At 36.0% G+C, this 72,089-nt stretch overlaps 5 protein-coding genes and 1 pseudogene across 11 annotated transcripts; 2 read left to right on the forward strand and 4 right to left on the reverse strand.

Moving 5' to 3' along the window:
- Positions 1-5,161: 5,161 nt before the first annotated feature.
- On the reverse strand, positions 5,162-13,196 carry LOC110927062 (serine/threonine-protein kinase GRIK2). 7 transcript variants are annotated; one of them, XM_022170652.2, is made up of 13 exons: positions 12,925-13,196; positions 11,570-11,739; positions 10,993-11,428; positions 10,179-10,253; positions 10,034-10,078; positions 9,871-9,945; positions 9,307-9,394; positions 9,080-9,204; positions 8,121-8,216; positions 7,407-7,473; positions 7,196-7,311; positions 6,003-6,081; positions 5,162-5,547 (listed from the first exon to the last, which is right to left on the reverse strand). In XM_022170652.2, the coding sequence occupies exons 3-13, from the start codon at positions 11,335-11,337 to the stop codon at positions 5,393-5,395; spliced, it is 1,266 nt and encodes a 421-aa protein (XP_022026344.1). In that variant the 5' UTR covers positions 11,338-11,428; positions 11,570-11,739; positions 12,925-13,196; the 3' UTR covers positions 5,162-5,392. The 7 variants fall into 7 exon arrangements, with proteins under 7 accessions (XP_022026344.1, XP_035841405.1, XP_022026347.1 ...); XM_035985512.1 differs by having other exon boundaries at positions 12,984-13,179; XM_022170655.2 differs by having other exon boundaries at positions 10,993-11,300; positions 12,925-13,179.
- Positions 13,197-16,495: 3,299 nt separating this feature from the next.
- On the reverse strand, positions 16,496-21,002 carry LOC110900048 (zinc finger CCCH domain-containing protein 4). The gene is made up of 8 exons (XM_035982942.1): positions 20,896-21,002; positions 19,848-19,923; positions 18,862-18,994; positions 17,892-17,969; positions 17,502-17,776; positions 17,187-17,410; positions 16,952-17,111; positions 16,496-16,764 (listed from the first exon to the last, which is right to left on the reverse strand). Exons 1-8 carry the CDS (start codon positions 21,000-21,002, stop codon positions 16,681-16,683), a joined length of 1,137 nt encoding a protein of 378 aa, XP_035838835.1. The 3' UTR covers positions 16,496-16,680.
- A 22,361-nt stretch (positions 21,003-43,363) lies between these two features.
- On the reverse strand, positions 43,364-43,940 carry LOC110900039. The gene is made up of 2 exons (XM_022146946.1): positions 43,775-43,940; positions 43,364-43,653 (listed from the first exon to the last, which is right to left on the reverse strand). The coding sequence occupies exons 1-2, from the start codon at positions 43,938-43,940 to the stop codon at positions 43,364-43,366; spliced, it is 456 nt and encodes a 151-aa protein (XP_022002638.1).
- A 2,939-nt stretch (positions 43,941-46,879) lies between these two features.
- On the forward strand, positions 46,880-48,322 carry LOC118486470 (annotated as a pseudogene).
- Positions 48,323-53,550: 5,228 nt separating this feature from the next.
- Positions 53,551-55,441, forward strand: LOC110927060. Its single transcript, XM_022170651.2, has 2 exons — positions 53,551-53,946; positions 54,585-55,441. The coding sequence occupies exons 1-2, from the start codon at positions 53,634-53,636 to the stop codon at positions 55,307-55,309; spliced, it is 1,038 nt and encodes a 345-aa protein (XP_022026343.1). The 5' UTR covers positions 53,551-53,633; the 3' UTR covers positions 55,310-55,441.
- A 5,943-nt stretch (positions 55,442-61,384) lies between these two features.
- On the reverse strand, positions 61,385-68,891 carry LOC110927059 (beta-galactosidase 8). The gene is made up of 17 exons (XM_022170649.2): positions 68,450-68,891; positions 68,232-68,327; positions 67,470-67,582; positions 67,298-67,364; positions 67,118-67,210; positions 66,239-66,382; positions 65,947-66,141; positions 64,929-65,016; positions 64,707-64,825; positions 64,451-64,612; positions 64,141-64,340; positions 63,396-63,505; positions 63,199-63,308; positions 62,905-63,114; positions 62,623-62,831; positions 61,821-62,166; positions 61,385-61,733 (listed from the first exon to the last, which is right to left on the reverse strand). The coding sequence occupies exons 1-17, from the start codon at positions 68,606-68,608 to the stop codon at positions 61,626-61,628; spliced, it is 2,529 nt and encodes an 842-aa protein (XP_022026341.1). The 5' UTR covers positions 68,609-68,891; the 3' UTR covers positions 61,385-61,625.
- Positions 68,892-72,089: the final 3,198 nt, after the last annotated feature.

Genomic DNA, 72,089 nt, shown 5'->3' on the forward strand with positions numbered 1-72,089 from the left:
CGTTTATTACAAAAGTTTCTTATAAACGCGCTATTTAGCATAACTCTCATTCTAGACCTTGGATTGACGTGAAACTTTAAGGACATGCTTATAATTTAATAAGCAAGGTTATGGTCTGTTCACGTATCCGAAATACTCGCTTTATTTAGGCGATTAACGGAAATGCGTAAAAGACTCGGACAAATCATGAACCGGTCACAGAGGGTTATACCATCATGTAACCTGGTCCTAAGAGAGTCCTAAGGCATATCTATACCTCACTAAAACGGGTCAGAACTGAAGTCAAAGCAAAAGTCAAACTTTTGCGACATTCGGCTCTGAACCGGGTCAATATAGCAAATGGTCGATTTAAACGAGCGCAATCAAGTTTATATACTTAATATCATGTTTTATGAGTGTCTTAACAGGTTCCATAGCATATATATTACAGATTATGTAAGAATCGCAAAAATAGCTTTCTGTTGACTTTTTACGCATTCGTTTGACTCGACATTTGAGCTAGTTAGAGTGGTGATCAGAGGGAACCCTTTTAGGGGTTTATTACCCACATAAATACCAACTCATAACTACTTTTGATTCGTCATAAGACTGAACCATCACGGATTTATTTTAAAGTCAAACCGTATTTACGACGGTTTGGTTTTTAGCTATTTACTAAGTATAAATCAAACCACAAAGGATTTAATGGACTTACAGAAGTTGAGACTTGATTAGAGAGCAATGAAGAACACTTGAGAGCCTTTAGAATGACCAGAGGAGTGTTGTTGTGTTGTGATGAAACTTATGAGCACAAGAGTTCTATTTATAGCCAAGGAAGGCATCTAAGATCATCACACAACACCCTACAACTGATCATGGATGGATGGCATGTGTCCTAGAGGGTTATGGGTCGAGTAGGGGGCACCCATGACTCTGAGAAACCCATAAATTCGTGTTTTGGCGCTTAAAACAGCCAACAGCCAATAATCTGTCGCTGGGCGTTGCTTACGGACCGTATGGCTTCGGCCTTGCGGTCCGTAAGCCATAGGCGGATCAAATTTAATCATTCACCTCCTTACGGTCCGTAAGGCATACCCTTTACGGTCCGTAAGGGGTTAAAAATAAATCTTTTTCAAATGATTACCAAATCTTTATAATTAATATCCAATCTTCGGTAATTAATTACCTGACCTTTCGGGTTTGAAGGGGTAACTTTGCGATATGGCCCTTGATTAATTACAGTTAAGGACCTCGCGTTATTTACCCGCATTGTTAAGCCCTCGGTTAAATTTATTTATTAACCGGAAAGCCTTAAATTTTATTATTGACGCTTTTAACCCTTCTCGTACGAATCTGATCATAACTTTCTCGTTTTAAAATGGAACTTCGCGGAATTTATACAGTATATTCTAGTGAGCGTATAATACTGTTACAAAGCCTTGGGAACGTTAAAGGGTCACTCAGAGGTATAATTAAACATGTTGACACAGTTAACCCCTGTGGTTTGTAATCTCTCATTTTCTTTCGCGTTTCACTCCCGTACGATCTATGATTTATTCGTTTGAAGGTACAAGCATTATTTAGGGTTACTATACAGTATATTTACCCTTGATTGACGTTTATAACCCTCGAATTTATATACTTTCAATGTTTGTCAATATTAGTCCTTTATTTAATATCAATGCCACGTGTAATCAAATGACACGTGTTAACACATTATTAGACACAAAAATTCGAGGTGTTACAAGAGTATACTTTAAAAAAAATAGTTACTAGTTTAATTAGTTAGGTAATTCAAGAAAATACAATAAATTAATTAAAATTGTAAATTTACCTATATATCCTTACAATAACATTAAATACACATATTAAATAGAGTATTCGTTCTAATCAAAATCTCTAAAACATCGGTTTGTAATTCGGAAAAAAAAAAAAAAAAAAAAAAAAAAAAAAAAAAACTTAACTCCATTAAGCTATTTTTAACGCAGATTTTATCAGCCAAAAGTGGACCAGTTCGGATTATTATCGGCAAATAACTAAGTTGAGATTATTATCAACCAGATTAAGAAGGTTGAGATTATTTAAATTCAATTTGCCTATAAATAAAACGGGAACGTGAATAGGAGCCTGTTATACATCTAAGTTAGATGTGAAACCCTCAAAACGACGTAGTTTTGATTAAAATCAATCAAATCCCTAAATTTTTATTATTCTATCTTGGTATCATAATCCAATTCACTATCAACATCTACCGCTCTTCGTTCTCCTGTTTGATTGCCACTGACTTCATCGATCTCCAATCAAATCCTTAAATCCATATGTATTATCATCGTCTCATAAAGTCTAAACAGATAAGTGTAGTAATGAAATCTTAGTAACTTTATAGTGTATACTAATAAGGATCATGTATGGCTTGGATGTGGGGACATGGGTTGGTCATTAATCGTCACGTAGGACTACTAATGGATTGCTACACCGTCCATTTGTCTCATCCACCATGGTTTGCATGGATTAAATTATGGCAATCATGGGCCTCCTTTACTTTTTCAATATTTCCTTTTCCTTTTCACCAAAATAAATTAAAATAAGAGAATAATGGTTTGAGTCATGACCACACCCTTAGGATAGTGGTTTTGGATTAGGGATGAGCATTTGGTACCGTACCGATACCGAACCATACCGGGTATATTCAGTACTGATATCCACTTTTCCTGTTTTTCGGTACCGTTACGGTACCGGTATTTACGGGTAAATATTGGTACCGTAACGGTATATAGGATACCGGTACCCACTTCTCCCTTCGGTGCCGAACGGGTACCGTACTCATCCCTGTTTTAGATGATGGATTAGAAGTGAGTGACATGACATTAATGTGGAATGTCATGATGACGATAAAGTTTATGACCACACCCTATAACCTAAATGGAAGTGGAAGTTTGGTATTGACATGAAAGCAAGATTTTTGATGGCTTTTGTCATGCCGTATTTAGAGGGGAAGGGCCACAACCATCTCATATTTTAACCCTTATCAATTGTCATGTCATTTACTTCATCTACTATCATAAAATAGTGTCATGTCATTTACTTCATCTACTATCATAAAATACGTAATTTGGTGACACCATTATTCTAAACCAACATCATTCTTTTTTTATTATATATATATACCATTATAAGTTAAAATATATGAAACACTAAATGAAATAAAAGTTACACAATTAAAATTATAAATCGACACACCATAAATTATAAATAAACCAAAAAACATAAATAAACTATTCCGAGTATGACTCCTCAAGGTAGGGTAGTTCTAGAGATGCAATGTGTTCCACAAAATCATACCGAAGCCAAAAACGTATGTTCTCATTTTGCCACTCCGCAAGGACGTTTTTGTCAAAAACTAGCTTGATGGGGGGATCTCTTATGTGGACCAGTGATATTGCATGCTTGTCGTCCTTCAAGATCATGTTGTGCAATTATGCACGCATTGACAACGCTCTTATTCTTATCTATGATCATAGCCCGCAACGATCGATCAAGTATACCCCATTTCCCTTTTAGTACACCACACGATCGCTTCACATCCTTTCTTGTCACCTCTTGCACCTGCTTGAATTTTTTCCTCCGGATTGGTCAAATAGCGAAACACTTTCACAAACGTTGACCAAGAAAGGTAGATCCCATCGGTAAGATATTATCCATATTTGTATAACTATTCGTTTAATTGAAACGACAATTCGGCGCAATTCGATTTCGCTGGGTGAGAAAAATTAGAGATTGTTGAAGAACATTGATGTTGTTGAGTGATCTGGGCAGACCGAAAAACTTGCCAAAACCACAAATCGTGTGGCGCAACCGCTTCTCGCATGATCATAGGGTATTGGTGATCACATCTCATATATTGTCCTCGCAACTGCTTAGGATACGTAATCCAATTAAAATGTGTTCGGTCAATGCTACCGATGATACCTTGAAGGTGATGTCTTTCTTCGTGTGCTTGGTAAAAGCATGCAATGTCGTGGCTTATCGTACTTCGTAAAAACTCTTCGCCGTATAATCTAATCACGACTACAAAAATATCGAAGACATTCACGCGACGACATCTCGACCATACATAAATACTCATCGTAGTCGTCAAAAGGATTACCGGTTGCAAGTTGTTTAACGAAGGATGTGCATTTTTGTATAGCCGTAAAACTCTTTTTCATTCTCTTGTCCATATCCTCTTGAAACCACTCGTATTTTGTTTCTATGTTGGCTACATTTAAAAAAAAAATAGGTTTCAACATACGAAACCTTTGCCTGAATATACCTTTGCTGTATTTGGGCTCGTCGAAAAATAATATTCAAACAAAATGTTTTGTATCCTTTTTTTATGATCACGCGGCACCATGTTGCTGCGTCTATTAATTCAGCTCGCCCGGCGACATCCAAAAAATATTATAGGCTACTGTCGTCTGAGAATAATAATACATCAGGGATATTGAGCGGTGGAATGAAAATCCTGTCAGACATTGCGTAAAAATTTTGACAGAAAAAAACGTGTAAAGATAGATGAGAGTATGAGTTGTGGACTTGTGGCAGTATTTTTGTTAAAAATGGTGTGGTGACTGGTGCGTGTATATATAAATATTAATAACATTGACCGTTGAACGCTCATATAGCAATGGTCACATCAACATGGAGCTCGGGGGTCCTCACCTCAAGCAATACCTGCCGGCCACTACTCGCTGGTCCAGCGGCGGTGTACCCGAGCAAGTAGTGGCTACCCGCGTCCAAAACAGGTGCCCTTTCTTGACCATAGGTGGGTGCACATAAACTGGATTGTACTACGGATGTTGTAATGATGGTTGGATGAAGGTGTGGACGTACCCACAACTATGGAGATTGGAGATAATGGTCCATGGTTGTGAGGTGTCGTGTGATAATGAGTAGGTGGCCTAGCCCATTTAATAAGCGAGTCATGTTTGGTTAATGTATCTAACTAAACAAGTCGATCCACCAACCTGTTTAATCATCACATTGACCACACGTTTACAACTTGACTTTTGACACGTTTAGACAAATATGCTAAGTAGGACATGTGTGTCGCACAATTTTAACTATCGGTATATTTGGGTTTGGGGATTTATTGCAACAAATATAAGAAAGCAAAACGACCAACAAAGAAACCCTAGGCCTATGACGAAATGATCAATAGTCGATGGAGCATGAAGCCATTAGATTTGAGCCGAAACATTTCGTCTAGTCAGGTTTCGACAAGATACCCAACAGAAAAGCTTTCAACTGCACATCATCTTTAGCCTATATGGTTCCAAAATCAACACGATACAAACTCTTCACCACATTCCCAAACAAACTCTTACTATACAAAATAAACCTTAACACAATACAAAAAGGTTTTTCGTCGATATTAATGAGAGGACTCTGATATACTCCCATCAGATATTTGATCCCTCGGTAACTTATTACGTTTGCACCAACATAAAAAATAAGGTATCGGGCCCTCATCACCCACAACCCACGGATGCACTGCAACCATCTCTAGAGTGAGTCTTTCTGTCGGGTCTGTAGAAGTTACAACATATAACATCAGCACGCATTATGAATAACGGTAAAAAAAACTTTCTACTTGCAACAATCATAGTTGTTAATGGCGAATAGCGACAAATAGAGATAAGGGACCTGTATGCTACATAGCGAATAGCGATAAATAGCGGACTCTATTTTATAAATAGTGACGCACTAGAAAGTTAAAAAAAAATCTATATGTATATTATATCAAAATACCCTGGTATATACGCTATTTTACATGTATATTTAACAAAAACTTAAAATCCAGCTATTTTATAGCTATATTAAGTCACTATTAGCATTTAAAAAATAAAAATAAAACTGAAATCCCGCTATCTATGGCTACATACCCTGTAGCGACATTGGACCTATACGCTACGCTATTCACTATAGCGACCATAGAGACCGCTGTTGACAACTATGGCAACAGTGTTGATGAATTTACTGACCTTTGCATAGAAGACCCTCGAGAAGGTTCTTGAGTTGGGGGTTCATGCCCTTAGGGAGCCATATACGATCATTAACGATCTGGGAAACAAGCCAAAATGTAAAAATAAATAAATAAAAAAATAGAAGACACGAAATGTATGTTAACTAGAATTGATCCCCCACATTGCGGGGTAGTTTTTTAACATGATTTGAGCGTGCTGAATTTTTTTGTAGCTGCTTATTGATCAAAAGGTAGACTAACTAAAAACATCCATAAAAATAAACACGAAAACATATTATACTTGACATTACTAATGAAACGTAAAGTAACTCGAATTTATACCCTCAAATGAAAACGTATTATATTGGAATCGATTCTTTTCCGAACAAAATTAACGTCGGACATACACCAACTGAAATCATTCATAAAAATAAGCACAAAAACGTATTATAATTTACATGACTCGTTTCGGAAAAAAATACATCGAAACGTAAACCAACTTGAATTTATACCGACACATAGATAAACGTCAAAATGTAGACAAACTAAAACTTCCAAAAAATAAACACGAAAACGTAGACGTTACTCATGAAACGTAAAGTAACTCAAATTTATACCGTCGTATTATATTTGACCTGCATTATATTTGACCCGACTCGTTTCCGAACAAAATTTACGTCAAAACGTGGACCAACTGAAAACGTCCTTATAAATAAGCACGAAAAGCATTATATTTGACATGACTCATTATTGAAAAAATAAATTACATCGAAACGTAAAGCAACTTGAATTTATCGACACGTACATAAAAATAAGCTCGTAAATTCTAGAGGGGGTCAAAATAACATTTTACAAGTTGACAGGTGTAAGAGTCAATGCTAAAAGTTGCAGTGGCGAAGCTTGAAATTTTTTACGAGGGGGTCGAAAACGTATATACCCAAAAATTTCTATAGAACCGGGGGGTCGAAACCATATATACCCAAAAATTTCTATACGAAAACTATATATATAACACTACTGGCCGAAAAGTTCGGAGGGGTTGGGCGCCCCTCCCGGCCCCTTCAAAGCATCGCCCCTGAAAAGTTGGATGGTGATGTTCACAAAAAGACTAACAAAATTCAAGTCGCAAACCCAAAAAAAATCCTAAAATTATCAAGTTGTTATCGTAGCTAGCGTGTTCTTTTATATATATAATAATTCTAGGTCGCAAACCTTATCATATGTATCTTGTAGCGTGTCCCCAAGAAAAGGATATCGTCCCAGTATCATGCAGTACAAGGTAACTCCAACAGCCCACGTGTCAGCGGCTTTGCCATGATAAGTTAGACCTATTGATTGTGTTTGTGTCAATTTGTGAGAATATAATTCTATAAATTAGAGTGTTGACCCGAAAAAAGTCAAAGGTAATCCAAAACCATTTTACCTAGACAACATTCGGGAGCAGTGAATACAGGAGTCCCAGGGGAGCGACGAAGTTCGTCATTTTCATCCTATAAATCGCATCATTTCCATTCAATCATTCGTTAATTAACAACTAGAGTAAAAAAAGAGTAAAGTACACGGATGGTACCTATGTTTTACCAAAATTTTGAATTTAGTTCCTAGCTTTCCAAAAGTACACGGATGGTCCCTGTGGTTTGCACTTTGTAACCCATTTAGTCCCTGGCCTATAAATCTAAAGGTTTCGGCATGTCCTAGCTGGGGACTAAATGCGTTACAAAGTGAAAACCACAGGGACCATCCATTTACTTTTGGAAAAAAGCTGATGACTAAATGCATTACAAAGTGCAAACCGCAAGGACCACCCATGTACTTTTGTAAAAAAAAAAAGCCGGTGACTAAATGCGTTACAAAGTGCAAACTACAGGGACCACCTGTGTAATTTTGAAAAACTAGGGACCAAATCCAAAATTGTGGAACCATAGGGACCATTCGCGTAATTTACTCGAATAAAAAATAAAGAATGTCCTTTCCTCAGTTTTCCAGAAAACATTTAAAGACAGCAAAGACAATAGTTGGTGACAGCATTATAAACATTATTTAATTAAATTATGGAATATCCGCTCAAAATATTATATAAAAGAACTGACAGCAAAATGAAAATGACGATTATAGTTTGAGAGGAAGAATTAATTACCTCAAAAACCTGGCTCACACTAAAATCACCGATCTTTACTGTGCCAGCGGCAGTAACGAGAAGATTATCAGGTTTTATATCACCATGCACAACATTCTGAGACTCAAAAAAAGAGAGGAATGAGAAGAAAATTTAAATAAACTATAAAATAAAAAAAGGGAAAACGACAATATTACATGCCAGCATTTAGTAATTTGTTCTTATTAAGATGCGAGTCAACTACCCTCTAACTCTGCTAAACTATCACATTTGTATGGAATCTTGATTAATAAAAAAACATTTGTTTGGTCTATCAAAAACGATTTTTAATACATGTACAGGACAAAAGGTAGCTTTTGCTATGATGAAAGAGGGAAATACTTTAAATAAAAAAACCGACATCGAGTAAAATGCCAATTTCATCCCTGGGGTTTGGCCAGTTTTACGACTTTCGTCCAAAGGTTTGTTTTTTCGCATCTGGATCCAAAAGGTTTGAAATCTTGCCATTTTCATCCGGTTGGTTAACTCCATCCATTTTTCTCTGTTAAGTCAAGAGTATTTTCGTCTTTTTTGTTAACTTAAAGGGCTATTCGGTCTTTTTCACTTGATGTACAAGCATTTAGTATAATGTAAATATATTCAAAAAACCAAATTGCCTTTCAAGTTAACAAAAAAGAGAAAAATAGCCCTGACTTAACGGAGAAAAATGAATGGAGTTTACGAGCCGGATGAAAAATGGCAAGATTTCGAACCTTTGGGATCTAGATGCGAAAAAAACAAACCTTTGGACGAAAGTCGCAAAACTGACCAAACCTTAGGGACGAAAATGGCATTTTACTCAAATACATTTTCTTGGAGACAGTAGTTCTGCTATGATGAATAAACACTTCATTGGTATAACTTGTTTGGGTTGACTATATGTATATAATATAGAAAGTAAAGTAACAATAAAATATTATAGCTGAAAGCGGAGTACGCACATGAGAATGGAGATACATCAACCCAGAAACTATATCCCGCAAATATCTCCGTGAAACGTTTTGACCCAAGCCACCTGGCGGTCCAGCACCTTCAAAGACCCATTTTCCTTCAACATATTCTAGAACTGAAAAACGATTAGAAAAACTAGTAATCAATGAAAAGTAAAAAATCAATAATGCAACAAGAAAAAAAAAAAAAAAAAGCAGTGGCATATCATATATCATACCCATGTAGAAATGATCTGTGTTTGGGTCATCGATAACCTCAATAAGATTAACAATATTCGGATGATTTAACATTTTCATAATTAAGACCTGCAAAACCAGTAGAGTATATCATTATCTAATTTCACCTCATAATATATAAAACACTGCACACGAGTATGCATGTAAACAAACCGAACGAACAACCGAACACGAACACATAATCGTATGGATTTTTTTGTTCATCAAGAAAATGGCCATGTTCGTGTTCTTTTATGTTTGTTCATTTGAAACCTAAACGAACGGTTCACGAACATAAACGGACACAAACGAATATAAACAAACTTAAACGAACAGAAATGAACTTAACTGAACAAACCATATACGAACACAAATGAACATACTAATGATAAGTAGTTTTCTAATTGCGTATAAAGTAGTGATCCATTAAGATAAGTTCCATTGGAGAGCCTTTTTTTTAACTAAAAGTCCAATTATCAATTAGTTATATTTGTATAAGTGGTTAGAAAGCCATTTTTATGTTCTAACAGGTTCATTTGCCTACACACGAGAAAGCAGAAAAATACCTCGCGAAGAACATCAGTCATTGCAGTTTCAGATGGAGCAACTCGTAGCTTTAACAAATGAGACTTGTGAAACGCCTGCATTCATATATAAAACATGTCCCATAAACATACGATAAACAATCTTTATAAAGAAAAATCAAAATCATAAAGTTTAGTACACTACCTTAATTGCATAATGCTTCCCATCCACTCGGCTTCTGTAAAGAACCTGTTAGACAAAAAGCCAGATGAGCTAATCTTATTAACACACATTTTTTAACTTCTAATATCGGAACATTTGTCTAATCAATAAAAGACAAGAAGCCTACCACTTTTCCATAACTACCAGAGCCAATTTTGCACTCGCGAACATACTCATTCACCGTCTTGTTCCCATTCTCATCCTAAAGCAAAAAAGGGAAATGAATATAAGTCAAATGTTAAGAATAAAAATAGTTTTGAACATACAAATATACAAAAGGGATCGGTGATTATGTTAGGGTTGCAAACGAACAAACCGGACGTTCAGTGAACAATTCATGAACCGTTCGGCAGGAAGTTCGTTTGTGTTCGTTCGTTTAATAAATGAACGAGCATGAACTAGAAACTTTGTTCACTTAGTTAAATAAACGAACACGAGCATGAAGAGGGGCCGCATTCATCCATTTATGTTCGTGAATGTTTGGTAACGTGTTCGTTTGTGTTCAATAGTTCATTAGTGCTTTTAATTTTTATATTTTACTTAAATCCTTCAAAATTCTGACAAATAAAATATTTAATAAGTATCATTGTATTATATAATCTATTCATGAACGTTTGTTTGTGTTCGTTTGTTTTCATTTGTGTTCATGAACATTAGTTTCTATCAGTTTGTGTTCATGAACGTTCGTTACCTATAGTTAACAAACGAACACAAACACGAACACATTCATTTCCTTAACGAACAAACACGGACAGAGAATCTCGTTTGGTAAGTGTTCATGAACACATATATTTCCTTAACAAACGATCACGAACACGAACAAGGCTCTGTTCGTGTTCGTTCGATTCGTTTGCAGCCCTACAGTTAGGTGGTTGCTATAAATGAAACCATATACATACTTGGAGGGCCCATACATACACTATATATTGGTATCAAATTACCTCTGAGCGGACAACTTTGTGTGTTTCCTTAACAGGAAACTCCCTACAAATCAACCCGTTTTGCGTTCGGTACAAAAGAATATCTTCGGAACGTTTTGACGGGTTCCGGAATTCTTCATGATCTCCCTTTTCAGATTCAGACATGTCATCTCCGTATGAGCAATTATCTTCTTCTTCGTCTTCTTCCTCTTCTACTTCATCGTTAAGCAACAACTCCTGTGAAATGTGATTCCCGATGCGGGAATTAGGTCTAGGATTCCTTTGCTTTTTCGCAGATGAAAACCCGAAACAACCGCAACATCCCATTTCTGCCACACTTGCAAGAGAGTATCCCCTAATAAACATGAGTATTGGATTGGATACTCGACCTTAACTAATAGTATAACGACTTTTTAATAATCTAGCGAACAATTGACCGGATTAGTTAGAACTGAACCTGCCCAATAAACGACATAAACCTTAAATATGCAATTCATATCATAATTTGATCTTTCCACAACAGATGAAAAGATGCAGCTATTGCATCTAGAATAACAAGATTATTTAAAAATCAGGAGTTTAACCTAATTGTACTCACCTCCTGCGGAGATTGAGAAGGCAATCAAGCCCTAACTAATTAGTTTTCTGGCTGAATTCCAAAGGATGCCATTCAGAAAAATGAAATATGCAGTTGATCAAATTAATTCCATCGCGATTCAACGCCAATATCATCTCTCAACAACAACTCTTCTAGTTTTCCACCAATACCTTCAGCAAAAATGCCCAAATTCAAACACAAATAACGAAAAACGCATATAATTATCAACGAATACAAGCCAATCGACATAATAATTATCATTAATCAAGTTGCATATACAAGTTTCATACAAAATCATCATCAATCAGAATAATAATAATACCCGATGACGAAGAATAACATTTAACAAATGAATTTGTTAACCTAGAATGACGTAAGCAAAATTAGAGATGAGAAAGTAGAACCAGCAGTGGACGTTTTCCGATCAATCTAGCGGTGTAGCGCGGCGCATGAGGAATAAACACACGTAATTACTACGAACGGTTGTGATTACGCGAGAACGAATACAAACTAATCGAGATTACAATTATCATTAATCAAGTTGCACATACACGTTTCATACACCTACAACATTTAACAAATGAATTTGTTAACCTAGAATTACGTAAGCAAAATTAGAGATGAGAAAGTAGAACCAGCAGTGGACGTTTTCCGATCAATCTAACGGTGTGCCGCGGCGCGTGAAGAATAAACACACGTAATTACGAACGGTTATGACTTACGAGAGAACGAATACAAACTAATCGAGATTATAATTATCATTAATCAAGTTGCACATACACATTTCATACACCTACAAACCATCATCAATCAGAACAATAATACAATGACGAAAAATAACATTTAACACACAATTTGTTACCCTAGGATGACGTCAGCAAAACTAGAAATGAAATTGATCGATTGATGAGGAAGTAGAACCAGCGGTTGGAGATTTTCCGATCAATATTATCACTATTATTAATCAAATTGCACATACGAGTTTCATACAACTACAAATCATCATCATTATCAATCAGAATAATAATAATACGATGACGAATGATAACGTAAGCAAAATTAGGGCTGAAATTGATCGATTGATGAGAAAGTAGAAGTGTAGAACCAGCGGAGCAAGTTTTCCGGTCAATCTGGCGGTGAAGAGCCGCGCGTTGAGGTGCGTGAGGGATAGTTTCAGCACATAATTATAGACGAATATAGAATATAAAGTAATTGAGATAATAATAATAATCATCATCATCAATCAAGTTGCAATTACAAGTTGCATACAAAATCTTTATCAATTAGAATAATAAAACGACGACGAAGAATTATTATTATTATCAATTAATACCAAATAGCGCATGAATTGTTACCCTAGGATGACGTAAGCAAAATTAGGGATGAAATTGATCGATTGAAGAGGAAGTAGAACCAGCGGTGGAGGTTTTCCGGTGAATCTGGCGGTGAAAGGCGGCGCGTTGGTGGCGCGTGAGGGATAAATTCTCCTGTGGACGGACAGCAACAGGTTTGGTGGTTGCGAGGCTGGAAACCTTGATGATGATGGGAAAAGAGGTGTGTGAGGGACCCAGGGGTGTTTTCGTAATTTCACATAGAATTGATTAGGGTTTGGAGTTTGGACTTTTTGCTCTCGTGTGTCTATTAATGGTTGAGATTTTGATTTTGGCCCAATTATTTGGTGGTTTTTACTATTTTATCCTTCGAGGATTACCACTTTTTTTTATTTGATATTTTTGACAAGCCAAATAGAACCAATATCATACAACCGATTTAGAATTTGTGTGTTGCGATGAACCTGTCAGACAGGAAAAAATAGACGAACATATCTAAATGATTGTATCATATGTTTTAAAAGTTGTAATATAAATGCTATTCTAAAAAAAATGGTTGAACCATATTGTTTTACGAATTATAATTACTTTTGTATAATTACCTTTTTTGTCATTATAATATAGATCGATATATGTTAGTGTTTAAAAAAATGACACATTTAGTTAAACATGTATTGGTCAACTTATTTACATCATGTAAATTAGCAACAAATGTAAGCATTAGGTGTTGTATCACATGTTTTGGGGGTTTTCCAAAAAATTTTGTTGATATTTCAATTTAAACCCAAATCTTCTTGATATTGTAGGTTTAATCCAAAAGTTTTTAGTTTTTCAATTTAACCTCACAACTATTTTACTTTCAACTTTGATCCCCTATGTTTTTCATATTTTGCAAAATTTTTCTTTTTACGTTTGATTCTAAATTTTGCGAGTTAACACGGCACAATGTGTGTGTGTGGTTCAACGATTTTACGTTTGTTATACGCTACGATCTAAATTTTGCGAGTTAACGTGGCGCAACGTACGTGTGTTGTTCAGTGTATTTACATCGTCTATTTTTTTTCCGTTTAATAAGTTCGTCATAACACACAAGTCCTAAATCGAGTTACTTATTATTTTCTATGTTTTATATATCGGTCTAATTTCTCCACGTTAAGACGCCACAACTTCAATGTTGGTGGTCGTTGGCTGTAGTGTGGCATTAGTGCTATTTGTCACGGTTTTACGCTCCCGCCGCAACGTAGGGGCTTAATACGATAGGTTATTTGTATGGATACAAGTTATGTAACGTAGTAATTATGATACCATTAATTGTATTGAGCTTATTTGGTGAATTACTTATTTGTATAAGATAGTTATAGAGACTTAACCGATAAAAACATCTTTAACACATTGTAAATGTGAATCTGATCAACAGCATGTCACTTTCGTTGGCCGCGACGCAACGCGCGCGGATCAATGTTCTAGTTTAATTCAATTTTAACATGTTTAGTCAGCTCTAAACTATAGAAGCTAAATTTGTTATTTAAGAATTATATGCATGATATTATAAAGTTTGAAATAAAATTGAAAATTGGTTGTAACAAACATAACTATAGTAATATAAAATTATAAATATCGCTTAACGTACGAGTGTGCGCTGTGAAATCACGCACGTTGTAAAATTCAAAACCCTAATCATGCATGTTGAAAAAAACATAATCACGCATGTTATACTTAGGTAATGAAGCATGTTATAACTATGTAATGAAGCATGTTATGGTTTTCAACATGCTTGATTACGTTTTTTTCAACATGCGTGATTATGGTTTTCAACATGCGTGATTAGGGTTTTGAGTTTTACAACGTGTGTAATTTCACAGCGTACGCTCGTACGTTAAGGAATATTGTACGTTAACCGGACTCTATATATTTACTATATAAGAACAAAAATAAATATTTTACTTATATAAATAATGTGTCTGTTTAGACTTGCAAGCCTAATCGAGCTTTGCATTTGAGCTCTTTTATAAGTTTATTAGTTAAGCTTCAATGTTCAAGTGTAGGATCGAGCTTTTAGCTCAGTTTAATTCGAGTTTGTAGCAAATGGTTTTGCTAGTTTACATGTCTATTGATAAGAGAGAACAAAACCGGGAACCTAATGATTTAAAACAAATATTTGATATCACTTCATTTCTATTCTCGGTTTATTCACCCTTAAAACAAACTCTGGGGCTGTTTGGTAGCCTTTTAATGACCATTCAGATGCTACCTCTTAATGGTTTAAAACATCTGAATGAATATGTAAGCTCAAGTCTGAATGGTTAAGAGGTAACCTCTGAATGGTAAATCATCACATGTCACATTCTTCTACCTTCTCATTGGTAAAATTCTTAATGATTCCATTAAGAAATAGCATCTTAATGACCATTCAGAGGCTATCAAACAGCCCCTCACCTTAGTTAGGTTTTTATTCTTCTTTTTTTCTTTTAGCATAGCGTCCTTGCAACAAACTAAGTAACTAACATAACAAAAAAAAATCTACCTAGATAATCAAGAAGTCTTTTTAAATATAACAAAAAAAAATCTACTCAGATAATCAAGAAGTCTTTTTAAATATTAAAGAACACTACTTTTCCTTTGTGTAAGTGCGCTAATAACTTGGTTTTTGTTTCAATACTCGTTAAAACATTTAAAACTATATATTTATGTATACGACTAGTCATTTACCCGCGCGATGCGGCGGAAAATATATCACTTAGGTTGGTGAGTTTAGGGCTATGTATGGGGATGTAGTTTCTGATGTGGCGTGCATGGACGATGGTGGCAATGTAGCGATGTGCGGCAATTGGTGGTTTCGTGATGGCGTTTGGTGATTATTGTGTGACGGCCGGTTACCGGCTTCAGGAGAAAATAAAGAAAATTGTGTGATTCTAGTTATGTTATGAGAGATTTTAAAGATGCAGGTAAATCAACGGTTTTGAATGATGAATCGTATGGTGGTAGTGACAATTATATGTAAGCTACACAAAGCTCTAAATAATAAATACCTTTTCACTTCTTATATTTCTACCATTGAAGTATGGACTAACATGAGGCCATCGCCTTGCAAAAGATTTTTAGAATATATTATTGGAAAACTAATGCAAACATTAACTATTGGCGATGTTTTAACATGTAGGCTAATTGAATAAAGAGAATGAACTTTAGGACCAACCATCAATTTTAGTTTAAAAGCAAGTTAGCTGCTTTCATCCCATATTTCAAAGTCTTGTAAGTTACAAAAATGCCTTGATGTCATCAGCATAGAGTTAATCAAGAATATTAAGCGGTAGCATATAATTACACATAGTATAAGACCAAAACAATCACAACTAATTCAAGCATTGTAGGCAGATTTATATAAGCTTTATTGACTATTTATCAGTTGCGATATAGCCATTTAGTCATTTTATCCAAGTTCATGTGATCAGCATCAAATGTCCGATAAACGTAATCCCTTTCGTAAACTATGTAGCAAAAAGAACGCTAAGGTAAGTAGGTAACATAAGATGGAACCTGAAACCCACGCGATGCAGCAGCAACAATTTAAAACACGGTACTCATTTTGTGTATGGTACTCAAACGGAAATGTAATTAGATGACAAATAAAATGCAGTTATGTCCATAGTTACAAACCCACAATTTGTGTTGTATAAATTTTAAACATATACGTGGATCCATCACATATTCAATAGGAACCGATTCAAGATGGTTAATCTTCTATGTGATAAGACATGTTGAATGGGTTAAACCCACAGCCTACATAGCTTGTTCTCGCATGTAAAGGCGCCGCAACTTAAACCCCATTTCAGCAAATGCAAACGTAAGTGCCACATGATCACCCTAAAACAACAAACTTTTATTGTTAATAGTGGGTTTGAGTGTGGTTCAAAAGTTTTACCATAATGGGTCTACCTTTTTGGGGATAAAGGTGAGGGTAAGGGTGTGGGTGTACCTTTTTGCAGTGATCAGAAAATGGCCTATTAAACTTTCAAATTGTTGGCCATAAGTAGGAATGAGTAAATGGTACCGGAAACTCTGGGGTAAAAGTTGTCTCTAAGGACTTGCTCGGAAACTCTGCATCCAGCCCTCCTACGTATAACGTTCTAATGCTCTCGTCCTCTGGGGGTTCTAACGACGGCATTTCGCCTGCCTTGTTTAGTAGTTTTAGCGCAACTGGATCATTAACTCTGCAAATCACATAATACAAAAAAGTTATACATTTGTTTTTTAAGAAATAGGGGGATGAGTGGATAGTGGCATACCCGTAATAACGGTCTTTGATATTCTGCTGGGATAACTCACCAGTGAAAGGCATCTCATGCCTGTAAGGGCATTCAGCGCCTCTAGTACATTCGCCTCTGATGAAGAAACTGCAAATATGTGCTCGATTTCTCTTGTAATACGGTGTTATCCTTTGCAGTTTCAAAATAGTATCATTTGGTCGTTCCTTTCCATACGAGGACTCATAATCTAGACCAGCTCTTGCCTGCATCAAAGAAACAACAATAATAAGATTATATCAGTTGTGACTTTATATTTGCATTAAAAAATTGTGTATAGATTGTAAAGGTACATACCCTGCGATCATGTTCCTCAGCAAAGAATTCCCTGTTGACATCACTCTTTGATATGGAGTCATTTGAGTTGATACTGAGTGCCGTATCATGAACTTGAACTGGTAAACCATATTCAAGATCTAAAAGGCAAACTTGACAAACGTTTTTCAACTTGCTGCATGTTTGGCAGATCTCACTTTTCTTGTATCTTGCATCCCTACCAGGTCTCCACCAGAACACTGTAAATGGCCTAGTACAGATCTTGCACTCCTTATCATAATTTGCTTTCGAGCCAACTCAATCCCAATTGAGTCGGTTCGTTGAATTTTTAAAAATCTTTTTGCTAAATTTTGATACAAATATTGATAACATAAAAAACAAAAATAAAAGAATTAACACACACATACATACGAGCCGAGCCGAGCATAACTGCGCGTTGGTCCCACTTTTTTGGACTTTTATAAAGTACTTCTGGGCATGGCTGCGTATCTGCCAAATAGAAATGAACCAAAAAATTAAAATTTAATTTTATGTAATTATTGTTAAAGAACCAAACCCACAATCCAATTTCCTTTTTATGCAATTAAAAATGGCTGCGTTTTTGCACTCGTTTGTTGCCGCGTTTGGAGCCGTTTAACGGCGTGTTTACGGATGCAAACGCAGCAGCAAACGGGTGTAAAAACGCAGCCGTTTGCAGCCATTTAACGAAGCGTTTACAGCTGCAAACGCAGCAGTAAACGGCTGTGTTTTTACACCCATTTGCTGTTGCGTTTGCAGCCGCTTAACGACGCGTTTACTGCTGCAAACGCAGCAGCAAACGGGTGTAAAAACGATGTCGTTTGCAGCCGTTTAACGGCGCGTTTACGGCTGCAAACGCAACAGCAAATGGGTGTAAAAACGCAGCCGTTTGCTGCCATAAACGCGCCGTTAAACGGCTGCAAACGCAGCAGCAAATGGGTGTAAAAACGCAGCTGTTTGCTGCTGCATTTGCAGCCGTTTAACGGCGCGTTTACGGCTGCAAGCGCGGAAGCAAACGGCTGCGTTTTTACACCCGTTTGCTGCTGCGTTTGCAGTCGTAAACGTGCCATTCAATGGCTGCAAACGGCTGCAACCAAAGGTTATAACCTAAATGCACTCAAGCGCTATACATGAAAGTAACATCTATATTATATTAATCAAATTTATACAATTTATATATAAAAAAAACTAATAAGCTTTAGACAAAAGGGTCTTGGATCAACCGAACCCGAACCCGTTTTGACCCATTAACCCAGCTCTATGCATAGCACATCAAACAAAAACCAGTTAGTTACCTCTGCATCATGCATCCCTGAATCTTCATTCAGGTTTAAAATCCACGAGCCAAAGTAGATTTAGTTACATATAGCTAATTTCCCGGTCCATTCACTGGCATCACCATAATCAAGACTAAGTTTCCTCATAGGAGGAATATTCTCCATAGCAAACAACATAAGATGAGGGAACCCATAATTATAATGATCATGCAACACCAGCTGAACCAAAACATTTGGACACAAACTGTGACTTAAGTAACAAGCAACAAATGTTAGAAAATAAAATAAACAGAACCCAGCCTCATAAAATTTAATCACAAACAACAAAAAACTAAATCTTTTCTACTTTGTCTATCCAGTAACTAATTCTAAACAAGGTTCGGCAGAAGGAAATTGCACTGAATGATTCAGACAATAAAAATACCAAATCCAGTCTCCTTGAAACCAAATAAAAAAAACAAAAAAAGGTTGATAATTTAATAAGAGAATTTACTACATATTATGCCCAAAATATGCATAATGACATTGTTATCACCATCTTCAAAATTAAAGTGCTTCAAAAATGGATAGTCAAATACTATATGCACACCCAATCAAGGGCCCGAGATAAGCAAGACACACAGTATAAATTATTGCTATTTTAAACATGCTATAGGTTGTTTTAGACTGTTATTCAGCTTTTACTGATTGCCTATATATTTATTTAACCTGATTGAATCATATATAGAACCAATATCAACAACTTCAACAAAACAAACACAATTATTACTCTTAACACCCTAGACTTCTAAAACTCAATATAACAATCTCCACCTTCGAGTTTCAGAAGCATCATCCAACACATAGCAACTCCAAACAGTAATCAAACTTGGAACCTGGCAACACCTTAGTTAAAACACATTTGCCGCATTATCGAAAGAATGATGTTTACACAATTTAATCTAAACCACTACGCATGTTGGTAAAATCAAACCTACCATCAAAGGTCAACTTCCATATAAGTGAACTGAAACCCGAATGATCATGATTCAGCACGTGACAATAAGAAACTGAAACCTGAATTATCACGAACAAGTGGTGGCGGCTCAATATCTGCTATATTGATCTGATGCATTGATTTGGAGAGGTCATCAACAGAGAATGGTATGCTGCACACCAAATGTTTTATTAAATATAGAAATATTTCCACAAACAAATATCAAATTTGTTCTGATGATATGTTTAACCTTGAATCATCATCCAACAAAAATGAGCTGTTGACAGCATTGTTTGAATATTCAGTCATCAGCACCCTCATGTTGGAAATTACCTGTCAGAAATGAGATTTAGAAATGGGTGTGCTTTTATTTTAGAAAATATATATACATAAAAGATAAATACATCTGGAGAAAGACTATGTGTGTCGTATTTGTCATCCCAATTCTGTAGAGCTGTTGTATGCTAAGAATCTGCAGGTGAAACGGATTTACCATCAGTTTAATATTGAATTAATGATTTTCTAGATAAGATATGGGAACTGAAACTTACTGGGCACAAATGGTGAGTTATTTCATCCAGTGTCTTCTTTGGCTTCTGATAAATAACCTAAAATCGATAAATGAAAGCTATAAAACATAGCTCACAAATAATTAAATATTATATATGGTAAAAAGAAATATATAGAAAATAAGGTGAAATACCAGGAACCCCAATAGCTTGTCTTATGTGCTTGAGCTCGTCCCAAGCTGATCCTGCATACTGAAATTTGAAATTCTCAAAAGTCAGTGAAACTTGGGAAAACCCTATCGGTATAAATAGTTACATGGTGGATACAATGTTACATATAGACTGTTGTTGAACAAACTTGCTAAAATATATGTATCAGGACATGAAAATTGTATCAAACATAAAATCACCACATAGGAAAATATCCACACATGACCAAAATAAGCTTCAAACATAGCTCGATTACCAAAATCGTAAAACTGGATCACATCAGGTTAAGAGCATAAACCAAACCAAACCAAACCACCCCCTCAAAAAAAAAAACACTTCTATACCTGGAAGTATGATACCTGGAAGTATATATCAGCTTAAGATCAATCGTAAAAGTTGTCGATTCAAATGGAGAAGTATGATACCTGGAATGAAGGAGAAGCCGCGATTCAGGCAGCGTAACAAGGAGGGGATAGGCGGTTGAATCCTCACAGATCTGCTCATGAAACGGGTCTGGTGATAGATCTGCCATGGTTTTCTTGAGTCGCGAGAGAGAGAGGGGTCTGATGGTTTTGTGAGATGTGTGAGTTGTGAGAGAGATGAGAGAGAAGGAAGGGGAAAGCTGGATCCGTGTGAAAACAAAGACATCCGTCAGATCACGATCCATGTGAAGAATTGAAAGAAAATGGACGGCTGATGATGGATCCGGGTGAAGGGTAAATGTTTTGTGTTTCTTGGTGCTTTAAGTCTTGTACATTGTGCATTGAGTATGTTTTAAGTACATTTTTTTTTCCAATTTTATCCTTCGGATATGCATTATAAAGTAGTATAGATATGTAGACGTGTCAATACGTCTTTTTCTATCATGATCAAATATTTAATGTTCTATTTATGACTTGTCTCTTTTGTCACAAAGATTTCTCTAGATGCAAATATGTTTTTTTGTATACATTTTAAAAATCATGTCCGTATCTAAACTTGATGCGTACTTATTGTTTAAAACCAATGTTTTTATAACCGAATTGACGGATCTTGGACTGGTTGCACCACCAGATGTCGCAACCCCCGCCCCCTATCTGTCCCAGGAACGGGCGGCCGCGAACAACAGTGTTGGTGGTATCGGTGTTTATTAATTTGGCAGCGGAAATTACATCAGGACCGTAGTTAGGAAATATTTTATCAGAGTAAAACACCATATTTTATATAAATAAACACATTGAGATAAAACCCAAGTTTTTATTACAAACTGATTTATAGGGATCAATCCCAATTTATTGAAATAAACGCCTTCTTTTATTTAGGTAACTTTTATAACCACTTTTCCAAGACTTCAGTGTTGTCCAGCTGGCTTCTAGTTGGCTTTCACATTGTGTTACCTGAAACGCGTTTTAAAAAACATTTTGTCAGTGGAAAATACTGGTGAGTGAATCCCAGTTTAATCAAGAAAAGTTTTATTAATTTAAACAGTATTGAGAGCGATTACAATGTTTACATCTACCCAATTACTCATTCAGTACTGTCAATCCTGACTGGTGGGTCATATTACACATTGGCTAACTCTTTGTCCAATGGTAACGTGTTCCATGTTTTGTATACAAAACCCCAACATACCGGCAGTAATCGTAGAATTACAAAGACTCAATAACTGCTAAATTGCATTGTAAAATAGTTAAGGTTTTGTAAAAACTATTTACGAAAAGAAGATTACTCACATTGCTGTTTTACGTTTTCTGTAAGGATTTCCTGAGAATTATTTATAATTGTTAGGAAACTTTATTTGTAAGTATTGAAGAAAATCTCAATCAACTGGATCTCTGAAGAGATAACAGTCCTGAAGATCACAGCAAGAAGAAGAAGATCAGATAGGACAACTGAAATGCAAAGTATCTACTTCAAAGAATCACAAGTTGATCAAGAGTTGATTTGGATTATCAGAGAAGGTTATTTCTGATGGATCTGATGATATTTCTGATGAAATATCATCAGTTTCTGACGATTCTGATCATCAGACTTTCTGATGATTTGTTCACCAGAATTTCTGATGAAGTGGTTTATCAGAAATTCTGATGAAAACCCCACTTGTCTAAAATCACAACTCTATCCTGCCACCAATGACCGAAGCATGACATTATTGGTTATCATGATTACAAATGCAACTTGAACGATGGATTCAATGAATATGTCAAATTGCTACTTTACGCAGGACTTATTGCATGAATAAACAATTGTTTATTCATGTACACAGCCGTCTATAAATAGAAGGCTCGAGAGGCAGAAGATAATTGAGTTTGAAGCTTAGCATTCATATACAAACACCCAAACTCCACTGCTCTTCTCACCCACAGAATTCAAGATTCATTTGTTAAGGCCATACTGGGTCCAACAATTGGTATCAAAGCAGATTGAATAAATTATTTTCAAACGATCAATCGCTCTTCTTCTTTTTTCTAAATATGGCCAGCTTTCATTCCTGGAATAATGCTTTTAACAATGGTTCTATGTCCAAACCTCCGACTCTGGTCAGAGAGGAATACCCCCAATGGAAAATCAGGATGGTCAATTTCCTTAATGGTCATGACCGAGCTCTGTTTCAATCCATTGAAAGGGGTCCACATATACCAATGACTGAAATACCAGCAATTCCAGCAACTGACCAAACACCAGCAATCCCTGCCTCCCATGCTCCCAAAAGTGAAATAAACTGGAGCGCGAAAGACAGGGATCTGGTGGCTGGGGATGAAAGAGCAAAATCACTCTTAATAATGGCCATCCCTAATGACATATTTTCACAAGTTGATGCTTGTGCATCAGCCAAGGAAATATGGGATCAGTTGGAAAATCTTTGTGAATGAGAAGAAACAGGAGAACAAACAACGTCTCATCTTATGAAAGGTTTAAAAGTTTACCTAATGAAAAATCAAATGACACATATCAAAGGTTCACAAAACTTTTAAACAAGCTAAAGAAATTTGGAATAACTAAATCAAATGATGAAAGAAACATAAAATTTCTTGATGCTTTGCCTAGAGAATGGAGGAGTCTAACAATGACTTTGTCCTCAACCTTAGAACTAGGAGACATGAGTCTTCATGACTTATACAGTATCTTGATCCCCAGAGAGGAAGAAATATTTGAAGAAACCATTCAAAGAGGGGGATCTTTAGCTCTTATCTCAAGCCCAGAAAGACAAACAACTTCCAATGATCCACAACCATCAAACAGCCAGAGTTTTGAAACTTCTGACACATCATCAGATTTTTCAGCTTTTGCTGAAGCAATAGCACTGCTCACCAAAACATTTGAGCAGAGGTTGAGGGGAGGAGGCCAGAGATACCAGAGGAGTGATAGAGGGAGGATGGATGGTAGATCTAAAGAAGAAGTTAGATCTAAGGATAAAGGGAACGCTGAGGTGGTGTGTTATAAGTGCAAGCAAAAAGGTCATTATGCATCTGAGTGCAAGACCAAGAAGCTGAAAGATGTTGCTTACTATGAAAAGAAGCTTGAGGAAGCTAAGAAGCAACAACAGCAAGTCAGCTTAATTGCTGGGACAGATACATGGCTATCTCATGACTCTTCTGATGAAGAAGAAAAAGAAGAAATGACCAACTTCTGTCTCATGGCACTTTCTGAAGACATACTAGAAACTTCAGGACAACAGGTAAGTTTAGACAATCTTGATCTTGAACACAAGCTAAATGAGCTCATGTCAGATTTTTTAAACTTGCAAGTTAAACATAAATCAAATGGTAAAAAATCTGATGAGTTGCAGAGGACCTTGAATAAAATTATTCTTGAAAACCAATTACTTATAGAACAAAGTTTAGATCAAAGAGCTAAAATTGAGTTCTATGAAAATGAAAGAAGAGATCTTTACAAGAAAATTAATGTAAGAGGTTTTCAAGAAGCAAAAGAATTCATAAATTTCATAGAGTCCACTCCAAAGAACAAAGGAGAGGGTTTGGGTTATGTGAGAACAAATAATAGCAAACCCACTGTCTTTGTAAAAGCAACTCAACAGATTTCTGATAAATTTATATCAGAATCTGATTCTGAAACTTGCAAATCAACATGTTCTGAATACTCCTTTGATAAGCCTAACTTGGAACCAAAAAGAAGTGAATGCAATCAAGAGTTTGTAAAAACTCCAGAAGCAGTTCACTCATCTTTTCAAATTTATCCCTTCATTCCATCACAAGAAGGAACATCAGAAGTTTCTGATAATTCTTGTATGTGTGTTGAAATACTGAAGCTTGTTCAACACCATCTCCAAAAGAAAAAGAAAAATTTTGTTAATGGCTCAGCATTTAACAGAAATTCTGATGAAAGGTCATTTAGAAGAAATAATAAAACCAAAATATCATCAAAAAGAGTACCCAAAGCATGCCTGGGTACCTAAAACCCTCTAACCATTCCATTTCAGAACCATCATGTGCAGCAGATCTGGTACTGCGACTCAGGAAGCTCCAAGCACATGACTGGGGATAGGAGCTTACTCAGCAACTTTGTCTCAAGGCTGGGTAAAATGGTGAACTTTGGAAATGGGGTGAAAGGAAGGATCATGGGATACGGATGTATCAGGTATGGATGTTTGACCATTGAAAGAGTAGCCTATGTAGAAGGCTTAAAATACAACTTGCTGAGTTGTGGTCAATTTTGTGATAAAGGTTTTCAGGTAACATTTTTACCAGAAAAATGCTTGCTAATAGGTATGGATGATAACAAAATATATTTAAGTGGCAAAAGAATAAGAAAATCAATTTACTACTTTGATTTCAAAGAAGAAAATGAACATCCAAAATTATGTTTATTTTCAAAAATCAACAAAGGAAGTAGTTGGTTATGGCATAAAAGGTTGGCTCACTTAAATTTCAAAAACCTAAGCAAACTAGCAAGTAAGGGCCTGGTAAAAGGATTACCTTTCATATCCTCTAAAAAGGATAAAATTTGTGATGCGTGTGAGATTGGAAAATCCAAAAGAAGCTCACATAAATCAATTTCTGAATCTTCCATTACATAAAATTTGGAACTTTTACACATGGATTTGTGTGGACCCATAAGTACAGAAAGTTTTTCTGCAAAGAAATATATACTAGTAATAGTTGATGATTTTTCCATATATACATGGGTTGAATTTTTGAGAAAGAAAAGTGAAACACCTGATCTGATCATTAATTTTATCAAGAAAATTGAAAACCTGTAAAAATTAACAGTCAGAAGGATCAGATCAGACAATGGGACAGAATTTAAAAATTCAAAAATTGAGAGCTTTCTTGTGAGTAAAGGAATCTCTCATGATTTTTCAGCTCCCAGAACCCCTCAACAAAATGGGGTTGTTGAAAGAAAAAATAGAACCTTAGTAGAAGCTGCCAGAACAATGCTTGCCTATGCCAAAATGCCCACTCACTTTTGGGCAGAAGCAATTGCAAATGCATGTTTTACTCAAAACAGAACCCTTATCAACAAAAGGCTAAACAAAACACCTTACAACATTATAAATGGAAGGATTCCAAGTGTAAAATTTTTACACACATTTGATTGTAGATGCTTTATTTTCAATGATTTTGAAAGCCTTGAAAAATTTGACAGAAAAGCAGAAAAAGTTGTTTTTCTTGGATATTCTTTGTCCTCAAAAGCTTATAGAATATTTATTCTTAACACAAGGACAATCAGAGAAAGTTTATATGTCTCATTTGATGACTCATCAGAAACTGAGGTTTCTGATGAATACATGAAAGAAATAAATTTTTCTGACAAACAAGAAAATTATGAGCATCTCTTTGAAATGATATCAGAAGATTTTCTAGAACATGATAAATCTCTCACATATAAATCATCAGAAATATCATGTACTAACCCTACAGAACAAGTGAATAGCACATCAGAAAATCCAAATTCTGGTGCATTACACCCAACAGAGGCAACTGAACAGGGGGAAACTTCAAATCCATCAGAACCAACAATTGTTCACAATAGGTTAAGATGGATCAAAGGGCATGTTCATTCTGATATCATTGGCAATCCAGCTGATGGTGTAAGAACAAGATCTGCAACTGCACATGAATGTGCATATGCTGGGTTCTTAAGCAAAATAGAACCCAAATCTGCCAAAGAAGCTCTGAATGACCCAGACTGGATACAAGCTATGCAAGAAGAGCTGGATCAATTCAAGAAGAGCAAGGTATGGGATCTGGTACCTAAGCCTAAAGACAAATCTGTTATAGGCTCAAAATGGGTATACAGGAATAAATCTGATGAGAATGGCATAATCACCAGGAACAAAGCAAGGTTAGTGGTCAAAGGTTACTGCCAACAAGAAGGTATTGATTATGATGAAACTTTTGCACCAGTAGCTAGATTAGAAGCTGTAAGAATTTTTCTTGCTTATGTTGCATCCAAGGATTTCAAAGTTTATCAAATGGATGTAAAATTAGCTTTCCTAAATGGTAAAATTGAAGAAGAAGTTTATGTGCAACAACCTGAAGGCTTTGTTAATCCAAAATTTCAAAATCATGTTTATAGATTAAACAAAGCCTTATATGGGTTGAAACAAGCTCCTAGAGCCTGGTATGAAACATTATCAAACTTCTTAATCAATTCTGGATTTACCAAAGGTACTATTGACACCACACTTTTTCTCAAAACACACAAAGGTCATACCTCGTTGGTTTAAATATATGTTGATGACATTATATTTGGATCAACAAATGAAAAATTTTGCAAAAAGTTTCAAAAGTTAATGGCCAGCCACTTTGAAATGGGTATGATGGGTGAATTAACCTTTTTTCTTAGGATTACAAGTCAAACAAAGAATTGATGGAATATTTTTGAGTCAATCAAAATATGTTAAAACAATTCTACAAAAATATTCACTTGAAAACTGCTCTGTTTCAAAAACTCCCATGGCAACAGGGAACAAATTAGATTCTGATAAAGATGGAATAAGTGTAGATATTAAAACATATAGAGGGATGATAGGGTCATTGCTATATTTGACTGCAAGTAGACCAGATATCATGTTTGCTACATGCTTTTTGGCCAGATATCAATGTGATCCTAAAGAATCCCACTTAAAAGCTGTAAAAAGGGTTTTCAAATATCTAAAAGGCACATCAGAACTTGGTCTTGGTATCCAAAGGATACAAACCTTGAATTAATTGCATACACAGATGCAGATTATGCAGGGTGTAAGATTGACAGAAAAAGCACATCTGGTGCTTGTCAAATCTTGAGGGAAAAACTGGTATGTTGGGCAAGCAAGAAGCAAAACTGTGTTGCCACATCAACAGCAGAGTCAGAATATGTTGCAGCAGCAAGTTGCTTTTCACAAGTGATGTGGATGCAAACTCAACTGAAGGATTATGGAGTAAATCTGACAAAAATACCAATTCTATGTGATTCAAAGAGTGCAATTGCAATAACAGAAAATCCAGTTCATCACTCAAAAACCAAACACATAGATGTCAGATATCACTTCATAAAAGATCATGTGGAGAAAGATAAAATTGAAATGTATTTTGTTCCAACTGAAAACCAAATTGTTGATATCTTTACAAAACCTCTTGATGAAAAGAGACATAACTTTTTTATCAGCAAACTGGGCATGGTTAACTTAAAAGATGAAAATTTTTCAGAAATAAAAGCAACACAAAATGAAAGCCAAATTGATGATCACCAAAAGACTGATAATGAAAGGACAATTAAACAAAATTCTGATGAAGAAAACCATCTATCTGATGGAACATCAGAAGGTCTAATAGATCATCAATAAAAAGTGATGATTTATCAGAAATTCTGAAAAAAATATCAGAAAATCTGATGAAAAAAATCAGAAATTCTGATATTCATCAGGAATTTTGTTTAAAATGCATAATGATCATTAATCATCAATGGTCCATATCTTCATACATATTCCATTTGTATAAATTCATAGTTGTCCTTAGTTTAATTTTTGTCGTTTTTTTTTATTTTTCATTAAAAAAAACAAAAAGGGGGAAACATGACATGCATGAAGATAAAATTAAATCCAGAAAATTCAATCGTCACAAATTTTTTTCTAGAAAAATCTCTTTTTTTTACTCATGCAACTTCATTTTGTCATAAGGAGTTTAAGAGAAACACGTAAGCACCAAAATCATTAGGAGCTATGAAAGTAGCTGCCCAGCTATTGAATGCTTACTCACACAAAGGGCTTGGTAGACTGTCATATTCACTGCAATAGATATCGTCTTAAATGAGGAGATGAAAAATCTTTTTAATGTTAATATGAAACTATCACTTTCATCTATAAATATTAACAACCTGAAAAAGACATTCTTCACAACAAAATCATCTCTTCAAAAGCCTGTGATCAGAAAACTTCTTATTTCAAACGGGTCACCCAAAATCAATGGAATCCAACCAATTCCCTCTCAACCTTTACGAAAATCATAATCTTAGGCTAAGATCTAACTTGGAAGGACCTGCATGGGAGGACTGCAGGTTTGTATACAATATGATCATGCGAAGTCCTTTGGGCTTTGTTGTATCAACACATGTCACTATATATCCAGAACTTCTTCAAGAGTTCTGGTGGAATGCTCAAATTGTTATGAGTGGCACTTCCATGTGGATAAATAGTGAGGTTATGGGGGTAAAAATTACCCTAAAGGAGGAAACACTCAGAGATGTCCTCCGATTGGGTGTTGATCAAAAAGTCACCATACTAGATAAGGCAGAGGTGCAACGAACCTTGATAGAAATGAGTTATCATTCAAACAACGTGTCAAGGCAAGTTTGCAAATCTGGGTTTATACCACCTTTTCAGTATCTGGTAACACAGCTAAGTGTTTGCTTTTCTAAAAAGACTGGACACTTTAACGAGTTGTCTCATAGGATGATGGAAGTGGTTCACGCTGTTGTACAGGAAAAACCTTACAACTATGCTAAGTTTCTCATGAGAGACTTAGAAGCAAACGTCCATGACCGTAATCCTTTTCTGATCTATCCCCGTTTTGTAACCAAGGTAATCACAAGTCAGCTGGACTTTGGTGGTATAAGAAGCTGTTATACAAGAGCTGAGCTGGCACTTCAAGAAAACTTAAGAGTTGCTTCCCTGGTTCCATCAACCAATCACACAGGAAGGATAACCAGTCTCTGGTTATATGTGAAGTGCATGTATAACGTGTTGGATGAGGAGGATGAGTAGTTAGGTTTACTTGTTTTTGTTTTACTTGTGTGTTTAACTGTCTTTTGTTTATTAATATATTAAGTTTGTCTTAAATACATGTTAGTTATATATGTCAATAAGTATAGGGGGAACTAAGAAATCTTGTCTGATAAAAACAAGGAAAATCTGGTAAAAATCAAATGAAATCTGATAGGATTTAGTAAATCACCAGAATCTAATAGAATTTATCAGAAATCTCATTAAACCATCAGAATTTGTTCAAATCACCAGATAAACTGAAAAGTTGATGAAAACATCAAAAGAAAATTTCTTGTGACAAACGGGAAAGTTTGATTGTTCAAACAGAAAAGAAACATGACTTTAACCAGATATAAAGGAATTATAAAACATCTAAATTATTTTTAGATAAGTTTCTTTCAAAAAAAAAATTTCTGAGGATTGGAACAAGCTATATGACAAAGACTTCCTGATACATCAGAACAAAGGTGTAGAGTTCACAAATACAAGGTAAGTAAAAATTCTTCAAACCCTGCTCATTCCCTCTCATCTTAAAAAAAAAAAAAAAAGCTGATTCACAATTCTATAAATGAATCAAATACTTTCTGATGATATATGAGAAATTCAACTCTCGAAGAATTACTTAAAGACTTTCTAATATATATCATTGAAAGGGCAACATGGGAAGGTACATAATTGAAGAAAAGGTTTCGACTGGACCCTTTTAAACAAAAGGGGTCCCACATGAAGAAAATGTGCAAGTTGGATACTAGTGTTTATCCATTTAAATCGTTGGAATCTCTAATTATCCTCAGAAGAAATATACATTAAATTAGAGATAAACCAAAGGTTTTTCAAAAATGGTTGCTTCTTTAAAAGATTAAAACATCATTAAGGTGTCATAAAACACCTTGAATACAAACAACCCACGAAAAATACTCAAAAATCTGTCTCAATTCACTATAAATATCCCATTAAAAAACAGAGACGTCCATCTTCAACCTCAATTCTCAAACCCTAAAAACCCTTTTCAAAGCAAAGACCCAAATCCTAAATGGCTGCTACCAACATCAATTCACCTTCAACTGAACACTCTGTTCCTTTAATCACTGAAGCTGAATATCTTCCATTGAAGATCAACAATGAAGCAATGAATGCTAACACTGAACAATATGATGTGAAGTGTCAAATTCTCATTGAATTTCTGATCAGAAGCCCAATAGCTCATGCTCTTACAAAGACCAGAGAGGTACCAGAAAGACTGCTACAACAAGTTGTAAAAACTCTGGAACCTCACAGCACAAGTATGGAGCTAACAACACACGTATGGGAAAATATCTTTATTACAATAACACCGGAGAAAATAAGGGAATGTTTAGAATTACCCTTAAACCAAGGCTATGAAGAAGCACCAAGAAAAGAAGATATGTTCGAACAACTGGATGTTGTAGTGGGCTGCAAGGCAAAAATTTCAAAAATCAATGAATTCAAGAGAAACAAGCTACCTGCCTTCTGGCAAGTGTTAATGGAGATACTGAACAAGTGTTTATCATCAAAGATTGGAGGTACAGATCAGATAAATATGAATATTCTAACAATCATGTTCAGCCTCATAACTGGGTTGAATATTGATTTTGGAACAGAAATATTTAATCTGATCAAAAGATCAATTCTGACTAAAACTGGAAAGATAGATTCACATCTACCATTCCCCAGATTTCTGTCAATCATAATTTCTGATGCTTTTTCTGAAAGGAACATACAAATTCCAAAATCAAAAAATATGTGGAAAACAGAAATTATGAGACCTTGGAGTGCTGCAGGGTCATGGAAGTCAGATTTTGATGTACCTGTTCTGTCAGAAAGAATGATGTGTCTGATACCAGAAGACTCACCATACAGAACAGAATATCTGAGGATGTTAAGCAAACAGGCAGAAACCAAAGAAGGGTTTGAAAATGTGTCACCCATGGAGCATGATGCAGAAGAATCAAGCACGCCAAGAATAGAGCAACAGGATGAATCTGATCCTCATCCAGCTGATGAAGATGTGCATATGAATCCTGTAGCAGGAGAGCATCATGCTGAAGGCTCACATATGGGAGAAACAGGTGCAGCAAAATCTAAACTCAATATATTTTATAATTCTGAGAGTGATTCTGATGAATCAATTCAAGGAAAATATGAAATTTTACATAGAAGCACTGTTTTTACAAGACAAAATGTGAGTGAAACAAAAGACCCATTTTCTGAATCAGATTCTGAGGAGGAAAATATGGTGGCAACAGGTGGAGATCAGTCTACTGATCAAGGAAACCTGGATGAGAAAAATAAGAGTTTCTCAACAACTCATGGAGAACCTGAAAGGGTTCAAGGATATGAGGAAAACTAGGACTTGAATTTGTTTCAATTTTCTGGTGAGTGAATAGAGAATTTGGATTCTTCCAATCCTCTTAACCTCAGCACATCAGAAAATGTGTTTTCTGCTGGTGTTAGAAGAGAAACATCTGTTGTTTCTCCTATTTCCCAAGGACGTCAATCTATGTCCCCTAAACAACTTCACAAGGAACTTGAAGACAAAACTGCTACTGTGAAAACAGCCACGGAGGAAAAACTTGATTTGATACTGGAAGAAATCAGAAATCAAGGTTTTATCAGAAACTGTCAAAGCTGTGCAGAAACAAACAGAAGAAAATAATGCAGCTCTCAAAGAAATACAAAAGTCATCAGAAAACAAAGAAAGCTCATCAGAAATGGAGAAAGCTCTTAAAGAACTACGTGATATCAAGAAAAAGATGACTGAGGTTGCAACTGCAGGAGAAAGTTCAAGTTCTGGAAAGATTCTTGAAGAAATACAGTTTCTCAGAGCCAACAGCAGCAACATGGCTGAGGCTTTTGAGAAATTATTAATGGAATTGACTGCTCAAAGAAATAAAGAAAGTCAGGAGTTTCAGAAGATGAAGAAGCAAGAAGAAACAAATACTCAAGCTCTTACTAATATCCACTTATTAGTAAAAAGATTGCAGTACAATGTTGCCACACTGGCAAAAGTTGATCTTCATGAACTAAAAGCTCCAATCCCACAAGAAAAACAAGCAAGAGGATCAGAAACTCATCAACTTCAACCAGAAACTATTCAACAAGAACAAACCAAGCAAACAGAAACTTCAACAGCTCAAAAACAGAAGCAGACCATGGGTCCACCTCCAGATAAACAAAAGTTACCCATGGGTCCTGTCACACCCCAACCGATGGCGGAATCATCGGGGCATGGCACTGAGCGAAACAGATTGTCCAGAAGTTTCCACAACAACTATCATTACCATTCAGTTTAATTAACACGTCCCATACCATATCCCAAATAGTAAAACAAGTTATTACAGATAAACATCTAGTCAATTATTCCATTCCGACAACTCAGATTTAAATATAAAAATAAATATTGTTTATCTAGGTCTAGAGACTCGTCCTGCAAGATCTACAGACAACTATGCTCTAGACTCTTATTCTAGCTTCGCCTTCCTAGCAGCTAAGCATCCTAAACACATGTCACGTACGTTAAAATAAAGTCAATACATATAATGTAAAGGTGAGCATACAAATTTGATAATAGCATATAGAGTTCAAAATAGTTTACGCATAACCAGCACGTACACAGAGGGAAACGAAGCATGTTAATTATCGACATGGATCTATCGATACCAATGACTGCGGGTTGACTGTCCGAGACAGTTCGCAATACATGATTACCACCGTAATCCATGCAAGTAATTGTCCTTAACAACCCCCGTGTGAACGGGTGCTGAGTCCAAACTATAGTACTACGTCGTTAAGGAAGGTAGACAGCATTCCACGTGTAAACATAACAACAAGCATTTATTTAGTCACGTAATACATGCAGAACGGTTAGCGTTTAAATAATTTAGTAGTGTGTTCGATCGTGATTTAGATAAGTAACGTATGTAACACCCAAAAGTGCTAAAGCAAAAAGGGTTCGAGTATACTCACAGCGATTGATGGATTGAAGAGAACGCTTGAGAGTATGGTTAGCCTGAATAGTTTGATAGCATAACGATGAGAAAATGTGTAAAATGGAAACAAGTGTTGATGGGTCGAACAGCCTGGTCGATCGGACGGTAGGTTCGATCGGACAGGTTGTTCGTTCGGCTTGACAGTCCGTTCGGACAGCCTGTTCGGTCGGCCGGTAGGCTCGATCGGTTGGACTGTTCGAGTGGATTTTTTCTTCCTTTGAGCAGGATGTGTTTGTGTATGATGGTTTGAACTTTTGAAGTTTTTTGTTGTAGTATTTGAAAACATTGAAGTATCCTTACCTTTCAGGTCGATCGATCGAACGGGTTCGATCGGCCGGCATAACCGATCGGTTAGGTACTTCAGTAATGAGTCCCTAGCAGGATGTCACCTGATCGGATAGTATGTTCGATCGGGTGGCACTCCAATGCTTCGAAAGAATTGAAAATCGACTAAGTGTTGAAGCATAGTATCTCATGATCCGAAGAGTAATTCAAATCAGACCGTAGTTCGATCGAACAACACTCCGTTCAATACTAGTCTTCAGGAAATTGTTAAAGTGTGGGGCCATGTGCTAGCCGATCGGCTGGCCTGGTCGATCGGCTGACATGTTCGATCGGTTGGGCTGTTCGTTCGAACAGCCTGTTCGATCGGTCAGCATCCTGACCTGGTCGGCCTATTCGTCTAACACTTGGTTGTTTTAATTGTTTGACATTATATCGAGATATTTTGACTACGAGTTGAACCATAGAACCTTCGTTCTTACTTGTTTCCCTTGCTCGGACAGGAAATCACCCAAGTCCGGCCGGTGAACGGTTCGGAACGGAGTTTAAGTTTAACCCGAAATCGGTGAACCTCGCAGATAGAATCCGAATCTTGAATCACTCAACTATTTGAATGATTTGTGAGTCGGCTCAAGCTCCGTTTCTACCAGTTTAAAGGCATTGAGCGTAAAAGAGTTGAAAGAAAGTTGGAAAATCCTTCTTCCAATCCTTCACACTGTGTAAATATTTAGATCTTTGTTTGTTATGTGGAAATTGGTTAGATCTAAGTGATTCTTGGTGGATTGAAGTCAAGACATGAAGTTCTTCAAGAACACCATGCTGGCATCATCCTAGAACACCTAGATCTTGATGATTTCACGGTTAGAAACCAAGATTTGAAAGATAGAAAGGTGTAGGAGCGTGCATAGATAAAAAACGTACAAGATTTAGGATGGAATCTTACCGGGATTGAGAGAAATCTGAGAAATAGTGAAGAACACGAGCTGGTCGGTCAGAGAGTTTCCAAAAGTGGAAAGAATGACAATGACATGCCTTTTTATAGGCTTCCCAAAGAGGAAAGGGCTGGCCGATCGGCCAGGCATCCCGATCGGACAGCCTGCTCGATCGGACGGTCTATCCGATCGGCTGGGCTGTTCGATCGGCTGGAAGCCTGATCGATCCACAGCCTATTTCGAGTGTTTGGTATGACGATTTCTGATATTTCGGCGTCGATTGAGGATGATACAGATACGATAGAGTTTCCTATTCAAATTACTTTTAGTCCCAACCACTATATCTAACATATAAGCATCTATATTTCGCACTAACTTTTCCACCATTTACCATATTTCGATTTCAATTGAGTTTGATTGAGTTTCGAGTTTTGATTCGATTCGATTGATCACCACACACATAACATAAAGTAAACACGCACAAATAACACATAAGGCACACACACACGTATAATAACACCAAGGTCGCATATTTCGAGTTTCGAGTTCGATTGATGATTTGATTAGCTTGATTACTGATGGATTAACTTTATCGCATTGTTACTTTCTACCATTCAAAGTCGTAAAACGGTTCGCGTCCATTAAGCATTCGATTACTTCGATTCTTTTGATTAATAACACTTACTCCACATAATACGACTAAATTTAGTCAAAGAAGTCAATCTTGACTTGGACTTTGACTTTGACATTCGAAAACACGGGGTGTTACAGGTCCTCCACCAAACGTACCAAAGTCAGACACTTCAAAGATCCAACAGAAAGAACGTGTTCCAGCTCAACCATCTTCTACAACCATCACTGGAGAAACAGAATTAAGCTTAAGGATGGATACAAAAGAGAAGAGGAGAATGGAACATGAAGTGACCTCTTCAAAAAGGCCAAGAAAAATAATGAGAGAAGATTCAGAAGGCAACATCAAAGAATCGATGGTGCTGGAAGGTGATCTACACACAATCATGTATCCTAAAGAACACCTAAAGCACTACTATTGGAAAAGTCCAGAAGACAACCCAACAAGGCCACTCTCACCAATGAGTAAAGGTATTATTGAAGAAAGAAACAATGGCAGCTGGGTAACATTGCACAAACACTTGACCAATCCAATAGTATCTATTGAAAGAATTGATATTTTGACCACTGGAGGAGGCATATTAGGAAATGAAAGTCAAAACAAGTATACACTGATAAGAAAAGATAAAGATGTTCAAAAGGTTACTGATGCAGATCTGGCTGATGATGTTCACCCAATGGATATAGTCAAGATGAAGAATATCATTAATGAATGGAAAGGTAGTTCAGTAGTGATCAGAAGAGCCCTTGACAATCTTAAGAGTGTAGGAGCAAAATTATACAAAGAGCAGCACTGGCAGACTTTGATTTATGTATCAATTTTGAGTATAGCACCAAAGTGTTAATACCTCCTCCTAACACATCAATTCCAGCTGAAATTCCTTCAAAATTAGCAAGAACTGGAGCAATCTTTGACACACCAGAAATATGTGCAGTCTTCAAAGATGCCAATGAAGAGAAAGCTCTATTCAAAATCAGTGAAATTCGCAGGTATTCAAATCAAACTTTAAAATATATAAGAAACTGCATAAATGATAAACAAGAGCAGCTCAAGAAGAAGGGAAAGAACAATGAACGGCTGAGAAAAACAATTGAAGATTGTATTGAAAACTGGATGGAAGCAAGAGGATGGTACAAGTCAATGTACAAGGAAACTCAAAAAGCAATTGATCACAAGAAAAACCTGAAACCAGGAGACAAATACAGAGGTGGAGTGAAGATCAATTAATGAATTGATGAGATATTGCTATTTTTGAACAATGTTTAAAGTTTTCTTCTGTTTTTTTAACAATGGTAGGTTTGTTTAGGTTTTATGTTTTTGAAACTTAGTTGCTTGACTTTTCGTTTCAAGAAATAGTTAAAAGTTGTTTACATTGGATATAGGTAGTTCATTTTCTTACAATACTTAGGGGAAACTGTTAGGAAACTTTATTTGTGAGTATTGAAGAAAATCTCAATCAACTGGATCTCTGAAGAGATAACAGTCCTAAAGATCACAACAAGAAGAAGAAGATCAGATAGGACAACTGAAATGCAAAGTATCTACTTAAAAGAATCACAAGTTGATCAAGAGTTGATTTAGATTATCAGAGAAGGTCATTTCTGATGGATCTGATGATATTTCTGATGAAATATCATCAGTTTCTGACGATTCTGATCATCAGACTTTCTGATGATTTGTTCACCAGAATTTCTGATGAAGTGGTTTATCAGAAATTCTGATGAAAACCCCACTTGTCTAAAATCACAACTCTATCCTGCCACCAATGACCGAAGCATGACATTATTGGTTATCATGATTACAAATGCAACTTGAACGATGGATTCAATGAATATGTCAAATTGCTACTTTACGTAGGACTTATTGCATGAATAAACACTTGTTTATTCATGTACACAGCCGTCTATAAATAGAAGGCTCGAGAGGCAGAAGATAATTGAGTTTGAAGCTTAGCATTCATATACAAACACCCAAACTCCACTGCTCTTCTCACCCATAGAATTCAAGATTCATTTGTATTAGATAATAATCTTACAATCACCTTGTTAAACTAATTTGTTTCAAAGTGATATAAACTTGATAATTTTGTAGGTCTTGTTTCTTGAAAGTCTGATTTCCATTTCCGCACATCTTTTTCACATATACTGAAATCACTTGCCATATTACGTAAAAAGAAGTTGTTAAGGCCATACTGGGTCCAACAATAATTTACACAAATGCACACGTGTTAGTATAATAACCCATTTTAACATTAGTAATACCCTCCCCGAGACAGCATTCCAACGACTACGTTGGGCAGAACCACGACAGCCGTTACGGAACCCTAGATCAATCGGGCAGCGTATCTAATACGTATCCAGGGGTTATGATACTTACAACGGAGCAGAACTTCGTTATTTTAGGGGGGTATCTAATACGTATCCAGGAGTTAGGTTCCTCCTTTGGTCTTCTTCTCGTGTACGCACTAACTCATCAGTCAAGGTGTTTGCTAGTTCTACAACTTCTTCTATGGTTTGAGGTCTAGCTGCCTTGACTACACGTCTAATCTCCATGATTAATCCCCAAATGTAACGGGAGATTAATACTGGTTTAGGTGATGCAAGGGTTGGTACTATTCTAGCATATTCAAAGAATGTAGTAGTATATCCCTTACTATCCACCCCTGTCATCCTAAGGTTCAGAAACTTATTCGCTATCTGTTCCTTTTCGTTGGGAGGGCAAAATTTCCTTTCTACCATGTTTTTAAATTCTTCCCACTCCATGTTGTAAATCTTATCACTTCCCCTAGACTGGAGGATTGTGTTCCACCATTCTAAGGCTGATTTCTTAAATAGATTAGAAGCAAACATTATCTTGTCTTCTTCAGCACACTTGCTTATTTTTAAAACAGCCTCAGTCTTTTCTATCCAGCGTAGAGTTGCAATGGGTCCTTCATTGCCCGAGAATTCTATTGGTTTGCAAGACCAGAATTCTTTATAAGAACAACCATAAGGCATGGTTCTTCTTCTTTTGGGAATGGGCGCTTGAAGTACAAGTCCATTGTTCACGCTGTGTTCTGGTTCAGTTAGTCGCTTACTGTTATGTTTACTTTTATTATCAGCTTCCTTAACACTTTGGATAATAAATGGCATTGCATCTATTATTCTTTGTGCCACTATGTGTTGGATGGCACTATTATCCACTTGGTTTCCATTGTTATTATTGTTTGGATTCTCATTAATCGGGTTATTGTCGTTCTGGATATTGTCATTCTAGTTTTCCTGGTTTACTTCGTTGTCCATCTGAATTTTAAACATTCATCACATATTAATATCACAAAATAATAGTTGATACAACCAAACACACAACATGCATGTTGATCAAAAACATCGAGCATTGCGACTTTACTTTTTCTTATAATATAATATGCATCTACTACAAACCAACATTGGAAATTAAAATTACAATACTAACTGAAATAAAATTACACTAATAGTAGTAGGCATCCGTAGTTTTTTTTTTCTCAAACACACATATTATATATTATTGTATTATATTATTATTATTACTACCATCTCCACCATCAGTTCTACGGATATGGATTCATCCAAAAATCCATATTGCACTCGTCGTACTTCCAGACGAGTCGCTCTCCCACTTGTCTCATCCTTTCACTACTCTCTAAAATTTTCTCACCAAATGTCCTAAGTTCTTGTACATTTTCTGCACTCATTGGGGGTGCAGGTTCTAGGACTGGGTTCGGAATCTAGGGTGCGGGTTCCTGGTATGGGGGTGTGGGTGCCTGAAACGGGTAAGGATTCTCTAAAATCTCCCTAATGTACACATCGTTATCGTAATAGGGATCTAGAGGGTCCAATCCTGGGTAGGCTCCTAGGTTTGCAAGGGCAGATCTTCATGTATGGGGTAATGTTGCACATAGTCCCTATTGTCGCCCCACCACGGGTCTTAATTTGGGTCTAAGGGATTAGGTGCGGGTACCCTAGGTATCTCTTCCGGGTTAAAATCATGCATTTCTACTTGATTTTCAGGGTTCTCTATTTCCATTGGTTGGTCAGGAAATGGTGGTTGTGGTTGGGGTGCTAATATTTGTTCCAGGTTAGGGTCAGCTGCAGTTGTTGCTAAGATATGAAAATTAGCTAAACTTCTATTAATCATGTCCTGGGCATGGGCATCGGTTTCTCTTTTGGTTGTGGCTAGTGCTCTCTGTTCTTGTAACTTTTTCATACGCTTTCTACGCTCATGTGCTCCTCGACTGAACCATCCTCTCTTTTTTCTGAGGGAATGGCTCTTCAGACTGAGCCTTAAACACGAATCTTCCTTCTTCAGTATCAGCAGAATACCCATAGAGGGCAGGCTGTGAAGAGACACCTTCGCTTCTAGGCGAACCAGACAACTGACGATACGCGTCGGATGGTCCTTGGTCGCTCATACTGTAAACTAACAAATAGTCAAATAACACATAACAATAATATACAATTATGCACGTAGTTTCGTAATTTATTTCCTAACAGTTTGAATTTTGGTGTCAGCAGAACACTTCTGTGGCTGAATCAGTGGCTTAACTCTGATACCACCTTCTGTCGCAACCCCCGCCCCCTATCTGTCCCGGGAACGGGCGGCCGCGAACAACATTGTTGGTGGTATCGGTGTTTATTAATTTGGCAGCGGAAATTACATCAGGACCGTAGTTAGGAAATATTTTATCAGAGTAAAACACCATATTTTATATAAATAAACACATTGGGATAAAACCCAAGTTTTCATTACAAACTGATTTATAGGGATCAATCCCAATTTATTGAAAAAAAAAAACGTCTTCTTTTATTTAGGTAACTTTTATAGCTACTTTTCCAAGCTATTGAAGGGAAGCGCGACTGCTAACCAATAATAAGGAGATATGTTCGCTGCTGCCAAGGCCGACCCAAGCATTTTGGAAGCCCAAAGCGAAATCAAAATCCGAGGCCCTTTTCCATTTTTTTGGGTTCGTAAGCTAGATTTCTATGACATGAAAATTATTAAGAAAAAACTTATATAGCAATTAATAAAATAAGGTTGGTTATATAAAACACAAATCAAGTAAAAAATGGCTGAAAGAGTTGGATTTAAAGGGTTAAAAAAGAACTCACATCAACTCCATAACTCCAAGTTCACATTATTTGTCAAAAGAATAAAAAAACATGTAAAACAACATGATGCAAGAGCACACATTTATATAATATAAATTTGCAACATAATGTTGCATTACAAGTTGTACCATGTGCATAATGTTGTTTATATAATATAAATTTGCAACATAATGTTGCATTACAAGTTGTACCATGTGCATAATGTTGGTTTTGTATATGTGATTGGTTTGTTATGGTGGTGTTATAATATAAATTTACAATATAATGTTATATTACAAGTTATACCATGTGTATAATTTTTGTTTTGTATATGTGATTGGTTTCGTGTTCTAGAGAGAGAGTGCACGCTTGTTGTGAGATGTGGAATCAGAGAACAACACCAGTTAGTGTTCTCCGACGTTCTTGCGTTTTTCGGCAACCAATTGAAGGTTGTTGTTCACTTCTATCTACATCCTAGTTTTATTATGATGATTTTCGTTTGCCAATTTTGCTTCTTACGTTGGTGATTCTGGAAATTTTGTGCGGTGCTTTGATTTTTGGCTATTAATGCACATGCGAAGAGCATGTTTTTTTCCGGATCAAATTACCAGCAGGTTGGGCTCTGAAAGCTTAGCAGGTCGTTTTTTTCGTTTGTGCAATTCAAGTTTATTGATGTTTTTAAAGTTTTGTGTTGTGATAGGCTTTATATGGTTAATGTTTGATGTTATTTAACCTTCACCGCTGTAACGCGTGGCCCTTCAATCTAACATTGTGTACGTTGTGCCTTAAATTGTAAGCCCCGGCCGCAACGCGGCGGGGGTAAAACCTAGTTTAGAGCATTTTACATTCTATTTAATCTAGTTAAGTTATTGTTAACCCTATATATATAATTTGATACGATTTTTACATATTTTCTCAATAATAAATTGTCACACCCTGATATACATAAATGATTTATCTTCTTAATAAAAACTATATTTCTTAGTACTTCGTCACTTCGATTTTATATATACGTATATTTATTTAACAAGAAAATGTTAACAAAATATTTTAACTTGATCATTGTTTAAAGTTCAATAAACAAAATATTAGGGTATTAAATATAACTAAATGTTAGTGTCTAGTTTCTATGGGAGAACTAACAAAGAAAAAAAGATAAAAAAAAAGCTGCTATCAAATTATATTATATAACCTATAAAAAGGCTATGTTGGTGGGGGCTTTTTTTATTTATTTTTCTTTTTTTTTTTTGTCTTTTCCTAGCAACATTTGAATTTTTTTTCTTTTTTTCTTAATTTACGTTTTCGGTCCTTATGCTTTGTGTGTTGTTTCTTAAATACCAACTTCTTTTACAATTTATAGTTTTCATCAACTTTTTAACTTTCTGTTTTTACCCCTTGCACTAATTTTTGTGGTTTTGTTTTTTTACGTATTTTTTCCCATCTCTTGTGATATACGTTTTCGGCACTTATGCTTTGTTTGTTGTTTCTTAAATACCAATTTCTTTTGTAAATTACAATTTTCGTCAACGTTTAAACTTTACGCTTTTACCCCTTGCACAATTTTTTTTTCTTTGTTTCTTGTGGTTTTGTTTTTTTACTTATAACATTTAATTTTCAGCATTGACTCTTAGACCATTGGGTATGGGGGAGGATAGTCCTTTGGAGACTATCCTCCACATAAGCGCCACGTAGGCAAAGGAGAAGGACCCTCCCCTTGGAGACTATCCAAGGGTGTGGGGATGCTCCTCCTCCATTTTTTATTATTATTTATTTTTGTCATATTAATTAAAACAAAGTAAATAAAAATAAAAAAAGTTACATTTATATAAAAACTTAAAATTACATTTAAAATAAAAATCCTAAAAACTTAAAATTACATTTAAAAAAAAACCTAAACTTAAATTAAAAAAAAGCCTAAAGTTACAAATAAATAAAAAAACTACGCGTTGTTTTCTCCGAGACTCCAAATGTGATCGATCAAGTCCGATTGAAGATTGACATATGTGAAATCGTTATGTAACGAGAACCTGTTCAAATCTTGTTGTTCTCCGCTAACCGGAACATTATTCTCCTCCACCGCGTTCTCATCATACTCACAAATTGCATGTCCTTCGTCTTCGAGGATCATGTTATGCAGCAGAATACAAGCATACATACAGTATCGCAACGTTTTGGGTGTAAAAGCGCGTGCTGGGTTTTCAATAATATGTCATCTTTGTTGGAGAACCCCAAAACACCGTTCAATATCTTTTCTAGCCGCTTCTTGAAACTTGGCAAATTTCTTTCTTTTTTCATCCGCAGGATGCCTAACCGTTTTAACTATTGTAGAGTATTGTGGGTATATTCCATCGGCAAGATAATACCCGCATCTGTACTCCACGCTCGAAACTGTAAAACTCGTATCAGGACCGACCCCTTTTATAACATCGTCAAAAACATTCGAATTTTGTAGAACGTTGGTGTCGTTATTCGAACCAGGAATACCAAAGAAAGCATGCCAAATCCATAGGTCTTGAGACGCAACAGCTTCTAGAATTATTGTTGGATGTCCCTGATCGCCTCGCGTATACATTCCTCGCCAAGCGGTATGACAATTCCGCCATAACCAATGCATGCAATCAATGCTCCCGAGCATGCCTGGAAAACCGTGCCTTGCTTGGTGGTGTTGATACAAATTTTGAACGTCATTGTGATTCGGTTTTCGCAAATATTTTTGGCTGTAGAGCTTCACCACAAATTTGCAAAACTTTTATAAACATTCTCTAGCTTGTCTTTCGGACATCTTTAAGTATTCGTCCCAAGAATCGGCTGTCGTCCCATAAGCAAGTTGACGAATCGCCGCAGTACATTTCTGTAAGGTGGTGAAGCCCATTTTGCCTCTAGCATCGGGTCGCTGGGTAAAAAACGGGTGATAAGCGGCTAAATCGTCGGCGATACGTAAGAAAAGTCGACGACTCATTCTGAAACGACGTCTAAAAATAGCCTCCGAGTACAGCGGCTCGTCCGCAAAGTAATCAACGATTAATCTTTGGTTAGCACCTACGAGATAACAAAATATATATGTAACTTACAATTAAAAAAATAAGACTAAAAACATAAACTTAAAAAATTAAGAATAAATATATAAGAATATAAATATAAGAAAAAAAATATCACTAACTTTCTCGGTCTCGCTCGATGTGTGGGTTCCTGTTTCGTGGTTGTGACGAAACCTCCTCCTCCTCTTCTTCTTCCAAAATTATTTGTGTCGCCTCTACCACCTTGTTTATAAAAAAATTTACGGCTTCCATGGTGTCCGTCGAATCCGATGAAGAAGAAGATGACATGGTGTATTTTTTAGAGAAGATTATGTGGGTATTTTGTATAAAAAATGTGGGAGTTGTTTGGAGAAAGTGGATGAATTTTGGTATAAAAGTGGATAGATATGTGGGTATTTATAAAGGTTTTCAATTAAGGTTGGGAGAAGTTTTTTTTTTTTATAAAAATGGGAGAAAAGTGGGAGTAGTTTAGTAAAAAAGTGGGGTGAAAAGGGGTTGAATTTATAGTGGTGGGGTGATTTCTTTTTTTTAAATTGTTGCAGGTTAACGTTAGAGGGGCCCACCCCATTCAACTTTTCAGCCCCGTCTTGCACGTCTGAATTCTGACGGAGAAGCCGAGCCGGGCCCCTTAGGGGCGGTGTTGGACGAGCCCAAAAAGGGGGACGGGCCTTTCACGTGCCCCATTTTTTATATTATAATTTTCAACGTTTTGAACAGTAACATTGTTTTGTTTTTAATATTATAGTTATATATAGATTCTTAATACTTTTATTATTTTGAAATTATAATGATAGTTATTTTCTTATTTTTTAAGTTGAATAAGCTTTGTGTCAATCGGTACTTGTATCGAAAATACATGTATGGTCCGGTTCGTTATCGGTATATGAAGGTAAAAATCGGCACCAGCCTGGTACATACACGAAGGTAAAAACCGGCACCAACCTTGTACAGAAAACCCCAAAAGTCAGTATCGAAATGATTTTGAAAATCTTTTAGTTCGGGAAATTCGGTACTTCTACCCGGTACCATTTGCTCATCTCTGATCATAGGTACCGTTCGAACAACAACGGTATCATGCAACTTTTTTTGTTGATTTTCTTCAACTTTTAATAATTTCTTTTTTTTTTCAGTTTCAGGGGTAGGGTTGAGCTCGGTGCCAACCGATATCGATACCGAAAATATCAGTTACGGTACCGGTATATGAAGGTAAAAACCGGTAGGCGCCAAAAGTCGGTACCGAATTTGTACTTAAGATCTTTCGGCTCAGGAAATCCAATACCGGTACCCAGTACCATTTGCTTATCTCTGACCACGGGTTTCATACGAACAAAATCATTACCATGGGCGGCTCTTTAGGTGTGCGGGGAGGACTTCCGCACAAGGCCTGTTTTTTCGAGGGGCACAAGATTTAAAAAAAAAAAATTCGATATATATATGTTATTTAAAAAAATGTACACACATAACAAATCCAATATAGAGGCCCGTTATCAAAAGATTTGTATTTTTTATAATTTACCCAACTTAACAATAGGTTTATTGGGCCCAATCCAACACTAAATTTTTGTCATTTTTGTAATTATGTTGTTTATCGTTAAAGCATATGGGCCCATTTTTTGAGCTCGAACAGGGTACATGAATTCTTAGAGACGCCACTGATCATTACCGTAAAATTTTTTTGGTTGATTTTCTTTCCGTTATCTTTTAGTGTTTTTTTCTATATCTTCTTTTTGTTCTTGTCATCGGTTTCGTGCACAACGCCCTCATAGTGATTTCAAAACACATGTAAACACAGACTAAATAACAAAATAAGTTCGCCGCAACGCGGTGATTATGAAACAAGCTAGTTATATTAAAAAACACATTAAACATTTATGCTTTAGAAGCTAGCTTTCTACCAAACTTGTTTTCAGAATTTATTCAAAGGGACTTTTTTCAATTATAAAAAATGGATTAAAACCATTGCTGATGAGATCACGAGAGGTGAGGTGAGACCCTAACGTACCACAACGCTACACTAATATTTGTTGTTAGATATATCACACTATGTTTATTATCCGAATATTTATATTGTTTTTTTAATAAATTGGAGGCCCTTATTTTTTGTAGGCCCTAGGCCTCAACCTAGCCCAATTATACTATTGGGTCGGCCCTGGCTGCTGCTATGTTTTGAACAAGGAGATGCGGGAGTTGTTCGGTATTAAAGACTCGCTTAATTCGCCTCAAGAAACCAGGGGTGGGTCGGCCCATGTAATCCTTCAAAAGTTTGGTTAATGGGTTTAAGGGGTTAATTGTTTTATGTTTTTACTAGTTAGCCAAGTCGGGTCATCCTTATATATACCGCCAAGTTATTGTTATTGCATGAGAGTCATCATATTCGGTTTTGAGTTATTTTTCTGAGTATAATATAATTGAGAATTAATCACAAATATCCTTAATTATGTGTTAGTTACCTATTCTTGGGCCATGATATATTGTTATATATGTTAGTCACAATTCACAAATACAAATCTTATAACCTTTGAAAAGTTTGTAAAGGTTTATTTACTCAAAACACCAGGCCAACATTAAACGAGATCACCGGTTCAACCATCACTCCTAGAAAATCTATCAGCCGTTCAACCACTGTCAGTTAAACGCATACGATCCAAACCAAGGTTCGGTTCTTAATTCAACCACCTTCTCCATCCTTGTTTTAACAACATTATTTTGTTCTGAGTAAGTGGTTTTGATCCATCCTAGATGGTGTATTTACATTATGTTTATAGTAATTAAATATGTTAAAATAAACTCCTTTAACCCATCCTAAAACCTTGCATGAAGCAACCACGTGAAGTGTGAACAGACCATGCACTTGACCCATCAATTTTGGCCTACGCAACAATGAACCGGTCGAGAAACTTTGACCAAGTCTTTGCAAATTCCATTATTATTATTTATTTTATTATTGTGGGTTTGCAAACAAACAAAAAACAAGTTGTGGTTAAGTCATTGAGATCTGTAAGCTATATATGCGCTGGTTAATGGAATAATGGGTTGCTTGTTGCTACAATCAAACCTACCTTGTGCCAATAGGTTACAACTCCATGACTGTAGGCTCAAGCAATCTTTCAACCCTAGACCACCATGTGAACCACCTGTTTTTCAAGTGTTCATGAGTGGACCAAATAGATAAAAAACAAAAACGTTGGAAAAAGATAAAAGATATATATATACACCTTAAAATAGGTATGACTTTATATTTATTTGGAGTTACCGGAATCATAAGATATGGAAAAACAAGTTTTAACAAGCGGATGAGGGGTAAAGTGGGCAACCATGTAGGGCCTACTCTCCTCGGGGTGCCCAAATTATTATTTTTTAAGAGTTAAATGTCATTTTAGCCCTTGTGGTTTGGTTCATTTTGTCAGTTTAGTCTAAAGGTTTCATTTTTAACCTGTGAGTCCAAAAAGGTTTCACCGTTGCCATTTTAGTCCACTTGGTTAACTTCATCCATTTTTCTGTTAACGAGAAGGTCAATTCGGTCAGTTTATATGTAATTTCTTTTAACTAGAAGGGCAATTCGGTCATATAAAATGACCGAATTAGCCTTCTCATTAACGGAAAAAATGGATGAAGTTAACCCAGTGGACTAAAATGACAACGGTGAAACCTTTTTGAACCCACAGGTGAAAAATGAAACCTTTGGACTAAAATGACATTTAACTCTTTTTTAATAGAGTAAACTGCCATTTTGGTCCCTGTGGTTTGGGCAGTTTTGTCATTTTAGTCCAAATCTCAAACTTTTTAAATTCGTGTCCCTGTGGTTTGCATTTTGTTGCCATTTTAGTCCAAAACTCAAAATCTCTCATTTTTTACTGTTTTAAGGTCCCTTTTTTGTCTTTATCTGCGGGGGTAGTTTGGTCCATTTAATTTTCATTAAACCAATTCCTTTATTAAAAAACCCCAAATATAAATACCCCTTATCGCAGATCAATTACATTATCATCTTCAACCTCCCAATCGAAACCCTAACCAGAGATCAAACCCAAAAAAAACCCTAACCCACAGGAGATCGAAGAACGACAATTGTGGTTTGCAATTGTGGAGCCTCAACCTCACTGAGAACCTCACGTCATCGTCGGTGAAAGATCCGATGACTTCGTTGAGTTTGTCGCTTCCTGGAGTCGAAAATGAAGCGGTTACGGTGAGTCACCGTCCCCGTTACCGTCGCAGTCACCGGTAGCGAGCCAGTTACCTCCGTCGGTACCAATTCACGCGATGCCGTTACGTCAGATTCGAGTCGAAAATCATCAAAACCTAAACCTAAACAACAACCACAACAACGCAGACGTGATGACGTCAATTCCGATGGCGATTTCAATGGCGATGCGTCAGCTAAAGGTATCACGAGATCCGATACCTTCAGCAGCTCCGGCCGCGACAGTGGAGCAACCGGAAAAGGTTTTGACTCCGTTTAGTGCGGAGTTTTTGTCTGTGATGCAAGAGATGATAAGAACAAAAGTGAGGAACTATGTGACAGGTGTAGAACAACATAATAATAAGCAGAGATCTGGTGACGGGGCGGAGGAATGTGTATGAAGCAGGCGGTAAGTGGCGGTGGTGACGGTTTTAGGAACGCAGCGGTGGTGAAGAGGATTGGGAATGGCAAGATCGATTAAGTAAACCCTAGATTTATTGGTAGATGATGCTGGTGGTGGTAGATGATGATGGTGGGGGTATTTATATTATATGGGTTTTTTAATAAAGGAATTGGTTTAATGAAAATTAAATGGACCAAACTACCCCTACAGATAAAGACAAAAAAAGGGCCTTAAAACAGTAAAAAATGAGAGATTATGAGTTTTGGACTAAAATGGCAACAAAATGCAAACCACAGGGACCCAGATTTAAAAAGTTTGAGATTCGGACTAAAATGGCAAAACTGCCCAAACCATAGGGACCAAAATGACAGTTTACTCTTTTTAATATTATATATATAGAGGAAGGTTAACGTGCATCACGACTTAACGTACGACAGGTAATTACGCATGTTCATTTTAAAATCACGCACGTTATAACTCAAAAATCCAAAATCACGCATGTTGTAACACAATAATCACGCATATTGAAAACATTAATCACGCATGTTATAGAACAAATCACGCATGTTGTCGTACGTGAAGTACGTTAAGCTGTAATGTACGATATACTTTTTCTCTATATATATATATATAATTTTTAAGATAAAAGACTATATTTATTTTTAAATATATTAACTTTTGATTCAGTTTAGGTCTAATAAACATTTTTTTTGAACTAGCAAATGTTATTTCTTTTAAACTCATTTACCCAACTAAACAATTAAATCCATATTTCAATTAAACTCATTTACCCAACTAAACTCGCTACCCCAATATTGTTTTGATATTCACTTTTAAACCCAATTAAATAAAAGTGACAAGTGGCGAGTGTCGGCAACACAAGAAAAGCCTGTTTGACGATTGAAGGTTTGAAACGTGATGAAGAGCTAAAGTTTTTGAACTAGGGAGGGTTGTGAATTTCAAAGAGTCTGATTATATATTTTAGGGGCCAATTTTTTCTACATGCATACAACTCCTCAGAGATTCTTAGGTATGACCTTTGAATCCAAATTTCTTATCTGGATTCTGGAACCCTACTTTTGACTTCGAGGAGATCCGCTTTTCTTTAATTTTGCTTTTAGTTGCAAAACGCGTGAATTGTGGATTTCATTAATTTACACGTTTATTTAGTTGTGCAATGTTAGTTTTTATTCCGTCGATTCCAAATTTTAAGATTTGGTGTTACTTGTCAAATGAGGTTGATACTATGTTGTACGCATTAAAATATCTACGTTTGAGCCTCGTTCAGTCGTATTTGTGTTTACTTTGAATAAAAATAGGAGGAGGGGAGGAGGTAGTCTATAAGCAGGGGTAGCCCGTGCTATCCCTCAACTACATCTTCGTAGTGTAAAAATACCCCTCAACTCTGTCTACGTAGTGTAAAATTTTTATTTTTTACAAAAATTTGAGTTAGATCCGCCGCTAACTAGAAGCGAAAACGAAACAGTTTTTTAAGCATGATTTAGAATCAGATTCCCCTTCTATTTACCCCTAAGTTATAAACATGCATCATCTAAAAAATGAAATATAGATATAATTAGATAATTGAAAATAGAATGTTTATGAATGAGAGAAAAACACAAGTTGTATGGCCATACAAAGGAGGTTGGTTCATATATTTTACGTGTTTTATAAATAATAAAATAGGGGAGGGTTCATTGGAGAATACTAAAAAATAAGGAACCGGAAAACACTCTTAAAAGTTCAACTTAACATGTTAATTTTTTTTTAAATTTCGACGCTTTTCCTTATAAATACATGTAGAAGCACTTTAAAGAAAAATCAAAAGCTAAAAATATTAAAAAAAATGTTTAAGAAACAGTTAAAATAAGGCTAAAATATCTTTTTTTAAAAAACATGATTTTTATTGGAATAATTTCAACCCGTTTTTATAAGGAAAAGCGCTGAATTTTTTTAAATATTGTTTTTTAACATGTTAATTTAATTTTATAAAATTTAACTGTTTTTTAAACATTTTTTTTATATTTTAGTTTTTGATTTTTATTATTAAAAGTAAATATATGTTTTCGTCCCTGTTGTTTGTCCTTTTTAACTAGTATATTCCAAAAATCTAATTTATAACAAATCTAGCCCTGAGGTTTGAATTTTTTAACGTTTTTAATCCAAATAGCTAAATTGGTTTGTTATTTTGGGGTTAATTGACTAGAATTCCCTCATGGACAAAAATAGAAGATAATCCTTATATATAAAATTATTATGTAAATTTAAAATTGTTTAAAATTTAATATATATATATATATATAATATTACGCTTAAGGTAAAATAGTTACGCAACATATATATGTAATTACGCACAATAATTACGCGCTAGCAAAAAAATAATTACGTATAAAAATTACGCAATTTATAAAAATATAATTTGAGTATGGTATTGTCATGGTTTATTTCCTTGATATTGTTTTAGTTCATATATGGTATGTTATTTATTATTGTATACTCATATATATATATATATATATATATATATATATATAATGTGTCTATGTGTGTTTTTCTTAGTACATCTTTTTAGAGAATAATTTATTTAAACTTTGTAACACCTCAAAAATTTTAAACATTAAACAATAAATTAGATAATATAAATATAATTCTATACATATATAATGCTTTTATATATAAGAATTTTAAATATTAAACATTATTTTTATAAATATATGTAATACGTATATATACATACATATATATATTATAAACATTAATCATTAAACAATTTAAATATATATAATATTTTTATACATAAGAAGTAACTCCCTAACAATTAGAGTAAATTATACTTTTATAAGTTGCGTAATTTTTATAAGTAATTATTTTTTACTAGCGCGTAATTATTGTGTGTAATTACATATATATGTTGTGTAACTATTTTACCTTAAGCATAATATATATTAAGCATTAAACAATTTAAATATACATAATATTTTTATATATAAGAATTATCTTCTATTTTAGTTCCTGAGGGCATTCTGGTCAATTAACCCAAAAATAAGAAACCAAGTTAGCTATTTGGATAAAAAACATTAAAAAATGCAAACATCAAGGCTAGATTTGTTATAAATTAGATTTTTGGACTATATTATTTAAAAAGGACAAACCTCAGGGATGAAAACGGATATCTACTCTTTTATTAAAAATGCTTCTACATTTATTTATAAAGAAAAACGGTGAAAAAGATTTTTAAAAAGTTGATTTTTAACATGTTAAGTTGAATTTTTAAGAGTATTCTTCAATTCTTTACCTTTTTAATATTCTTCAATGTACGTTACACTAATAAAATAGTCTTTCACATCCGGACATGATTAGTTTTGTTTTGTTTTGTTTATGGCACTTCATATTTTTATACTATTATATTATATACATAATACCATATTTGCTAGCTATATTGCATTAATACAACAGGGTGAAAATAAGTATCTACTTGATAGTTAACACATATCATTTCATTTAAAACTCAAATCAAGCAAAGTTTAAACGAGTTGCAACTTTCACATCAATTGCTTCAAAATGGAAACTTGTTTAACAAACAATCTGAAAGGTAAACAAGCCTAAACGATGTTCCCATGCCATGAGCCAAGGTTTGAGTTTATATATAAGGATTAGGATCAAATACAAAGGATCCTAATTGTAAGAAGTGTAAGAAGAATTTATAAAGTGATAAGTGTCCAATAACCTAAAAAAAACTCACTACAAAAAAAAAAACCCTTAAACATCCACCACCACCAAAAACCTAAAACCCCCACCCCTCTCCCTCATCACCACCCCCCCCCCCCTCAAAAAAAAAAATAAATAAATTTTTTTGCTTAGGGGGTGGGGGTTTAGGTTTTTGGGTGGGGGTGAGTGTTTTTTTTTTTTTTTTTTTTTTTGGGGTGGGGTTAGGTTTTTTTAAGCTTTTTTTTTTTTGGGGGTGGGGGTGGGTAGGGGGGTTACGTTTTTTGGGTTTTTTTGGTGAGGTATAGTATTTTTTTTTTGTTTTTCTTTGATGCAGGGGTGGGGGTTAGGTTTTTTTTAGGTTTTTTTTGGGGTGGGGGGGGGGGGTGAGAGTGTGGGGGGTAGGTTTTTTGGGGTTTTTTTTGGTGAGGTATAGTTTTTTTTTTTTTTTTTGCCCGGGGGAGGGGGGGGGGTAGGTTTTTGGGTGGTGGAGGGATTTAGGTTTTTGGGTGGTGGTGGTGGTGGGGTGGGGTGGGGTGTTTAGGTTTTGGGTGGTGATGTAGTGAGTTTAATTTTAGGTTATTGGACACTTGTCACTTTATAAATCTTTCTTACATTTCTTACAATTAGAAGCCTTTGTAGAATAACTTGACCCTATATATAAAACTTAAAACAAGCCGACTTAATTAACTCTCTTAGACCGTGGGGTATGGTGGGGCGACGGTTTGGGGCATGGGTTGACACGTGGACTTCGAGGGACACCGCTGGTCAGTTGTATGTTGAGTCGGTATGGCGGGGCGTGGCTAGCCCGCGTGGGTTGGCCAAGTGTTATATGGGTTTGGCTTGGCCAAATGGTTGTTTTTTAAATTTAAATCCTAGCCACCTATAGCCTAGCCAATCCAGCCAATGAGAGCCGGCCACAGAAGACCACTAGACCCGCCCAACGCCCGGGCTGAAACCCCAGCCCAAGGGGCCACGCTGAAACCCAAGCCCACCCGGGATGATGACTTGGGCGTTTGTACTCAACCCCGCCCCATACCCCATAGTCTTACAACTTATATTTTTATTTTATTATTATTATTATTATTATTATTATTATTATTATTATTATTATTATTATTATTATTATTATCATAACATGCATCAATTACGTACCCATGCACGGTCAATGATCCATTTTGCAAAACTAACTTATTTATGAATCAACAATTAAAAATTGCCAATGATGACTTGCATTTCTCTTGAGAGATCCATCTTCAACTCCCACTTGGTACAGAGTGAGGCATTGGTGGGCAATGATAGGAGACCCATGGAAACCTTGGTTCGATCCTTGAGCCAAATGGGTTTTACTGGTAATTTTACTGTCATGCCTACGGGCGGGTGGGTTACCGGGTTTTTCCCAGAATTAGTGGTGAATTGTGGTTACTCTCGGGATTTGGTCCAGTGGGTGTCTCAAGAGTGCTTGAAATTGATTCTGTTGACCGTTAAAAAAAAAGATTTATGAAACATGTATACAAGCATTAAACAACAAAGTCGAAACATTAATAAGTTTTCGTGCCATCATGATCGCCGTATTCCATGCACAATATCTCTATAAATAACTTCAACATCTTCACCACAAAACCACCAACTTCCCCTTCTCATAATTCCAACATTCACTTAATAAACACAATAACACACAACCAATATTTTCACTATGAGGAACTCTAGCTTCCTTTTAGTAGCATTCCTTCTCATGTTCATCTCAACCGTTGTCGTCCAAGCTGCGGACGACAAGAAGAATCCTGCACCCAAGCCGAAGCCGGTTGAGGATGATGCGACTAACTACGACGTCTGGACACCTGATCCGGAGACTGGACGACAACTGGCGTATTGTAAATCGAAAGGGGCGTGTTACCAGAAGGTGTTGACGTGTCCCGCCGAGTGCCCCGAGAGGAAGCCCAAGAAGAACAGGAAGCAGAAAGGGTGCTTTATTCATTGTGGTAGCAAGTGTGAAGCTACTTGCAAATGTAAGTAACATGATGTTAAACGAAATGTTTTTTTTTTTTTTTTTTTTTTTTTTTTTTTTTTTTTTTATGTTGTACTTTTTTGAGTGAACACTCCTATGACTAGGGATGAGCTCGGTACCGTCCGGTATCGAACCGGTACCAGTACCACCGAAAATCCCTAAAAGTGGGTACCAGTACTGGTACCGAATATACACGGTTCGGTACGGTTCGATACCGGTACCGGTATTTGAGGGTTAAAACCGGTACCATACTGGACCGAAAATGCTAAAAGTCGGTAGCGAATCGATACCGAAAAAGTACCCGGTTCGGTAAATTCAGTACCGGTACCGGGAACAATTTGCTCATCCCTAGCTAGGACACTGGTAGCAGTGTTCGCAGTGTTCACGTTCTGGCCGACTTTTTCCGGTTTGGATGGGTGAATTGGTTTCATCGGTTTATGAACACCCTTACAAACTCGGAACTTGCGCTTGAAATGCGCAACGCAAAAAAAAAAAAAACATTTATTGCAAAAAAAAGAAACGGCCGCAAAAAGGCCTTTTGGGATCATTGCTAGTGAAAAAGCGGTCGCAATTGTTTAGTTTTCTAGTAGTGTAAATGTATGCATATCTTTCTTACTAACCGAGTACTAAATTTGACAGGGAGAAGAGCGAAATGTAACGGGTATGGTGCTTTATGTTACGATCCAAGGTTCATCGGCGGCGACGGAGTTATGTTCTACTTCCATGGCGGTAAAGGACGTAGTTTCGCACTTGTATCCGACACCAACCTCCAAATTAATGCTCTCTTCATCGGAAACCGCCCCAACGGTAGGAAGCGTGACTACACATGGGTCCAATCGGTCGCGATAATGTTTGACACCCACACCCTAATCATTTCAGCCAAAAAAGTGTCCCAATGGGACGACTCTGTTGACGTGCTCCTCGTGAAATGGGACGGTCAGGAAGTGACCGTCCCATTTGAGGGGGACGCAGAGTGGAAAACCAACACTGGAGTAAGAGAAGTGTTGGTTGAGCGAACCGACGACACTAACTCTGTTAGAGTTAGTGTCGGTGGGTTGGTCGAGATCGACATGAAGGCCGTCCCCGTGACTAAAGAAGAAGACAAAGCACATAACTACCAGTTACCGTCTAACGACGCGTTTGCCCACTTTGAGACACAGTTTAAATTCTCGAACCTTTCCGACGACGTGGAGGGCATTTTGGGGAAAACTTATAGGCCGGGGTATGAGAGTCCGGTGAAGCGAGGAGTCGCCATGCCGATAATGGGTGGGGAAGACAAGTATGAAGTTCCAAAACTAACCTCAGCTGCTTGCAATGTATGCATGTTTCAGAAAAACCCTGCTGGTGGTTTGGCTGATGTTTGATGTTTTGGTTGTTGATTAATATGTTACCATTACAATTGTTTGGATTGCATGTACATGCAACTGTTGTGTAATTTGTTGGTGTCAATAAAGGTATTTGTCAATAAAATGAAAGAACAAAGGTTTGTTATTATGTGTATGGTTGAGTGTTATTTACAAGCTAACTATGCAAACTTATAATCTAATGGACCTACTCCACAAGAAAGAACAAATATTTATTCTTATGTATACAACCTAGAACCCCATGTTATGAAATTTATAAGTGTCAAACCATATCTATAGCTATAATTATAGTTAGGCAAATTGGATTTAAATAATCCAACTTTTTTGTATTGGTCAATAATAATATAATTCCAACTGGATTCATTCCCCACGATAGTTTCATCTTTTTCATTTTGTTTGTTTTATGATCCCCTGTTAAAAAAAATTGACGGTGTTAATCAGATGCTTACGTGGCTGTTGAGTTGGCAATACTAGGGCTTCAGCCCGTAACATAATTATACGGCCGAGACTTATTTTCAAATATAAAATATATTGAGCTATTTACGAAAATAGCCATTGACTCACACCAATTACGAAAATAGCCAGCTGAAACGTCCGTGTACAGACTCCTCAAGCATTTGATGCGTCTTTTTTGAAAATGTCACTGAAACCCAATAGAAATTGGACAAGTGGCATTTTAATAATTAAGGCTTGCAGCCTTTGTCTGCAAAAAGATAATTACTGTAAAAAAGAAAAGTAGGTGGAATAGTGGTTTCAAGATTAAATTTGCACTATTGAAGGCTCTTTTCGTAAAACACATTCTGAACTTTGTACACTCTTAACTCTTGAATTCCTTGTAATTAAAGATGACATCCCACCCTTGAAAGCAAAACTTATGATTCCAGTTTTAGTGGAAGAGAGATGATGAAACATGATAAGGAGGTTAAATTGCACTTGCCGGAAAAAATGGCGGAAACCTACAACTCGCCGGAAAAAATGGCGGAACCCTGCAACTCGCCGTAAAACATCGCTGGAAACTATCCTGACGCATCCCGTGCATGATGCCTCGCTCCAAGGACGCATCCCGTGGTCACGTGTCCATTTTTTATTGGGTTTTGATCCAAAGACGCATCCCATCTTTCAGACGCATCCCATCTTCATATCAGACGCATCCCATCTTCATCTCAGACGCATCCTGTTTTCAGACGCAACCTGTGCATTTGGATCCGTGATGCCTCGTTCCAAAGACGCATGAGTTGGCCATTTTGGTAAGTCAACCATTTTCCTGGCCATTTTCGTAATTTTCTCTATCAAATATATTTTTGTATGTATCTAGAGTCGGCCCATTAAAAAATAATAAATATGATTATTTGTTCAAATTTAATGAATATAGCACATATTTTGTAATTTAAATGATAAAAATAACTATTTTAGACTAAACAAATACAAAAGGCTATTTTTTAGTTTAAAAAAAAAAAGAAAAATAATTATCTTTTTAATATAAAATGCTACATCATATTTATGTAATTCACAGAAACATTTGAAATTAAAAAAAAAAAAAAAAAGAATCATAATCTACCACATGATCAATTTAACTTGGTAACCTAGCAATTGCTATATTGCCAATTATAAATCATTATGATATAATATAGTGCTAAAATCCATTGATACGCAACCCAATTTTTGGTATACTCGTGCATCGGCGTTATACTCGGTATCTGCTTTATTTATACTCGTGCATCCTCTCTAACACTTGAATGTCTAGGCTGACGAAAACACTACGTTCGATGATGATGATGAATGAGTACACATATATAAAGTTAATGCGTAAATCTTAGTTCAAGTTTAAAACCTTCCCATAAGCCGAGCTCGGATTTTTTATTTACAACTTTAAACGGTCCACAAGAAAGAACCCATACTCTGAACCAGGGGCGGAACTAATGAGTAATGAGCCGTAGCACGGGCTACGCTTCAACCCCGTATTCGTATTGTATTTTTTTCCGGTTTTATACATTAGGATACCTTAAACATACACGAGAATACCCCTAAGAGAAAAAATATGAAACCTGAAATTATTCATTAAGCCCAAAACTTGTTAGATAATTAAGCCCAAAACTTATTAAATAATTAAGCCCAAATAATAAGTTTCATGATAATTAAGCCAAAATTATAATAAAGCCCAAATTAATAAAATTATCCATTGATTATGGGCATGAAATCATGGGCGGCCAGGGCTGTAAACGAACCAAACGAACACGAACAAGGCCTTGTTCGTGTTCGTTCGTTAAGGAAATAAATGTGTTCACGAACGGTTCATGAACACTTACGAACGAGATTTTATGTTCGTCGTTCATTAAGGAAAGGAGCGTGTTCGCGAACGGTTCACGAACACAAATAAATTTGGCGAACACGACTAAGGACAAATGTAGATGGCTTAGAGAGTAGCACTGGAACTTGAATCCTTTATTGTGGAACGGAGGTCGACCGTATTCGGCGATGTAAATAATGAGAAATGAAAGGGAAATGGTGCGTAAACGAGGTGCAAGAGGGTTTCCTAGTTTAATTGTTACGGTAATAAAATAAATAAAAGTTTAATAATATAAAAATTATAGATAAAATATATGAAAATACAAAAACATTCAATTAAAACACAAACATATGAACATAAACAAACGCAAATGAACGAACGTTCACGAACACAATCGAACGAACGAGACCTCTGTTCATGTTCGTTTATTTAACTAATCGAACGAAATTTCTTGTTCATGTTCGTTCGTTTATTAAACGAACGGACATAAACGAACTTCCCGTCGAACGGTTCACGAACTGTTCGCTGAACGTTCGGTTCGTTTACAGCCCTATGGGCGGCAATTAGAACTTCTGAGACTGAAACCCAAACGTCGCACAACATTCTTGTAGTGGCGAATTTTTTGCTGGAGGTGCGGAATATTTTTAAAGATTTTAGGACCCTAGCTAGATAAAAAAAAATTGATTACTTGTAACTTATCATTTAAACAAACAAAGCTATAAATAAAACAACAAAATCATTTAAGTACAAGTCTAGGACAACCAAAAAGCATAAAAACATAAAAAGATCAAACCCTTATACGTCTATATTTTCTCCTAATCCTCACATAAAACAAAAAATCAATAAAGAAAACATACTAGTTCTATATCGGAGTTCTGGCGTAATATGGGTCGGTCTTGCCAGAATTTTGGTTTTTCTGGGAAAAAAAAAGTCGTCCAATCGTGAGCAGTGGCGTCAAGTCGCTAGGAGTCTTTTATTTTTGGAGGGATTTGTAATTGGAATGGGTGGATGGATGGATTTGGGTTATTTTATTTAGTTCAAATTTCTTCGAGTTAGGTTTGGGCTTGAGTTAATAAAAATACATTTTAGATTGCGCTTTTATTAGGTTAAGTAATTAAGTGAATAACTGAATAAGTGGCTAAATTAAATTGGGCTTTAATTTGGTTAATTAATTAAGTGAATAAGTGGCTAAATAATAATTATACAAATTGTGTTATATAGTTGTATATTAAATATTAATGAGTGTTTAATTTTTTTTTTATAAATTTATAATATTTTTTTTTCTAAGTGAGGCGGTTGAAAAATTTCAAGGGGTGCGGGTGAAAAATTCCAAGGGGTGCATGTGAAAATTTCCAAGGGGTGCGGTCGAAATTTCCGGCAAAAAATAACACTAATTTTTTTTCAAGGGTGCGCCCTCCCACCCACGCCTTAGGGTGGGTACGCCCTTGCATTCTTGAAACCCAAATGTCGCACAACATCCTGGAACAGAAGCCGAAGCTGACGACGGATTTTCCGGCATTCTGCAGCCTTGCGCCAGTCCTCACGCCGTTTGGTTTCTTGTGAGTTTTATTGTCCTCTGGAACGATTTCAAGCTATGAAAAAACGAAGAGAGCAAATCAATTAGGTATTATCATTTTTTATTATTGTATTTATCACCGTTTTCTTATTGTTGTATGATTGCATGATAAAAAAAGTGAGATACCTCTAATTTTAAGGGCTAGCTCCACCACTACTCTGAACCAGAACTACAATTGTAACTAGACCGAGACTCAGTATAAACTCATAACCATGTATATTGTTAGTATCTAGGCCAATACACGGACCCGGACCCGAATCCGACCCGGGTATGACCAATACCCGAAAAATCAAAATCCGATCATATCCGTACCCGGGTAAATACCCGAACCCTTTGTGCACCTCTATCTAAAAGTATGTCTCTCTTACATATAGAAATACGCTGAAGGCTTTTTTTGGTATAAATGATATTAAGTATAGAAAGTATAAAAATAATTTAAAATGGTATATTTAATATATATTTGTTCATAAGCGTGTGTATTTTAGCAGTATATTTATTGCTCTCAAAAATTTTCTTTGACATGTATAGTTTCATGGTGCCTTCCTACACTTTTTAGGTATGATTTTATTTTTAGCATAAGTGCATAACCTTCCCCTTAATATGTGTATATGTGTAACACATATATAAGAATAAATATGAGATACAAAACAATATTATCCAATAGTTAAGATTTAGGCGGTGGTAAAGTCATAGATAACAGGGAGTTAGATATGGTGAAATTGTTGAATTTTTTGTTTGAATATACATTAAAAATTCAATTAAATTAATACTTTCTCATTATATTTTTTAATTATACCAAAAAATCTAAGTATTTTATAATATCTTGTTTTGAGTATAGTACTCTTAGACCAAGCGTAATGGGGCGTTTTTTTTAAAAAAAATTGCGCGAAAACGCCCGAAAACGCCCAACCCCCCATTACAGGGGGCGTTTTACGGCGTTATTTTCGAAAAAAATCCCGTTCGGCGTTTAAATTATAACGCTGCCACCATCTTTCGACCGTTGCCACCATCTTTCGACCCCCCATCTTTCGACCGTTGCCACCATCTTTCGACCGTTGCCACCATCTTTCGACCGAAACAAAAATAAATGTAAAATGATTGAATGGGGCATTATGGGGCATTATACCCACTACACCACTTTTGCTATAATGCCCCCTTGCTGACTAGGACGCCACATGGCTCAAAACGCCCCATGGTGGGGGCATTATAGTGTTCTACCACTACACATGGTCTTATATAACTTTCATAAGTCCCTGGCCCTTGGCCCAGTGGACACCAAAGGCAATGATAAGGCTTGGGAACCGGCTTTGGTCTGGGGTTCGAGTCTTGGAGCCATCAAGGTTTTACACATAGGTGGGGGTCACTCCCTATTAATCACTCGTGCAAGTACCTGTGTGGTTTTTCCTTGAACGACTAGCCAAACTCTGATGCCAGTGTGGGCCCGGTTAAGACAACATAACTGGCTAGAGTAGGGTGATGGGTCTCCTATTGCGGGAGGTGCAACCTTGGTTACATAAATTGAAAGTTAAGACAACATAACTTGCCAGAGTAGGGTGGTGGCCAAACTCTGATGTCAGTGTGGGCCCGGTTAAGACAACATAGCTGGCTAGAGTAGGGTGGTGGGTCTCCTATTGCAGGAGGTGCGACCTTGGTTGCATAAATTGAAAGTTAAGACAACATAACTGGCCAGAGTAGGGTGGTGGGTCTGCTATTGCGGGAGGTGCGACCTTGGTTGCATAAATTGAAAATCGCCGTTCTAAAAAAATATAACTTTCATAAAACAACTTTTTTAACATGTTCATTTATTACGAGTTATTACATACAATTATACACAAATGTGTGTAACTAAATCATAACTATGTGTTATCATATTAGGCGTAGCTTTGTAGGGGCGGGAGGGGGCGGCCGACCCCATGAACTTTTCGCTCGTTAGTGGAGAGTATGTAGTTTTCGTATAGAAATATTTGGGTATATGCGTTTTTGAACCCCCAGTTTTATAAAATTTTAAGCTATACGTTATCGACCCCTCGGTCAGAAATCTTAAGCTTCGCCATACATATATTGCACAACTATAAACACATAGTCCCATTTAGTATGGTTAACTTAGTGTACTTGTTTATTCCTTGGAGAGTAAATTTTTACTGAATTTTACATTCACACTAAAATCTTTGTGGCATTGAACTTGAGAATTTTGCATTTTTATTATGCAACATTTGATCAGAAATTTGTAATTTATTATTATAAAAAAATAATAGTTTATTATGTGGCGTGCCACGTATTCGATGACCGGATATCCCTTTACAAAGTTTTTGCTGACTAGGAGCTGTCGAATGCGACCAACACTTTCGGCTGCATCTCCGACCCACCTCACACCACTACAAACACTACCACAATCCACCAGTCACCACCTTATTCTATGACGTAACTTAAGACGGCGCAAGTTAACGCGCTTTTCATGCACACGAAGCTTCTACCGCTAAACTTTTCACTACACCTATACAAGGATCACCAAATGCGGCTGACGAAACTTCAATGTTGCATCTCCTTGATCCAATGCAGACCTGTAACGTTTACAATATGTTAGCCGAAACTATTTAAATAAACAAACATGCACATAAAAAAGTCAAAGTCAAAGTCAAAGGGTTGACCTTTTGTAGTATTGAAAGTGCATTAGGACTCCTGCAGTAACCATGACTGAAACTTCCGCATTTCCCTTGAGGCGTTCCAAAGCTAGCAAACTTGATTGACGATATGACTTGATTAGGATGAGGGCACTCGAGCAAAACTCTCGGCTTTGGTGTTGACTTTGACTTTCTTGTTGGATTATCTCGACTCCATGCTTCCATCGGGAGCGGGTGAGATTCAGAGACTTGCGCACACAAACTTTCCAATTCTTGTGTCGTGAAGGATATTTGTGTCGGGTCTCCACCTATTTCCTCGAACAAGACCAACACATTCCCGCTTGGTTTCAACCATGATCGAGGTACATGGTACCTACAAAATTAAGTCAATTATTATTAAAAAGAGTAAAATGTCATTTTCGTCCCTGAGGTTTAGCCAGTTTAGCGACTTTCGTCCGAAGGTTTTTTTTTTTGCATCTGGATCCAAAAGGTTTAAAATTTTGTCATTTTCATCCGGCTCGTTTACTCCATCCATATTTCTCCGTTGGGTATTTCCGTCTTTTTTAACTTAAAAGGACAATTCGGTCTTTTTCACTTTATGTAAAGAGACCGAATAGCCCTGAAAAAAGACCGAATAGCCCTTTAAGTTGACAAAAAAGACGGAAATACCCCAAACTTAACGGAGAAAATTGGATGGAGTTAATGAGCCGGATGAAACTGACAAGATTTCAAACCTTTTGGATCCAGATGCGCGAAAAAACAAACCTTTGGACGAAAAAGATTCAAAGACGGATGAAAAACATTAAAAATTTATAAAGACTTCACTTACAGCTTTTGTGATGGTTTCCCACAATTCTTGAGGCATTTGTTTGAACTATATGGCCCTTTGTAACTACAAGCCGAGCAACCGCCGGTTGGAGCAATGTAAGTGGGCCAATAACGCCCGATGCTTTGACCATTGACCCACGCCTCACCTTTCCCCATTCCCGTGAAGTCTATCGCAATTGGACTATCACCCGTAGGGGCATCAAAACCGGTCTGTTTCAACATAATGTCTTGATTAACATACAAAACTTGTCAAAGTTGACTTTTTGGTTGACTTTGATATTACCTTGTACCAAGTCAAAGGTTGACTTTTAGGTGATCCCGAGACCCATAGCGATGAACCACCGGTGTTCAAGCCTTGTGATTCTCCTTTCAGTCCAATTTGATATGTCCATTGTTGAGATGAAAGGTCAAAGTTTGACCCGTTTTTTAAGCCGTCTAGCTCCACTGGACCGGTGATACCCGCACCCTTTTTATCGAAAAAGGCCCCATAATTCTGCACATAAAGACGTGATAAATACCCAATGCATTCATTTCTTGTTACCCATATCAAAATCTTTGAAATTTACTGAAGTCAAACCTGAAGTCCAACGGTCAAACTCAAGAGATCGACTGTGTTCTTTCCCGGTTTGAGAACCACAGAGACATCCTTTGTAAAAGCTGGGTTTCCGGCATTGCCGATTGCACTACCTACAAGTTAAAAACATCAAACATTCATAAAGATTCAAGAAACATAATATAAGTTTCTTTTTTTTTTTATTTGTTGCTTTATTGTACCTTCAAGTTGACCGTTAACGAACAAATGAAGAACATGACCGAGTGATTTCACATGAAGAGTTGTTTGAAATCCGTCGTGAAGGAACGGCTCGTTTCCCTTAATGTTAGTGCTGCAAAATAAAACAAACATTTTTTATTGCCAATTTTGACATCTTTATAAACAGTTAATGCGTCATTTTAGGGGAGTAAACGAGCCGAGCCGCTCGTGAGCTACTCAAGATCGGCTGGCTGAAAGCTTGAATTGAGCCGAGCTTAAACGAGCTCGAGCTGGCTCACAAGCCGAAACGAGCCTACTATTCATATAATCTTTATTTAATATGTGTGTGTGTGTGGGGGGGGGGGGGGGATATTCCACGGTCCTCCCAAGTCCCAACCGCCGAGGTGATCCCACCTCGCAGACCGCCACCCAGCAAGCCTGAGTCTAGGGGTAAATCCGCTACCGTAGGGGCATTGGGAACGAGCAAGACTCGAACCCGCCACCTCCAGGTTAGAATGCGGGCTGGTGGCCATTGGGCTGACACCCAATGGTTTAATGTGTGTGTGTATATATATATTTATATAATAATTATATGTATCTATAAAATTATTATAAAAATAACTAAATAATATATATTTTATTATGTATAAAAATATCGATAAAAAATAAATTAAAAAAATATAAATTAACTGATAAATAATAAACGAGCCGAGCCATAGCTTGAAAAACTACTCACAAGCCGAGCTTGAGCCAGAAAACTTCCTTTACCTTATTGAATACCACAAATAATCACTTTGATCAGCCGTAGTATTAATTTGCTCGACTAATCCCGGTCTATTGAATGCATCATTACTCGAGATCCCCACCGGTTCACTAACATAACTCCATTCCGAAGAAATCGCCTTCGAGTCGCTTAAATCATCAACACTTGCAGCTACAAACCTTTTGATCGTAGCCATCGAGTTTATCTGCCAAAGCTCAAATTGTCAAACGGCGTTTGACTTTTAAATCAAAAAGGATCAAATTCAACTTTAAAATGTCAAAAATAATTCGAATTGACTGTAAAAGTCAACCTAACCTTGGCAGTGTTAAACACTACATTCTTGCAGTCGGACAAGATGCTAACGGACCAAGCGGGCAAGTGATAAGAATTGCCATTGAAGTTAACGTTTTTGTCGTTTTTTGTATCGACATTCGCGAGAAAAGCAGCACATGTCGACGATGTCTTATAAACACTAGCCTATCCAAAGAAATATATATATATATATGTTAGTTAAACTGTTAAAGTACATCCGTAGTTTAAAAACGGATCAAGAACGGGAATAATACTTCACCTCTAAGTTTTGACCAAGAGAAATAGTTGTCGGGTCGGTTGCTACCAACGCGTCTTCACAAAGCTTGATGGCGTTATGTAAATCTTTTAAGTGACCCCACTTTGGTTGTCGAGGCGCTCCTGCAAGTAATCGGATATATAAGCTTTGTGAGAAAAAAAAAAGACACATACCGATTAACATATACAAAATGACCCGCGAAACAAGATTAAGAAGAAAACGTACCATACTCATCAAGTGGAGCGTCGTAATCATAACTTGTCGCAATAAACGGACCTCCAGTGGTACGGCCAAAGTTAGTCCCACCATGGTACTGTTACGGGCCATACAACATACCGATAAATATTAAACATTTTTTAAAGAGTAAAATGCACGGATAGTCCCTGTGGTTTGGTGAAATTTCAACTTTAGTCCCCAATTTTTCAAAATTACACTCTTAGTCCCTATGGTTAGACAAGTTGTTACTCGGATAGTCCCCAAAGCGGATGAAGGTTACTCGGATAGTCCTTGTGGTTTGACAAGTTGTTACTCGGATAGTCCCTGTGGTTTGACAAGTTGTTACACGGATAGTCCTTGTCATTTCACACCCACTTAACCAGAAAAACTAACCTCCATCCGCTTTGGGGACTATCCGAGTAACAACTTGTCAAACCATAGGGACTAAGAGTGTAATTTTGAAAAGTTGGGGACTAAAGGTGAAATTTCACCAAACCACAGGGACTATCCGTGCATTTTACTCTTTTTTAAATTACTAAAGATGATGTACAGGGAGATAACCTAACTATTCAAGTTTTTACGGCAACCCAAGTACGTATCTAGTTTCGTTTATACCGATCTGACCAAAAAACTTTGAATAACAAAAAATTGGAGTAAAATGCCATTTTCGTCCCTAAGGTTTGACCAGTTTTGCGACTTTCGTCCAAATGTTTGTTTTTCCGCATTTGAACCCAAAAGGTTTGAAATCTTGCTATTTTCATCCTGCTCGTTAACTCCATCCGTTTTTCTCCGTTAAGTCAGGGGTATTTCCGTCTTTTTCGTTAACTTAAAGGGTAATTCGGTCTTTTTCACTTTATGTAAAAAGACCAAATACCGCCGAAAAAAAAAACATTTGGACGAAAGTTGCAAAACGGGCCAAATCTCAGGGACGAAAATGATATTTTACTCAAAATTTTGATTTAAATTAGGTGACCTCCTTTTACATTCTATATATGACATTAAACACGCACGATACGCATATACTAACCATATAATAATTTTGAAATGTTCCACCTCTTTGGTAGAAACGCGCGACGGCGAACGCAATATCTTCTACGGGTCTATAAGGCACGGCACCACCAAACGAAAGAAACCACCCGGTCCAGTTTTCAGTCCACATTGTGGGCTTGTTTTCAGCGTTCGGTTTGTACCCATCACAGTAGAACCCGTTGCAAGTGTCTATCTACATTCATAGTTAAAGAAAGCGCATGTTAATCTTTTGTTAATGGGTCAAAAAAAACTAACCGAAGGTTACTCAGGTCTTTGTTTAGTATTATTACAAGTGGGTCGGGAGCGTCTCGTTGCTGACACATCACCCATGGTACTCCTGTATCTAAAGACGTAGCCATACTTGCCGCCCATTTGATGTAAGATTTTGCGGCAGGACCGTAACTGCTATCAATATTACCATATTCGTTCTCGATCTGTCGATAAAATGCATAAGAATGTTTTTATGTTCATGTAAAATGAAGAGTTAAAACGGGCTAGAAAATGGTCCATCCTAAAACGGGCATAACTTTTGCTCTGTTTGGAGTTATGGGGCCCATAAGTAATGTATGGATATGTCTCAACGGGCCGGATAATGTGACAACCCAATTTTATTTCCTTTTTTATTGTAAGAACATGTGAGTATTTGATTTGAGTAATATAGGTGTTTATAGGGGTGGGCAAAAAAACCGGTTTGTTAACCAGAACCGGTTATTAACCGGAACCAGTAGACCAGTAACCGGTTCCTAGTTAATAAGCCGGTTCGTAGCTAGTTATAGATGTATAGGATGGTAATCGGTTATATTTAACGGAAAAAACCTAAAAAACGATGATTTTTTTTATTTTTTGAAAATAACCAGTTAATTAATTAACCGAAATAATCGGTTATTAACCGAACCAGTTAAAGTAATAACGGGTTAAAGCAAAAATGAGAAAATAACCGCCTGAACTGCTATCCTTATGTAATTTGCTCTGGTGTTTGGAATGAATATATTGTTGTTTAAAAAAAGTCGGTTTTTCAAAATTCGGCTTGAGCTACCAAATTTAGGTTTACTCTATAAAAGAGGGTTTTATGTAATGGTCTAAGCATTAAATATTATATCAAAAAACTTATCATAAAATTTAATTTTTTGTTATTGCTTCCACTCTATGTCAATTTATGATAAACTAACCTGAGATAAGATTATAGGTCCACCTTGAGACGCATAAAGCTTCTCGTCCTTCATCATGCTAACTATCTTGGCTGTAAACCGTTTCATTTCGGCCTAAAACATACACGATTTGGTCAGCAAACGGTTGGCCAGATAAGGAAACTTTTGAAAGTTGAAACCAACTTAGAGAAAATTACTAACCTTAAACGGTTCGTTATCGGTTCGAAGCTCGATTCCTGGTATGAAATGTAACCAGAGCGGAAATCCACTATTACGCGAAAAAAAAGGTTAAGAATAAACACATAAACACGAAATTTTGGAGCATTGTGAATATTAAAGATTGTAATTATTTAATTATTTAATTAACACTAACCCGTAATTCCACTCGGCACAAACGTAAGGACCGATTCGAAGATGAACATAAAGACCCGCATCGGCCACTAGTTTTACAAAATGAACCAAATCTTTTCTTCCTTCAAAGTCATACTGTTGAGTGTTGAATATATTAAAATTTAATTAGCATATTAATTCCTTAATTGGGTATTAATCACATTAAAAATTAACATTAATTGGGTCAAGATAATTTTTATATTAAAAAAAAAATCCCAAAAAGGGTATAACAGAATCTGAATCACTGGGCTACCTGATTCAAGACAATCTTGCAACTTCCATCAAGAACATTTCCAACCAGAAAAATCAAGATTCTTAAAGATCAAAGAGAACAACAAAAAGATGATCAAGAATTCATCAAATTTTGTCTAACACCCAAACATAAAAAAATATTTCCCACAAAAAAAAAAAAAAAATTCAAGATTTTTAAAGATCAAAGAAAACAACAAGAAGATGATCAAGAATTCATCAAATTTTGTCTAACACCCAAACATTAAAAATCATTTCCCACAAAAAAAAAAAAAAAAATCAAGATTTTTAAAGATCAAAGAAAACAAGAAAACAAAGATCAAAACTTTATCAATCTTTTAAAACACCCAAATATTAACAAACATTTCCCACCAAAAAGAAGCCAAAAGGGTACTCAAAACTCCAAACATCCAGCAATTACAGTTCTTGCTTCAAGATTCTTGAAAAACCATAAATAAATAAATAAATAAATAAATAAATAAATAAATAAATATACCTGGCCTCTAACAGGCTCATGCAAATTCCAAAAAACATAAGTTTCAATCACATCCAATCCTCCATCTTTAGATTTCTGTATAAGCCCTGCCCACATCTGCAATTTCATTTTATTTTAATAAACTTCAAAAAAAAAAAAAAAAAAAAAAAAAAAAAAAAAAAACACGAAATGTATGTGTGTGTGTCGGTGGTTGAACTATTAACATGTGTGTCACTTACATCTGGTGTACTCCGAGGATAATGAATAGAACCAGAAACTAACACCCGCCGTTTGCCGTCAATAACTAACGCCCGGTGATCATACGTCACATTCACCGCCGTCACCACCGTTACCGTTACCGTCACCGCCACCAGCAACCAAACAATCAAGAACTTCATTATTATTATTATTATTATTATTATTATTTTTTCTTAACAAGTATATATGTGTTTTTTTTTCAACTTAAATCAGGGCAAAAAGCATGTTTTCTTAAAGCAATTGCTTTGCTTTTGCCGGGAAAAAAAAAACTGTATTTATTATTATTAAGTAAAGAATCAATGTAAGATGTGTGAAGTGAAAGATGAAGTTGAAGATATTTATAATGCACGTGTAAATGTTATCATCAACATCTTCAATTATTCATGTGCAATGAAAGATCAACTCATTTTGTTGGTGATTAATAAGCTAGACTGACCAACATTATTTATAGTGAATATCAAGTTGTTTCGTCTGGTTTGACCCGTCATGCATAGTAATATTATGACCAGTGGTAGATGCTGGATTTATTTTTTAGATGTGACGATTGAAGGGTTTAAATCATATTTTCAAAGGCTGAGATCGAGATTTTTGCAAATAGTACATTTTATGGGGTGTGGCGGGCCCCAACCATAGCAGTAGGTCCGCTGCTGGTTATGATTTAAGATTTATAAATGTAGTTTTTAAAAGACTTAGTTGGTGACTTGGTGTTATCTGTATTTTTAGGCCGGTTTCCGCTGGTCTGTTTCTTGTTTTATGTGACTTTCTTCTTATCATCAGGGGCGGACCCACCTTTTGGCCAAGGTGGGTGGCCGTACCCTTTGAAAAAAAAAAATTGTGTATATTTTAGACAAAAAACACGATCGCACCCTTTGAAAATTATTTTAGACAAATAACTTTTGTGTCTGCCACTACTTATCATTAAAAAAAAAAGTCTAGCTGCGTAGCTTGTTGAGACTTATTTGGGGTGATCTGTACTTTTAGGCCGGTTTCCGCTGGTCTGTTTCTTGTTTTATGTTACTTTCTTCTTGTTGTTAACAAAAATCTAGCCGCGCAACTTGTTGAGGCTTATTTGGGGTTATCTCTACTTTTTAGGCTGGTTTCCCCCTGTCCATTTCTTGTTTTATGTTATTTTCTTCTTGCCGTTCAAAATAAACAAAGTCTAGCGATACAACTTATTGTCTGTTTACCTTTTATTTCGACGTATTAGATTGCTAGTGGAAAATATAATATATTGTTTATTCATTTAAAACATATATAATTTTTTTTTACAGAAGGTAAACGTGCAATAAGGTGTGCCGCTATCTCTTTAAAATACATAAAATAATTATATATATTTTAAGATAATATATAAAAATAATGACTACAAATTCGTCGCATATCAAAGATGGTGAATTTTTATTTGACGGAGAACAAGGACAAAAGTGTGGCTCACGGAAATGTTAACAGGGGATGTTACAGAATGCAGAGTGGTAACTTTTGCTAATAGGGGCCTAGAGTTTGATTGGTTGGCAGATTGGGTCCCTGTGATTTGATTGGTGGGCCCACTGTTGTGGCGGGTACGGTTTAATTTGCGGTTTTTTTTTATTACTTGAAAAAGGAGTGAAATTGTAAAGTTTTGAATATAGAAGGTTTCTAAAAACCGAATGGTTACGTAACCACTATGTATTTTTAGATTAGGATGGTGTTAATGTTTTATGCTTTCCTATGTAAGTAGTATGTAACAATCACTCGTGTGGGTAACTCCTTAAATAATAATGAAAGATGAAATAAAAAAAATAAAAAAATAATAGATTATTTAAATTATGGTATGTATGTATGTAAAAATCATGTAATAAGTAAGTTGTAAAAGTAAAATAGTAATTAGGTATTTTCTTCGTGTTTGTTGGAGCATCTTAATGGATGTTTTTTTAGTTGTGTGTGGCTGTCTGGCTGATATGATAGAGAGAGAGAGAGGAGATGGTGGTGTGGAGGGGAGGCATTTGTGTAAACGAGCACCATGAATGGATTTTGTGAGAGGGAAGGAGAGTGGGATGGTAGCTGATGTGGATGAGAAAGAATCGAAGAAAAAAGAGGCATCCGTTGTTATAATATTATAATTTGTTACTATAAGTTAAACACACGTTCCTAACTTAATAATCACGATAACAACTGATTGAAAAAATGCGCTATATATCCGGTTCTTTGTTTTTTTTAAACAAATTCGGATCACTAACAGACCACTGGAGTATCATCGTGCTACCAGCGGAACCACCCGATCATATCCATACACCAGTTCAGGAAGAAACTCAATAAATCTAGGAAAAAACCCCATTGTTGGAATCAAACCCATAACTTAATGTCACTAGGCTAGAATGTCATACGCATATATCCGGTTCTAAACGTGTCACGTACCCATTTCTTCCGGTCAAGCTTGCAAAATTCCTCACATGATGTATGTATAACCATTTAAGATTCTATGCGGTTCAAAGATTACATGTTGTAGTTTTCTTTTTTCAAATTCTAATATTTTCTAATGTAACTATGTATTTTTAAGTCTCAAAAGCCATGGATAGGCGCGACCAAAACGACAAACATGTAACACACAGACCAATAGAGATTCTATGACTCCCTGCCAATAAATTTTTGTTTTAATACATTAATTTATATCATTCCTAATATATAATTAGTGTAATTTACAAACAAATTTCTTAAGTTATTTATTGATATTTATGTAGAAACATTTATCCAAAAGCAAATATGACATTGTTTTTTGTCCTCTTATTTTTCTATTTAAAATTGATTTTGAATTGAAGACACGATTACTTTATATATTGTTCGACACTCTTATAAATTTTAAAATATGTTGGTTTCGTAACAGACAACTGTTTTTCATATCGTTAACGATGATGTTCATTTAAAAAAAATAAACCTAAAAGAAAAAAAAACAAGTGCAAGATAGCAAAGACCCCTTAGTTCTATTAGTAAAGCCCAAGGCTCACATTAGCTTGTAAACACTATTAAAGGTTATTTCCTTTAATACAGTGCATAATAACATGCAACTAAAAAGGGTAAATCTATCCCCCCCCCCCCATTTGGACTCCCGTTATCGCTTATAGGACACCTATTTGCCAATGCGTGACGTATAGGGTGGCCTCAAAATCAAGGCTTCATTGGTGTCATGCTCTAATATTGAGGCAATCGTATGCGTTGCGTATTGGCCAATGTATGGCATATACACAACAAATGTAATTTTTTGGTTTAAACTTGGGCATGTTTTGTGTTTTTTTGTGATACATGCTTCGTATTGACAAATACGATGCGTATAAAAAGTTTTTTCCCCGCATATTTAACGTTTTAACAACATTTATTAAGGTATTATCTTAAAAACATAAAGCTATAATATTTATCGTTTTTATATTTTATATTTTTGCAAAGATTTATAGAATTTTTTTTTGTCAAAAAATTATCTTTTGAATAACATTTATTAAGTTTTTATCTTATAAAAAAACTTACGATATTTATCGTTTTTAATTTTATATATTTGTAAAGATTTTTATATGTTTTTTTTTTCAAATATTTATCGTTTCAACCACATTTATTTTTTCTAATTTATAAAAACATAATACTTACAATATTCTATAA

The sequence above is a fragment of the Helianthus annuus genome, chromosome 2, assembly GCF_002127325.2.
Source record: "Helianthus annuus cultivar XRQ/B chromosome 2, HanXRQr2.0-SUNRISE, whole genome shotgun sequence".
In the NCBI taxonomy this organism is placed as follows: domain Eukaryota; kingdom Viridiplantae; phylum Streptophyta; class Magnoliopsida; order Asterales; family Asteraceae; genus Helianthus; species Helianthus annuus.

What these genes read in the sequence shown, in the direction of transcription:
- LOC110900039 (XM_022146946.1), bottom strand. Translation starts at nt 43,940, where the DNA reads ATGTCATCTTCTTCTTCATCGGATTCGACGGACACCATGGAAGCCGTA. An exon ending in CATCGAGCGAGACCGAGAAA is followed by an intron (nt 43,654 to 43,774) that starts GTTAGTGATATT and finishes GTTATCTCGTAG; the next exon opens with GTGCTAACCAAAGATTAATC.
- LOC110927060 (XM_022170651.2), top strand. Translation starts at nt 53,634, where the DNA reads ATGAGGAACTCTAGCTTCCTTTTAGTAGCATTCCTTCTCATGTTCATC. An exon ending in GTGTGAAGCTACTTGCAAAT is followed by an intron (nt 53,947 to 54,584) that starts GTAAGTAACATG and finishes TAAATTTGACAG; the next exon opens with GGAGAAGAGCGAAATGTAAC.
- LOC110927059 (XM_022170649.2), bottom strand. Translation starts at nt 68,608, where the DNA reads ATGAAGTTCTTGATTGTTTGGTTGCTGGTGGCGGTGACGGTAACGGTA. An exon ending in GACCTATAATCTTATCTCAG is followed by an intron (nt 66,383 to 67,117) that starts GTTAGTTTATCA and finishes TTTTATCGACAG; the next exon opens with ATCGAGAACGAATATGGTAA. An exon ending in TATTTGTGGTATTCAATAAG is followed by an intron (nt 63,506 to 64,140) that starts GTAAAGGAAGTT and finishes TTTATTTTGCAG; the next exon opens with CACTAACATTAAGGGAAACG.
- LOC110900048 (XM_035982942.1), bottom strand. Translation starts at nt 21,002, where the DNA reads ATGGCAGATCTATCACCAGACCCGTTTCATGAGCAGATCTGTGAGGAT. An exon ending in AGTTATGCTCGGCTCGGCTC is followed by an intron (nt 17,777 to 17,891) that starts GTATGTATGTGT and finishes ATTGGGATTGAG; the next exon opens with TTGGCTCGAAAGCAAATTAT. An exon ending in ATCAAAGACCGTTATTACGG is followed by an intron (nt 17,112 to 17,186) that starts GTATGCCACTAT and finishes TGTGATTTGCAG; the next exon opens with AGTTAATGATCCAGTTGCGC.
- LOC110927062 (XM_022170652.2), bottom strand. Translation starts at nt 11,337, where the DNA reads ATGTTTATTAGGGGATACTCTCTTGCAAGTGTGGCAGAAATGGGATGT. An exon ending in GGAAGCATTATGCAATTAAG is followed by an intron (nt 9,946 to 10,033) that starts GTAGTGTACTAA and finishes ATATGAATGCAG; the next exon opens with GCGTTTCACAAGTCTCATTT. An exon ending in CGAGGGTCTTCTATGCAAAG is followed by an intron (nt 5,548 to 6,002) that starts GTCAGTAAATTC and finishes TAACTTCTACAG; the next exon opens with ACCCGACAGAAAGACTCACT.